This window comes from Trachypithecus francoisi, unplaced genomic scaffold (assembly GCF_009764315.1).
Source record: "Trachypithecus francoisi isolate TF-2019V2 unplaced genomic scaffold, Tfra_2.0 Lachesis_group5, whole genome shotgun sequence".
Classification (NCBI taxonomy): domain Eukaryota; kingdom Metazoa; phylum Chordata; class Mammalia; order Primates; family Cercopithecidae; genus Trachypithecus; species Trachypithecus francoisi.
Window position 1 is genome coordinate 132,314,352 of NW_022681470.1, and position 59,263 is coordinate 132,373,614.

At 51.4% G+C, this 59,263-nt stretch overlaps 2 protein-coding genes and 1 non-coding gene across 3 annotated transcripts; all 3 read right to left on the bottom strand.

The window, feature by feature from the left end:
* Positions 1-12,401: 12,401 nt before the first annotated feature.
* Positions 12,402-33,766, bottom strand: SLC5A5 (solute carrier family 5 member 5). Its single transcript, XM_033199977.1, has 15 exons — positions 33,064-33,766; positions 31,841-31,906; positions 31,501-31,552; positions 31,307-31,374; positions 29,555-29,709; positions 27,817-27,957; positions 27,588-27,717; positions 25,065-25,153; positions 23,937-24,049; positions 23,790-23,860; positions 22,454-22,540; positions 22,173-22,369; positions 18,080-18,204; positions 15,529-15,644; positions 12,402-12,824 (listed from the first exon to the last, which is right to left on the bottom strand). The coding sequence occupies exons 1-15, from the start codon at positions 33,418-33,420 to the stop codon at positions 12,660-12,662; spliced, it is 1,932 nt and encodes a 643-aa protein (XP_033055868.1). The 5' UTR covers positions 33,421-33,766; the 3' UTR covers positions 12,402-12,659.
* Positions 33,767-41,735: 7,969 nt separating this feature from the next.
* Positions 41,736-45,310, bottom strand: RPL18A (ribosomal protein L18a). The gene is made up of 5 exons (XM_033199978.1): positions 45,182-45,310; positions 43,578-43,757; positions 42,840-42,969; positions 42,028-42,137; positions 41,736-41,883 (listed from the first exon to the last, which is right to left on the bottom strand). Exons 1-5 carry the CDS (start codon positions 45,197-45,199, stop codon positions 41,791-41,793), a joined length of 531 nt encoding a protein of 176 aa, XP_033055869.1. The 5' UTR covers positions 45,200-45,310; the 3' UTR covers positions 41,736-41,790.
* LOC117077039 lies at positions 42,342-42,474 on the bottom strand. Its single transcript, XR_004434631.1, has one exon. It is a non-coding gene; the product is annotated as a small nucleolar RNA SNORA68 (small nucleolar RNA).
* Positions 45,311-59,263: the final 13,953 nt, after the last annotated feature.

Below are 59,263 nucleotides of genomic sequence, written 5' to 3' on the forward strand. Positions count from 1 at the left end.
CTGGATGATATGACCATCTACAGAAAATGAAAAAGAATAAACAAACAAAATGAACAGAACTGAGGAAGATGCTAAAAGCAAGACCAATGTAGATTAACCATGGGGAATTATTTATTATTTATTTATTTATTTATTTATTGAGACAGAGTCTTGCTCTGTCACCCAGGCTGGAGTGCAGTGGCATGATCTCTGTCTAGGGCAGACTGGGGTGCAAGGAGGGTTTTGGAGGTTTTTTTGAGACAGAGTCTCAGTCTGTCACCCAGGCTGGAGTGCAGTGGTGCAATCTTGGCTCACTGCAACCTCCACCCCCCGGGTTCAAGTGATTCTCCTGCCTCAGCCTCCTGAGTAGCTGGGATTACAGGTGTGTGCCACCACACCCGGCTAATTTTTGTATTCTTTAGTAGACATGGGGTTTCACCATGTTGGTCATGCTGGTCTTGAACTCCTGACCTCGTGATCCACCTGCCTCGGCCTCCCAAAGTGCTGGGATTACAGGCGTGAGCCACCACACCCAGCCCAATATATTTTTTTTAAGAGACAAGTTTCACTCTGTTACCCAGGCTAGAATGCAGTGGCGTGGTCATAGCTCCTTGCAGCCTAGAACTCTTGGGCTCAAGCAATCCTTCCTCTGCCTCCTGAGTAGCTAGAACTATAGGTACACACCACCCTGCCTGATTAATTTTTTTATTTTTGGAGATGGAGGTCTCACTATATTTTTCCAGTTGGTTTCAAATTCCTGGCCTCAAGCGATCCTCCTGCCTCAGGCTTTGAAAGCCCTGGGATTATAGGCATGAGCCACCAAATCCAGCAATAAACATCAATACTTTTTTTTTTTTGCCTGGCGCGGTGGCTCATGCCTGTAATCCCAGCACTTTGGGAGGCCGAGGTGGGTGGATCACAAGGTCACGAGATCGAGACCATCCTGAACACGGTGAAACCTCGTCTCTACTAAAAATACAAAAAATTAGCTGGGTGCAGTGGTGGGTGCCTGTAATCCCAGCTACTCAGGAGGCTGAGGCAGGAAAATGGCGTGAACCTGGGAGGTGGAGTTTGCAGTGAGCCGAGATTGCTCCACTGCACTCCAGCCTGGGTGACAGAGCGAGACTCCATCGCAAAAACAAAACAAAACAAAAACTTTTTTTTTTTTTTTGAGATGGAGTTTCACTCTTGTTGCCCAGGCTGAAGTACAATGGTGCAATCTTGGCCCACTGCAGCCTCTGCCTCCCGGGTTCAAGTGATTCTCCTGCCTTGGCCTCCTGAGTAGCTGGGCCTGCAGGCATGTGCCACCATTCCCAGCTAATTTTTTTTTTTTTAAATAGAGATGGGGTTTCTCCATGTTGGTAAGGCTGGTCTCGAACTCCTGACCTCAGGTGATCCACCTGCCTCGGCCTCCCAATGTGCTGGGATTACAGGCGTGAGCCACCATGCCTGGCAAACATCAATACCTTTTTTTTTTTTTTTTTGAGACAGAGTCTCGCTTTGTCGCCCAGGCTGGAGTGCAGTGGCCGGATCTCAGCTCACTGCAAGCTCCGCCTCCTGGGTTCCCGCCATTCTCCTGCCTCAGCCTCTGAGTAGCTGGGACTACAGGTATGCACCACCACGCCCGGCTAATTTTTTTTTTGTATTTTTTAGTAGAGACGGGGTTTCACCATGTTAGCCAGGATGGTCTTGATCTCCTGACCTCGTGATCTGCCCGCCTCGGCCTCCCAAAGTGCTGGAATTACAGGCGTGAGCCACCGCGCCTGGCTCTTTTTTTTTTTTTTTTTTTTTTGAGATGGAGTCTCACTCTGCTGCCCAGGCTGGAGTGCAGTGGCGCCCTCTCGCCTCACTGCAAGCTCCACCTCCTGGGTTCACGCCATTCTCCTGCCTCAGCCTCCTGAGTAGCTGGGACTACAGGTGCCCACCACCACGCCTGGCTAATTTTTTGTATTTTTAGTAGAGATGGGGGTTTCACCATGTTAGCCAAGATGGTCTCGATCTTCTGACCTCATGATCTGCCCGCCTCGGCCTCCCAAAGTGCTGGGATTACAGGCGTGAGCCACCATGCCCAGCCATCAATACTTTTAATATGGGTAAACTGCTTGGCACATATTGTATGCTCAATAAATGTAAATAATTTCTTTTTTTCTTTCTTTTTGAGAGAAGTTCTCGCTCTGCTGCCCAGGCTGGAGTGTAGTAGCATGATCTTGGCTCACTACAACCTCCCCTTCCTGGGCTCAAGTGATCCTCCCAAGTAGCTGGGACTATGGGTACAAGCCCCCACAGCTGGCTAGTTTTTATATTTTTGTATTACAAGCATGAGCCAGTGTACCTGGCCAATAATTTCAAAACGTTATTTTCTGGCTATAAAAATGAATCACTTTAAATATTAAATATAGGCCAGGCACGGTAACTCATGCCTACAATCCCAGCACTTTGGGAGGGCAAGGCGGGTGGATCACCTGAGGTCAGCAGTTTGAGACCAGCCTGGGCAACATGATGAAACTCCATCTCTACTAAAAATACAAAAAATTAGCCGGGTGTGATGGTGGGCGCCTGTAATTTCAACTACTTGGGAGGCTGAGGCAGGAGAATCGCTTGAACCCAGGAGGTGGAGGTTGCAGTGAGCTGAGATCACATCATTGCACTCCAGCCGGGGCAGTAAGAGTGAAACTCCATGTCGGGGGGGAAAAAAAATTAAATATAGGCCAAGTATGGTGGCTGACGCCTATAATCCCAGCACTTTGGGAGGCTGAGACAGGCGGATCACAAGGTCAGGAGTTCGAGACCAACCCGGCAACATGTTGAAAATCCATCTCTACTAAAAGTACAAAAATTAGCTGGGTGTGGTGGCATGCGCCTGTAATCCCAGCTACTCGGGAGGGTAAGGCAGGAGAATTGCTTGAACCCAGGAGGCGGAGGTTGCAGTGAGCCAAGATTGTGCCACTGCACTCCAGCCTGGGCAACAGAGCAAGACTCCGTCTTGAAAAAGTTAAAAAATAATAAATATATATTATGGAAAAGGGAACTCTACATATCCTTCTTGATTCTTTTTTAGCACAGAATAATGATCCTCAAGCAAGGATGATTCTGCTCTCCTACTCCACCCCAGGCCTCAGGGAACATTGGCCATGTCTGGAAACAATTCTGATTGTCACGACTAGAGGGGATGCTGGTGCTAGTGGCACCTAGTGGGATGAGGCCAGAGATGTTGCTAAACATCCTACAGGCCGGGTGTGATGGCTTATGCCTGTAATCTCAGTACTTTGGGAGGCCAAGGTGAGCGAATCACTTGAGGTCAGGAGTTCGAGACCAGCCTGGCCAACATGGTGAAACCCCATCTCTACTGAAAATACAAAAATTAGCCACACATGGTGGCACATGCCTGTAATCCCAGCTACTCAGGCAGGCCGAGGCAGGAGGATTGCTTGAACGTGGGAGGTGGAGGTTGTAGTAAGCCAAGATCACACCATGCACTCCAGCCTAGATGACAGACCTATACTCCATCTTAATATATATATATAATTTGTCTTTAAAAAGTAAAAAAGTTTTATATATGAAGAATATATACATATATATGAAGTTTTATATATGAAGATATATATTATATATATATGAAGTTTTAGCCAACGTGATTAGGTATGAAACAAAAATTGAAAATTTCTGCATCCAAATTGGAAAAGAAGAAATAAAATGATCCCTGTTTGCAGATGACATGATCTTATACATAGAGTATCCCAGAAGTTACACACACATCCACAGAAACCTATTAAAATAAGCAAATAGAGCAAATTTGCAGAATACAAAACCAAAAAATTTTATTGGCTAAGCACGGTGGCTTATGCCTGTAATCCTAGCACTTTGGGAGGCTGAGGCGTGTGAATCACGAGGTCAAGAGATCGAGACCATCCTGGCCAACATGGGGGAACCCCGTCTTTACTAAAAATACAAAAATTAGCTGGGCATGGTGGTGCATGCCTGTAGTCCCAGCTACTCGGGAGGCTGAGGCAAGAGAATAGCTTGAAACCGGGAGGTGGAGGTTGCAGTGAGCCGAGATCATACCACTGCACTCTAGCCTGGGCCACAGAGAGAGACTCCATCTCCAGAAAAAAAAAAAAAAAAAAAAAAATCAATTGTATTTCTACACCACTAACAATGAACAATCTGAAAAGGAAATTAGGCAAACAGGGCAGGTACAGTGGCTCACATCTGTAATTCCAACACTTCGGGAAGCTGAGACAGGAGGACCACTTGAGCCCAGGAGTTCAAGACCAGCCTGGGTAACATAGCAAGACCCCATCTCTACAAAAAATTTTAGGATTAGCCAGGCATGCTGGTGCTTTCTGTAGTCACAGCTACTCAGGACACTGAGGTTGGAGGATTACTTGAGCCCTGGAGGTTGAGGCTGCAATGAGCTATGATCATACCACTGCATCCCAGCCTCTGTGACAGAGACCCTGTCTCTACAACAACAACAACGTAAAAAGAAACCAATTCTAGTTTGTTGTTGGAGAAAGGAGAAAAACGAAAGCACAAAAACCCTCCACCACTATCGCCACCAGCACAACCCTGCAGGAGCTCAGAGGATACCGGGGTCACCTTCAGCCTCCCCTGCCTCCCACCACTGGCTGCCTGCATTCTTCGACCTGGTCCCACCATCTGTTACAACATGGAGGATTACCACTAAGTTCTAGGCATGCAGAGACATGCCTCACCCCAGGACATATGAGGTCAGGTGTGGTGGCTCTTGCCTATAATCCCAGCACTTTGGGAGAATGACACAGGAAGATCACTCGAGCCCAAGAGTTTGAGACCAGCCTGGGCAACATAGTGGGGCCCCATCTCTACAAAAAATTTTAAAAATCAGCCAGGTGTGATGGTGCATGCTTGTACCCACTTACTTGGAAGGCTGAGGTGGGAGGATCACTTAAACCCAGAGGTTCATGGCTGCAGTGAGTTCAGGCCACTGCAGTCTAGTCTGAGAGACAGTGAAAGAGTGAGAATTTGTCTTTAAAAAGTAAAAATAGGCCGGGCGCGGTGGCTCAAGCCTGTAATCCCAGCACTTTGGGAGGCCGAGACGGGCGGATCACGAGGTCAGGAGATCGAGACCATCCTGGCTAACACGGTGAAACCCCGTCTCTACTAAAAAATACAAAAAACTAGCCGGGCGAGGTGGCGGGCGCCTGTAGTCCCAGCTACTCGGGAGGTTGAGGCAGGAGAATGGCGTAAACCCAGGAGGTGGAGCTTGCAGTGAGCTGAGATCCGGCCACTGCACTCCAGCCTGGGCGACAGAGCGAGACTCCGTCTCAAAAAAAAAAAAAAAAAAAAAAAACTGAATGCTTTTTTTTTTCCACAAAGTAGTATTCCTTTTTTTATTATTATACTTTAAGTTCTAGGGTACATGTGCACAACGTGCAGGTTTGTTACATATGTATACTTGTGCCATGTTGGTGTGCTGCACCCATCAACTCATCATTTACATCAGGTATAACTCCCAATGCCATCCCTCTCCCCTCCCCTCTCCCCATAATAGGCCCCGGTGTGTGATGTTCCCCTTTTAAAACTGAATGCTTTTTTTTTTTTTTTTTTTTTTTTGAGACAGAGTCTTGCTCTCTCGCCCAGGCTGGGGTGCAGTGGCCGGATCTCAGCTCACTGCAAGCTCCGCCTCCCAGGTTTACATCATTCTCCTGCCTCAGCCTCCCAAGTAGCTGGGACTACAGGCACCCGCCACCTCGCCCGGCTAGTTTTTTGTATTTTTCAGTAGAGACGGGGTTTCACCGTGTTAGCCAGGATGGTCTCAATCTCCTGACCTCGTGATCCACCCGTCTTGGCCTCCCAAAGTGCTGATGTTGAGTGTCTGTGGCTTTTCCAGGCTTGAGCCACCGCGCCCGGCCCAACTGAATGCTTTTAACAGCACCTACGTCACCTCTTGAATGCTTTGCTGCTAAGAAACTTCTTCCACCAGATACCCCAAATCATCTCTCTCGAGTTCAAAGTTCCACAGATCTGTAGGTCAGGGGCAAAATGCTGCCAGTCTCTTTGTTAAAACATAACAACAGTCACCTTTGCTCCAGTTCCCAACATGTTTCTCATCTCCATCTGAGACCATCTCTGTCTGGACCTTATTGTCCATATCACTACCAGCGTTTTGGGCAAAGCTATTCAACAAGTCTCTAGGAAGTTCCAAACTTTCCCACATTTTCCTGTCTTTTTCTGAGACTTCCGAACCATTCCAACCTCTGCCTGTTACCCAGTTCCAAAGTCACTTCCACATTTTCAGGTATCTTTTCAGGAATGCCCCACTCCCAGTACCAATTTACTGTATTAGTCTTATGTTCACACTGCTGATAAAGACATGTCCAAGACTGACAGAAAAAGAGGTTTAATTGGACTGGCAGTTCCCCATGGCTGGGGAGGCCTCAGAATCACGGCAGGAGGTGCAAAGCATTTCTTACATGGTGGTGGCAAGAGAAAATGAGGAAGATAAAAGCAGAAACCCCTGATTAAACCATCAAATCTTGGCCCGGTGCGGTGGCTCATGCCTGTAATCCTAGCACTTTGGGAGGCCGAGGCGGGCAGATTGCCTGAGCTCAGGAGTCCGAGACCAGCCTGGGCAATACAGTGAAACCCTGTCTCTACTAAAATACAAAAAATCAGATGGGTGTGGTGGCAGGCACCTGTAGTCCCAGCTACTTGGGAGGCTGAGGCAGGAGAATCGCTTGAACCCAAGAGGCGGAAGTTACAGTGAGTTGAGATCACGTCACTGCACTCCAGCCTGGGCAAAAGAGAGACTCTGTCTCAAAAACAAAACGAAAACCATCAGATCTCATGAAACTTATTCACAAAGAGCAAGAACAGTATGGGGGAAATTGCCCCCGTGATTCAATTATCTCCCACTGGATCCCACTCACAATACGTGAGAATTATGGGAGTACAACTCAAGGTGAGATTTGCGTGGGAACACAAAGCTGAACCATATCAGACCCTTACGTTATATACAAAAATTAACCCAAAATGAAACTGTAAATTTCCCCTTTTTTTGTGATCAGGTGCAGTGGCTCATGACTGTAATCTCAGCAGTTTGGGAGGCTGAGGCAGGCAGATAACTTGAAGTCAGGAGTTCCAGATCAGCCTGATCAACATGGTGAAACCCTATCTCTACAAAAATACAAAAATTAGCCAGGCGTGGTAGTGTGTGCCTGTAATTCCAGCTACTCAGGAGGCTGAGGTACGAGAATCGCTTGAACCCAGGAGGTGGAGGCTGCAGTGAGCTGTGATTGCACCACTGCACTCCAGCCTTTTTTTTTTTTTTTGAGACAGGGTCCTACTCTGTTGCCCAGGTTGGAGTGCAGTGGTACAATCATGGCTCACTGCAGCCTTGATCTCTGGGGCCAAGAGATCCTCCCACCTCAGCCTCCCAAGTAGCTGGGACTACAGATGCATGCCATCATGCCTAGCTATTTTTTTTTTTTTCTAGAGACAAGGTTTCTCCATGTTGCCTAGGCTGGCCTCAAATTCCTAGGCTCAAGCGATCCTCCTGCCTCAGCCTCCCTAAGTGCTGGGATTATAAGCACAAGCCACTGTGCCCGGCTTGCAGTTTCTTACAAAGTCAAACATATATCTACTCTCAGATCCAGCCATTTTACTTCTAGATACTTACCCCAAGAAAAATGAAAATGTTACCCAAGAAAAAGGGGGCTCATTTGCCTAGTAACAAACAACTCTCCAAAAGAATGCAGGTTTTGATTAATAGGGGTTTCATTATTTGTCCCAAGTAAGCAAAGAATCAGGAGTGGGCTTTGCTTTTTTTCCAATGCAGTGTCCCCAAGAGGGAAAGTGACAGGAGCGTTTTCTGGGGCAATGGAGAGGGGAGAGGGTACATCATTGCATGCATAGAAAGTGTCGCAGTGGCGCAGACGCAATGAGCCATCACGCCAGCACATAGGTCGCATTGTGAAGGCATTGAGCTGTAGTTCCTCCCAGCATGGAAACTTTATTTTATTTATTTATTTATTTATTTATTTATTTATTTATTTATTTATTGAGATAGAGTCTCACTCTGTCACCCAGGCTGGAGTGCAGTGGCGTGATCTTGGCTCACTGCAACCTCTGCGTCCCGGGTTCAAGTGATTCTCCTGCCTCAGCCTCCTGAGTAGCTGGAATTATAGACATGGGTCACCACGCCCGGCTAATTTTTGTATCTTTAGTAGAGATGGGGTTTCACCATATTGGCCACGTTAGTTTTGAACTTCTGACCTCAAGTGATCCTGCCTCCTCAGCCTCCCAAAGCACTGGGATTTCAGGTGTGAGCCACCTCTCCTGGACTGGAGTGGAAACTATAGCATGGTAAGAATTAGAGTTTACCACTTCATCTATAAGTTGCTGAGGTCTGTCATAAACTGGTTCCAGCCAGCCAGGTGACCTCATTCTACATGGGGTTTGGAAAAAAGCTATGGGGCAGGGGGAAACAGGCTCATATGTTCAAGCTGGTTAAATTCCTGTAGTTCAGGTTGGGTGCGGTGGCTCACGCCTGTAATCCCAGCACTTTGGGAGGCTCAGGCTGGTGGATCACTTGAGGTCAGCAGTTTGAGAGCAGCCTAGCCAACATGGCAAAACCCTGTCTCTACTAAAAATACAAAAACTAGCTGGGTGTGGTGGTGCATGCCTGTAATCCCAGTTACTAGGGAGGCTGAGGCAGGAAAATCACTTGAGTCTGGGAGGTGGAGGCTGCAGTGAGCTGAGATTGTGCCACTGCACTCTAGCCTGGATGACAGAGCAAGACTCCATCTCAAAAAAAAAAAGAAAAGAAAAAAGAAAAAAACATTAAAAAAAGAATTCCTGAATCCCTGGCCAGGCGCAATGGCTCATGCCTGTAATCCCAATACTTTGGGAGGCCAAGGTGGGCAGATGACTGGAGGTCAGGAGTTTGAGACCAGCCTGGCCAACATGGTGAAACCCTGTCTCTACTAAAAATACAAAATTAGCTGGGCACGGTGGCACATACCTGTAGTCCCAGCTACTTGGGAGGCTGAGGCAGGAAAATCACTTGAGCCCGGAAGGCGGAGCTTGCAGTGAGCCGAGATCACGCCGTTGCACTCCAGCCTGGACGACAGAGCAAGACTCCGTCTCAAAAAAAAAAAAAAAAAAAAAAAAAAAAAAAAAATTCCTGTAGACCTGGAGGCCCTCCCTGTCTGCTTACAAAAGTAGAGATGACCACTGACTTTTGATCATTTGACTTATGATTTTTCAGGTTTATGATGCTGCAAAAGTGATCTGTGTTCAGTAGAAACCTTACTTGGGTATATTCAATAAATTACATGAGGTATGCAGCAGTTTATTACAAAATAGGCTTTGTGTGAGATGATACTGCCCAACTATAGGCTAAGGCAAGTGTTTTTTTGTTTGTTTTTTTGAGATGGGGTCTCGCTCTGTCACCTAGGCTGCAGTGCAGTGACGAGGTCTCGGCTCACTGCAACCTCTGCCCTCATAGGCCCAAGCAATCCTCCCACCTCAGCTTCCCAAGTAGCTGGGACCACCGACGTATACCTCCACACCCAGCTATTTTTTTATTTTTATTTTTTGTATTTTTGTGTTTTTTGTAGAGCCAATGTCTCACCACATTGCCAAGGCTGGTGTCAAACTCCTGGGCTCAAGCAGTCTGAGAGCCTCGGGCTCCCAAAGTGCTGGAATTACAGGTGTGAGCCACCGCGCTGGGCTAAAGGTAAGTGTTCCTGGCATGTTTAAGGTAAGTTAGGCTGAGCTACTGTGTTCACTAGGTTAGGTGTGTTAAATACTTTTCTGGTGTGCGATATTTTCACCTTATGATGGGTTTACTTGGACATAACCACCTCGAGGAGCATCTGTATATATCCCCACAAATACTTTTAAAAAGTACTGACAGCATCTTGCTGTCCCCCAGGCTGGAGTGCAGTGGTGCAATCACAGCTTACTGCAACCTCGACCTCTTGGGCTCAAGCAATCCTCTCATCTCAGCCTAGCAAGTAGCTGGGACTATAGGCATGTGCCACCTCACCTGGCTAATTTTGAAATTTTTCTATAGAGATGGGGTCTCGCTATATTACCCAAGCTGGTCTCAAACTCCTGGTTTTGAGCAATCCTCCTGCCTCAGCCTCCCAAAGTGCTAGGATTACAGGCGTGAGATCCCACCCCCATCCAGTCATTGATTGTAAAGTTGTAATGGCCAGTTTTAAGTTCAAATCTAAAGGTGTCCAATCCCAACAACAGGCACAGAGGACCAGGTCTCCAAGGGGTAGACAGAAGTGGGATCAGAAGGTGAGTATGAGGCCAGGCACGGTGGCTCACGCCTGTAATCCCAGCACTTTGGGAAGCCGAGGCAGGCAGATCACTTGAGGTCAGGAGTTCCAGATCAGCCTGACCAACATGGTGAAACCCCATCTCTACTAAAAATACAAAAGTCAGCCGGGCATGGTAGCGCATGCCTGTAATCCCAGCTCCTCGGGAAGCTGAGGAAGGAGAACCCGGGAGGCAGAGGTTGTAGTGAGCCGAGATCGCGCCACTGCCCTCCAGTCTGGGCAGCAGAGTAAGACTGTGTCTCAAAAAAACAAACAAAAAAAAGGTGTGTATGAGCTCCTGTGGCTGCTGTAACAAATCGCTATAGGCCTGGTGGCATCAAACAACAGAAATTTATTCTCTGACAGTTTTGGCAGCCAGAAGTCTGATACCAAGGTGTTATAGGGCCATGTTCCCTCTAAAGGCTCTAAGAAATAATGCATCCCATGCCCCGTCTCCTGATTTCTGGTTATTGCTGGTAATCCTTGGGTTCTCTGACTCGTAGATGCATTGATCCAACTTCTGCCTCTGTCTTCACGTGGAATCTTCCCCAGGTGTTTCTCTGCATCTCTTCTCTACTTCATATGAGGAACCAGTCACTGGATTCATCCATCCTCCTCCAGTAAGACCTCTTTTAATTTAACCAGTTACACCTGCAAAGACCCTATTTCCAAGTAAGCTCATGGTCTGAGGTTCTGGGTGGACATGAATTTTGAGGAGACACAACCTAATTCGAGAGCCTCCATTGTCAGGTGAGGAGGGGATGCCAGCAGGCTCAGGGTGATGGGAGCCATGGCAGGTTTGTGGGCCAAGGTTGGAGGCCATGTGGGGTCTGAATTATCCCCTTTCCAATCCCAGGAAGAAAATAAAGAAGAAAGAGGCGGGGCACAGTGGCTCACCCCTGTAATCCCAGCCCTTTGGGAGGCCAAGGCAGGAGGATCACCTGAGATCAGGAGTTTGAGACCAGCCTGGCTGACATGGCAAAACCCCGTCTCTACAAAAACATAAAATTACAAAAATTACCCAGGCATGGTGGTGCTCACTGTAATCCCGGGTACTCAGGTTGCTGAGGCAGGAGAATCACTTGAACCCACGGGGCGGAGGTTGCAGTGAGCAGAGATTGCTCCATTGCATCCAGCCTGGGTGACAGAGCAAGACTCTGTTTCAAAAAAAGAAAAGAAAAGAAAGAACAAAGAAAGGAGAGAGAGTTGGTGTTCAACTCTTGGTGAATGCCTGGATTACTACTGTATCCTTGACCAAGTCATTGCCCTCCTCTCTGAGCCTCAGTTTCTCTGCCTGTGAAATGGGGCACAGGAAGTGGGGCCTGAAGACTTGCAAAATGCTTGCTAAGGTTAAACACAGGCCAGGCACAGTGGCTCTGGCTGGGCCTGGTGGCTCACAACTGTAATCCCAGCACTTTGGGAGGCCAAGGCGGGTGGATCACCTGAGGTCAGGAGTTTGAGACCAGCCTGACCAATATGATGAAACTCCATCTCTACTAAAACTACAAAAATTAGGTGGGTGTGGTGGCAGGCACCTATAATCCCAGCTACTTGGGAGGCTAAGGCAGGAGAATCGCCTGAACCCGGGAGGGAGAGGTTGCAGTGAGCCGAGATCATATCATTGCACTCCAGCCTGGGCAACAAGAGCTAAACTCTGTCTCAAAAATAATAATAAGGTTAAACACATTTCAGGTAAGAGCTGGAGTCTTTCTCAGATCCTGATGTCAGATCTGGGAGTTTCCTGTGTTGTCCAGAGGGGATTCCAACATCTTTCTATTATAGACTGAGAAAAACAGTAGGCCGGGCATGGTGGCTCACGCCTGTAATCCCAGCACTTTGAGAGGCCAAGGCGGGTGGATCACTTGAAGTCAGGAGTTCGAGACCAGCCTGGGCGATATGGTGAAACCCCATCTCTACTAAAAATACAAAAAGTTAGCTGGGTATGGTGGTGGGCGCCTGTAATCCCAGCTACTCAAGAGGCTGAGGCAGGAGAATCACTTGAGCCTGGGAGACAGAGGTTGCAGTGAGCCGAAATCACAGCACTGTACTCCAGCCTAGGTGACAGAGCAGAACTCCATCTCAAAAAAAAAAAAAAGGAGAGAGAGAGAGAGAGAAACCCAGCCTTATTTTGGGGGAGCCGTCGGGGCTGCAGCATCTAATACTAGGAATGGTTGAAGCAAGGGGCTGGATTTAAAAAATGACCTCCTGGAGGCAGGGCCTCCCCATGGGGTAGGGTCTTGTAGTCCTGAACTCATTTGCATACAAGGCAATCTAGCCAATCGCAGCCTGAGGCCGTGGGCCCGTGGTCTGGGATTGACCCATCCTGAGGTTCCATCCCAGGGTGTCAGTCAGCAGCTGGCTCTGTCCTCAGAGGTTTGTCTCCCGCTGGTCTCTACCACCATCATGTCTACCGCAGGGGGTCCAGGAGCCAGGCCCCTCCAGCTCCTTCCGCCCCAGGAAAAACAGACGGTCCTCATTGGTGGGCAGGAAGCCAGGAGGTTTCTTGGTTCCAGCGGGGAGTTCTTCAGGACCCTGGGGAAAAATGGGGTACAGAGACCCCATCAGAGACCCTGTCCCCACCCTGTTACGTGTCAGCTCACCTCCCAGATGGGGCCACTGAGGACCTGGAGGGACGGGGCATGCACAGAATTGCACAGTATCCCCTTGTTCAGTGCACAGGCCAGTCCCGCCCCCTCTGCCTCCAAAATTTCCGTGTGCTTCTCTTCCCCACTCACATGTCACCTACAGCCCAGGCCATCAATGCTTTCTCAGATGCCTGCTACAGTTCCTCCCTCCTCTCTCTGCTTCTCTGCTCATTCACCTTCAAAAAAATAAATATTTCTGGCCGGGCACAGTGGCTCACCCCTGTAATCCTAGCATTTTGGGAGGCCGAGGCGGGCAGATCACTTGAACCCAGGAGTTTAAGACCGGCCTGGCCAACATGGCAAAACCCCATCTCTACCAAAAATTAAAAAATTAACCAGACTTGGTGGTGCACACCCGTAATCCCAGCTACTCAGGAGGTTGAAAGACAGGAGAATTTCTCAGGCTATGGAGGTTGGGGCTGCAGTGAGCCATGGTCATGCCACTGCACTCCAGCTTGGGCAATAGAGTGAGACCCTCTCTCAAAAAAAGAAAAAAAAAACACAAACAAAGACAACAAAAAAAAGAAAAATAAATAATAAAGAACAAAAACTAAAAGAAAAAGAGAAAGAAAAAAAAGAAAGGAAAGAAGAGAAAAGAAAAGAGGAATAAAGAAAAGATAAATACTTCTCTAGGGCAGCTGGAGGGAGTTTTAAACCCCTTCAGCTAAACCCCTCCCTTCCCAATCCCCTTCTCAGTCAAAGCTGTTCCTGTTTGTGGCTGGTTCCTTCTCCTAACTCAGGGTCAATCAATGTCATCTCTCCCAAGAGGCCACCCCCGACTTTCCTGGCTAAAGTTGCTCCCCATCACAGCATCCGGTTTTATTATCCTTGGAATGTTTATCATGCTGAGACCCTACATATTTTTCTTTTTTGCTTGCTTGCTTGCTCTCTTACGTTCTCTCTCTCTCTCTCTCTCTGTCTATCTTTTCTTTCTTTCTGACAGTCTCGCTCTTGTTGCCCAGGCTGGAGTGCAATGGCACGATCTCTGCTCACTGCAACCTCCGCCTGCTGGGTTCAATCGATTCTCCTGCCTCAGCCTTCCGAGTAGCTGGAATCACAGGCACCTACCACCATACCCGGCTAATTTTTCTGTATTTTTAGTAGAGATGGGGTCTCACCATGTTGGCCAGGCTGGTCTCAAACTCCTGACCTCAGGTGATCCACCCGCCTCAGCCTCCCAAAGTGCTGGGATTACAGAGGTGAGGCGCCACACCAGGCTCTTTCCTTTCCTTCCTTCTTTTCCCTTCCTTCCTTCCTTCCTTCCTTCGTTCCTTCCTTCCTTCCTTCTTTGACAAAGTCTTGCTTTGTTACCCAGGCTGGAATGCAGTGGCATGATCTCAGCTCACTACAACCTCTACCTCCCGGGTTCAAGTGCTCAGTTCTCCTGCCTCAGCCTCCCAAGTAGCTGGGATTACAGGCACACGCCACCATGCCTGGCTAATTTTTGTGTTTTTAGTAGAGACGGGGTTTAGCCATGTTCGACAGGCTGGTCTTGAACTCCTGGCCTCAAGCAATCTTCCCACCTCAACCTCCCAAAGTGCTTGGATTACAGGCGTGAGCTACTGTGCCCGGTCTGACAGCATCTGGTTGTATTATCTTTTGAATGCTTATCACATGCTGAGACAGACCCTACATGTTTCTCTTTTTAGTTTTCACCTGCCCCTGCTAGATGAGGGTGGGGTGGGGGCCTCAAACCATAGCCCAGAGCAGGACTGGGTACACAGCAGGTTCTCAATAAATGAGAGAATGGAACAGGGATTCCAAAACAGGGGTAGGCATGGGATCAGGTCCCCCAGGGACAGCCTTTTCCAAACTCTGGGAATTCACAAAGCAACCACGCGGTTTTAGCCAAAATCGGTCTACCATCTGTTGTGTTTCTTATGTAAGAGTTTTCCCCCAAGTTGACTCACTTTTGAATTAAGTAATTTTATTTTAAGAAGAGACTTTACATCAATACCCTAACGGCACACCAGTTTCACCTGCCAAAGATTGGAAGTCACTGTAAGAACAGATAACGACAAAAAGGAATAGTATTCAACTTTGTTCAGTCCTTATGAAGGGAGATAATAACAACTTGAAGATGAGGCTGGGCTCGGTGGCTCACGCCTGTCATCCCAGCACTTTGGGAGTCCAAGGTGGGTGGATCATTTGAGGTCAGGAGTTCGAGACCAGCCTGGGCAACATGGTGAAACCCTGTCTCTACTAAAAACACAAAAATTAGCTGGGTGCGGTAGCATGCGCTTGTAGTACCAGCTACTCAGGAGGCTGAGGTAGGAGAATCGCTTGAACTCAGGATGTGGAGGTTGCAATGAGTCAAGACTGCACCACTGCACTCCAGCCTGGGCAACAGAGTGAGACTCTGTCTCAAAAAACAAACAAACGAAAAGGAATAGTATTAAACTCCGTTCAGTCCTTGTGAAGGGAGATAAAAAAAACTGTTGAGGATGAATCAGCTCCCAACAGAGTCTTTTGACTGGATATAACAAGAGATGGAGAAAGGTGCTGATGTACCATGTCCCTCCCCTGAGCTATGGTCATGCCCCAAAGCCACTTGGCTGCCTCTAGCTCTGGGAACCCAGCCTAAGACTGACCTTGACCAAGCTGTCATCCAGGATGGCCACTTCTTCCTTGGGGGCCACTGATGCTGTCTGCCGTGCGAGGTCCCACCACAACAATCCCGGGGCCAGGGTGCTGCGTTTGGTGGGGCCTGAGAGGCGGGAAGAAATGGAGAAATCCAGGTATTTAATGAAGGGGTCATGGGGGTTGGAGACCAGGCCCTGGGAAAGAGAAAGAAGATCCCTGGACTATGAAGTCTAACAGGCTCCAGTCCCACTGAGGGACCTTGGCAAGTCTCTGAGCCTCAGTTTCCTCATCTACTCAGTGAGGCTGTAATAAAACATCAGTGAGGCCAGGCATGGTGGCTCATGCTTATAATCACACTGTGGGAGTCTAAGGCAATAGGATTGCTTGGAGTTGCCCAGTAGTTGGAGACCAGCCTAGGCAACATAGTGAGACCCCATCTCTACAAAATATTACAAAATTAGCCAGGCATGGTGGCGCGTGCCTCTAGTCTCAGCTACTTGGGAGGCTGAGGCAGGAGGATCACTTGAGCCCAAGAGGTCAAGGCTGCAGTGAGCCGTCATTGTGCCACTGCACTCCAGCTTGGTGGCGAGTAAACAAAACAAAACAAAAACATCAATGGAGGTTGGGTACGGTGGCTCACGCCTGTAATCCCAGCACTTTGGAAGGCCGAGGCAGGGGATCACTTGATGTCAGGAGGTCGAGACTAGCCTGGCCAACATGGCAAAATCCCATTTCTACTAAAAATACAAAAATTAGCCAGGCGTGGGGGTGGGTGCCTGTAATCCCAGCTACTCAGGAGACTGAGGTAGGAGAATTGCTTGAACTGGGAGTCAGAGGTTGCAGTGAGCCAACATCGCACCACTGCACTCCAGCCTGGGCAACCAGAGTGAAACTCCATCTCAAAAAACAAAACAAAACAAAGACGTTAATGGATGGCTGGGAAGGTTCAGCACACGGTTCCATTCACTGCTGCATCCCCAGTGCCTAAAATAGCACCCAGCACAGAGGAGGACTCGATAAAGGCCTGATGAATGTGAAGTCTGAGACTCAAGAAGTGTGAGCAGGTACTGTTATCACTACTGATTTTCCCATCTTTGTCTCCTTCTACTTTTCCGTGGAATTTAGAATTCCCTAACAAGTGCAGAGTCACCGGCAGCTTTAAAAGATATTTCAGCACCAGGGATAGCGCCACCCGCCCCATCCCATATCCTCTACTGAGGACTTAATCTTACGGGGGAGAGGAGTTGCAGGCGATGCCTCAGTTTCTGTCTCTGCAAAATAGGGCAAGCTCTGAGAGGTGCAGGGTTGTCAAGAAAGCGACATAGCTTTAGAGGGTGTAAATGTGAGCCGGGCACGATGGCGCACACCTGTAGTATCAGCTACTTGGGAGGATGAGGTAGGACGATTGTTTCAGCTCAGGAGTTCAAGGTCGCAGTGAGCCATGATCGTGCCACTGCACTCCAGCCTGGGTTACAGAGTGAAACCCGTCTCTTTTCTTTCTTTCTTTTCTTTTTTTTTTTCTTTCTTTCTTTTCTCCTTCCTTTCTCTCTCTCTCTCTTTTTCTTTGTTTCATGGAGTCTCACTCTCTCACCCAGGCTGGAGTGCAGTGACACAATCTTGGCTCACTGCAACCTCCACCTCCCTGGATCAAGCGATTCCCTTACTTCAGCCTCCCAGGTAGCTGGGATTACAGGCTCCTGCCACCACGCCCAGCTAATTTTTTTTGTATTTTTGGTAGAGACAAGGTTTCACCATGTTGTCCGGGCTGGTCTCAAACTCCTGACCTCAGGTGATCCACCTGCCTCAGCCTCCCAAAGTGCTGGGATTACAGGCATGAGCCACCGCACCCAGCCGACCCAGTCTCTTTAAAATAAACTATATATATATATATATATATATATACACACACACACACACACACAAACATATATATGTATATATATACACTTTATTTTATGTATATATATTCATAATTTTTATATATTCATAATTTCTTTTATGTATACATATACATAACAGTGTGTGTGTGTATATATATATATATATATATACACACACATACACACACACCCTTCTTTTTTCCTCACAAACTTTTGTTTTCCTTTTAAAAAAATAGGTACAGCCCAGGTGCAATTGCTCACACCTGTAATCCCAGAACTTTGGAAGGCCAAGGTGGGTGGATCACTGGAGCCCACGAGTTCGAAACACATGGTGAAACTCCATCTCTGCTAAAAATGCAAAATTAGCCAGGCATGGTGGCGCACCCTTATAATCCCAGCTACTTGGGAGGCTGAGACATGAGAATCGCTTGAATCTGGGAGGTGGTGGTTGCAGTGAACTGAGATCACACCACTGCACTCCAGCCTGGGTGACAGAGTGAGACTCTATCTCAAAAATGATGATGATGATGATAATAATAATAATTATGTGCAAATGTGTACAACAGGCAGTGGTAGTTCGACCAATGGGAGCGTCCTTTCTCCCCTCCCTGCTGGGTGGAGCCTTGACGCAGAGAGATGAATGGGGTGACCTCTAAGGCCACATGCTCTGTTTACCTACCTGTCAGGCAGCTGATGAGGGCTCCGCACAGCACAGTGGTCAGCGTGCCCAGGGCACCATAATAGAGATAGGAAATGGCATAGAAGCTGTCAGCTAAGGCGGGTCGGCTGGCGTCCATTCCTGAGCTGCAGGTTGGGACAGACAGACTTGAACCTCCTCTTTTATCCCCTGCCTGTGCTCAAAAGCTGTTCCCACCTCACTCCTTACTTCCTTCCCCTAACTGCCATGACCTAGCACAGACCTCCACTACTGTCTGTCCAGACCTGTGCAGTAGGCAACGCTCCTTCCCTCCAGGTATCCCATGCCCACCCTAGACATCCTCCACACACAGTCAGAGGGCGCATTACTAAAATGTAGCTCAGATCACCTGCTGCTGCCCATCGCTCTCTGTGGCTCCCTGTCACCCTCAAAATCAACCAAATTAAACTCTCAGAAGAAAATATAGGTGGGAATCTTCGTGACAGTAATTGTTTCTTAGATATGACACCAAAAGCAAATGCCACCAGAGAAAAAATAAATCAAATGGACTTCATCAAAAATTAAAAACTTCTGGCCAGGCATGGTGGCTCATGCCTGTAATCCTAGCACTTTGGGAGGCTGAGGCAGGCTGAGGTCAGGAGTTTGAAACCAGGCTGGCTAACTTGGTGAAACCCCATCTCTACTAAAAACACAAAAATTAGCCTGGCATGGTGGTGTGCACCTGCAGTCACAGCTACCCAGGAGGCTGAGGTGGGAGAATCCCTTGAACCTGGGAGGTGGAGTTTGCAGTGAGCTGAAATCACACCACTGCACTCCAGCCTGGGTGACAGAGTGAGACTCCATCCCCACCCCCCAAAAAAAGAATTAAAAACTTCTGTGCATCAAAGGATTCCATCGAGAGAATGAAGACAACCTACAGAATGGGAGAAAATATCACATGCAAATTATACATCTGATCAGGGGCTTGTACCCAGAATATATAAAGATATAAAAATATGTAAATTCTAACTCAACAATAAAAAGACAAATCACCCAATTTAAAAATGGGCAAAGGGTGTTTTTGTTTTTGTTTTTTTTAATTTGGGACAGGGTCTTGCTCTGTTGCCCAGGATGGAGTGCAGTGGTGGGATCATGCCTTACCACAGCCTCGGCCTCCCAGGCTCAAGCAATCCTGTTTGCCTCAACCTCCCAAGTAGCTGGGACTACAAGTGTGCACCACCATGCCCAGCTGTTTTCATTTTTATTTTTATAGAGATGGGGGTCTTTCTATGTTACCCAGGCTGGATGGGCAAAGGGTTTGAATAGACATTTCTCCAAAGAAGATACACAAATGGCCAATAAGTACATGAAAGGATGCTCAACATCGTTATTCATCAGGGAAATGCAAATCAAAACCACAGTGAGGTATCACTTCACACCCACTAGGATGGAGAATAATGAGTATTGGCGAGGACGTGGAGAAGTTAGAATCTTCATATGTTGCTGGTGGGAATGTAAAATGATGTGGCCGCTGTGGAAAACAGTCTGGTAGTTCCTCAAAAAGTTAAACATAGGCCGGGCGTGGTGGCTCAGGCCTGTAATCCTAACACTCTGGGAGGCCGAGGCAGGCGGATCATCTGAGGTCAGGGGTTTGAGACCACCCTGACCAACATGGTGAAACCACTTCTCTACTAAAAATATAAAAATTAGCCAGGTGTGGTGGTGCACACCTGTAATCCCAGCTACTTGGGAGGCTGAAGCAGGAGAATCACTTGAACCCAGGAGGCGGAGGTTGCAGTGAGCCAAGATCACACCACTGCACTCCAGCCTGGGTGACAGAGCAAGACTCTATCTCAAAAAAAAAAAAAAAAGTTAAATAAAGAATTATAATATGACCCAGCAATTCCACTCATAGGTATATACCGAGAGAAATTAAAACATATGTCCATACCAAAACTTGTTCACAAATGTTTTTGGGTTTTTTTGTTTGCTTGTTTGTTTGTTTTTGGTGGAGTCTCAACTCTCTTACCCAGACTGGAGTGCAGTGGCTCCACTGTACTCTGCTGTAATCCCAGCACTTTGGAAGGTCAAGCTGTGTGGATCTCCTGAGGTCAGGAGTTCAAGACCAGCCTGATCAATATGGTGAAACTCCATCTCTACTAAAAATACAAAAATTACCCACGCGTGGTGGCATACACCTGTGACCCCAGCTACTCAGGAGGCCAAGACAGGAGAATTGCTTGAACCTGGGAGGAGGTTGCAGTGAGCCGAGATCACACCACTGCACTCCAGCCTGGGCGACAAAGTGAAACTGTCTCAAAAAATATATGTATATTATGCCAAGACACAAAAGGTCACATATTTTATGATTCCATTTACATGAAATGCCCAGAACAGGCAAATTCATAGAAACAGAAAGTGGATTCGTGCTTGCCAGGAGCTGGGGAAACGGGGGAAGTGGGAAGTGACTGCTGATGCGGACAGGGCTTCTTTCTGGAATGATAAAAAAATGTTCTTGTGGTCGGGCACAGTACCTCACACCTGTAATCCCAGCACTTTGGGAGGCAGAGGCAGGCAGATAACTTGAGCCCAGTAGTTTGAGACTGGGCAACATGGCAAAAACTCATCTCTATAAAAAATACAAAAAATTTAGCCTGGCATGGTGGTGCATGCCTGTAGTCCCAGCTACTTGGGAGGCTGAGGCCGGAGGATCATTGGAGTCTGGAGGTCAAAGGTGCAGTGAGCTGTGATTGTGCCATTGCACTCCAGCCTGGGTGTTAGAGTGAGACCCTCTCCAAAAAACCAAAAAGCAAAAAAACCCACCCAAAAACAAAAAAAAAAAAAAAAAGAAACAAAACAGAAAATGTTCTTGGTTGGCTGGGTGCTCACACCTGTAATCCCAGCACTTTGCCAGGGTTAGGTGGCTGATCACTTGAGCCCAGGAATTCCAGACCAGCCTGGGCAACATAGTCAGATCCTGTCTCTACAAAAAATAAAAATAAAAACTAGTAGGACATGATGGTGTGCGCCTGTGGTCCCAGCAACTAGGGGGGCTGAGGTAGGGAGATTCCTTGAGCCAGAAGTTTGAGGCAGCAGTGAGCTATGATCGTGCCACTGGACTGCAGCCTGGGCAACAGAGCAAGACCCTGTCTCAAAAAAAAAAAAGAAAGAAAGAAAAGAAAAGAAAATGTTTTGGGGGCCAGGCACGGTGGCTCACACCTGTAATCCCAGCACTTTGGGAGGCTGAGGTGGGGGGATCACCTGAGGTCAGGAGTTTGAGACCAGCCTGGGTAATATGGTGAAATCCCATCTCTACTAAAAATACAAAATTAGAAAAAAAAAAAGAAAACGTTCTTGAGTTAGATAGTGGTGATGGTTGCACAAATATACTAAATGCCACTTTTATTTATTTATTTATCTGAGATGGAGTTTCATTTTTGTTGCCCAGGCTGGAATGCAGTGGTGCGATCTCAGCTCACTGCAACCTCCACCTCCTGGGTTCAAGCAATTCTCCTGCCTCAGCCTCCGAGTAGCTGGGATTACAGGTGCCTGCCACCATGATTGGCTAAGTTTTGTATTTTTAGTACAGGGTTTTCCCATGTTGATCAAGCTGGTCTTGAACTCCTGACCTCAGGTGATCCACCTGCCTCGGCCTCCCAAAGTGCTGGGATTACAGGTGTGAGCCACTGCACCCACCTGGCCTAAATGCCACTTTTATATGGCTAATTTATCTCAATAAAAATTAGAATCAAACCAAATTCTGGGCCTCCCTCAAGCTGGGAGGATTGCTTTAGCCTGAGAGTTTGAAGCTGCAGTGAGCTGAGACTGCACCACTGCATTCCAGCCTGGACAACAGAGTGAGACTCTGTCTCAGAAAAACAAAACAAAAAAAGTACTAGCTTCCTCTGGCTGCACCATATCTCCCACCCATCTCTCCTCCCATTGCACCCTAACCTCAGTGCAGATGGACTGGGACTAGCCTGATTGTGGCCTCAGGGCCTTTGCACCTACGGTTCCCTCCACCAGGAATGCATTTTACTAATCAGGCTTCTTACCTAGAGTTCAGGGCAAGCAAGTTTCCCTTCAAGATCACACCATCCCAGGATCGGGTCCCTCCCACCCCAAGTCGGCTCACCTGGGGGCCCTGCTGGAGTCGTTAGCAGGGAGGAGAGCCATGTCCAGCAGGCCAGAGGCGTTGACTGAGAGAGCCACGCAGCGGGCAGCCGACGACGGCAGGACCCTCATGGTCTGCTCGCTGGGTGGGTACAGTGTGGCGCCCAAGGCCACCCACAACGACAGCGCCAAGCCCGCGCCCAGTCCCGAGAGGACTCCCTGGGGGCAGAGCTGGCGTCAGGGAAGGGGGGGGGCCTGTCTGGCCCCGCCACGGCCCCGCCCCTCGCCACGGCCCCCACTCACCGGGGTGTTGCAGGCTGGCAGGAACATTCCTAAGATGAAGGCTCCAAGGAGGGGGCCGCTGATGACTCCCATGACTGTGAAGGAGCCCTGGGAGAGTAGGTGGAAGTGGGGCTGAAGGCGGAGCTCTCCCACCCCTCCGGACCTCAGTTTACCCGCTGGGAAAGCGAGACCTCAGGAACGCCGCTGTGGGTCTCAAGAACTCCTCTGTGTCTCAGTTTCCCTAAAGGGAAGAGGACCCCCCCCCCCCCCGTTCCTGCCTCTCTCCCCTAGGTTGGAGGCAAAGATACTGATTTTCTCCTGAGGGTGGCAGTCCCACCCTCAAGCCAGGGAGGCCCTTTCTTCTTCTTTCTGTTTTTTAGACAGAGTCTCACTTTGCTGCCCAGGTTGGAGTGCAGTGGCACAATCTCGGCTCATTGCAACCTCCGTAGGGAGACCCTTTGTGCCTCCAGGTCGCCACCCCCCACTTCCCAATTCCTCCACCTCAAGCCAGCCAGCTGTAAAAAAGTCCCCTGATGGCCTCTGGCATCAAATAGAACCTAGTTCTTAATCTCAGCGACTTGGAAGGGTGAGGCGGGTCGTTGCTTGAGGCCAGGAGTTCAAGATCAGCCTAGGCACGAAGCGAGACCCTGTCTCTAAAAAAAAGTTTTAAAATTAGCCAAGCCAGACTGGGCGCAGTGGCTCACGCTTGTAATCCCAGCACTTCCGGAGGCCGAGGCGGGCAGATCACCTCAGGTAGGGAGCTCAAGACCAGCCTGACCAACATGGAGAAGCCCCATCTCTACTAAAAATACAAAATAGCCGGGCGTGGTGGTGCAAGCCTGTAATCCCAGCTACTAGGGAGGCTGAGGCAGGAGAGTTGCTTGAATCCGGGAGGTGGAGGTTGTAGTGAGCCGAGATTGTGCCATTGTACTCCAGCCTGGGCAACAAAAATGAAACTCCATCTCAAAAAAAAAAAAAAAAAATTAGCCAGACCAGTCATGGTGGCTCACACCTGTAATCCCAGCACTTTGGGAGATCGAGATCATCCTGGCTAACACAGTGAAACCCCGTCTCTACTAAAAATACAAAAAAATGCTGGCGTGGTGGTGGGCGCCTGTAGTCCCAGCTACTCGGGAGGCTAAGGCAGGAGAATGGCATAAACCCAGGAGGCGGAGCTTGCGGTGAGCCAAGATGGCGCCACTGCACTTCAGCCGGGGCAACAGAGCGAGACTCCACCTAAAAAAAAAAAAAAAGGAGTTCTGCCACAGACACATGTGACCTCTCTGAGCCTCAGTTCAATGGGAAAGATGCCTCCACCTTTCAAGGAGACCAGGGCAGGGGGCAGGTGGGGTCTCACCTGGAGGACACCTCCTCCAAGCAGTGAGGACAGAGCTGCCACAGTGAGACAGGCCGATCCGTAGATGAGTGCTGTAGTGAACGGAGGTGGCATGGTCAATGGGGGGGGACTGCCCTGGCCTCCCACCCAGGTCTCCCTGAAACTCACAGAGCCCCTTGGAGATAATCACGAGTTTCCTGGGTGCCAGATTCTGCAGCCGAGGTTTAATGAGGTCTTCTACAGTGACTGCGGCCATGGCATTGATGCTGGTGGATGCTGTGCTGTGTGAGGAAGGCGGTGGGGGGTCCTCAGGCCATATGGAGAGATCATCCACACCATCTGACCTGCCAGACCTCACCCAGCCTGAGGGCAGAGGTGGGGGTAACCCAGTCCTGCAAAAGTGAAGGAGATATCCACCCCTCCCCTCCCCGAAGACCTGAGACATCCCCACAGGAGCAAGGACACCTGTGACCAAGGGCAGGTGGGAGACAGGCAGGTTCTGGTTCCAGAGGGACAGCAGTCACATGTGGGAGATTTGCAAAAGGGACAGTGAGAGCATGTGACCAGAAGTCCCGGAAGAGTGTAAACCACCTGAGTGTGTGGCCTTGGAGGGCAGGAGTAGGGGACTGCTTGGTCATGGCTGTGCCCCAGGGTTTAGAACAACAGTACCTGGGCTGGGCATGGTGGCTCACGCTTGCAATTCCAGCACTTTGGGAGGCCGAGGGATGCGGATCACCTGAGGTCAGGAGTTCGAGACCAGCCTGGCCAAAATGGCGAAACCCCGTCTCTACTAAAAATACAAAAATTAGCCGGCCATGGTGGCGTGCACCTGTAATCCCAGCTACTTGGGAGGCTGAGGCAGGAGAATCGCTTGAACCCAGAAGGCAGAGTTTGCAGTGAGCCAAGATCGGGCCACTGCACTCCAGTCTAGGTAACAGACCAAGACTCCATCTGGAAAAAAAAAAAAAAAAAAAAAAGAACAACAGTGCTTGCCACATGGTAGATGTTCAATAAATATTTGTCTGGGGGAGGAAGGAAGGAAAGAAGGAAGAAGAAGAGAGGAGAGTCAGGTGTGGCCATGACAGGTGATAAGAAGGTAAACCCCTGCAGTTGGGGTCCCTGTGTCCAGGGCATGCTCTCTGCCAGCGCCTCCCTGAGCTGTCTTCTAGGGATCAAGCAGGAACTGGGAATGATGGACAGGTCCAGAACATTCCATGCCCCAGGGGGATGGCAGGTCGGGATGAGGAGGCTCCCAGGGGCTGAAATAACGCTCCATGAACAAGCGGGGGTGCTCACCTGAGGGTGCCACTATAAGCACAGGCCAGGAAGAGCCCAGGGACTCCAGGCAGATCTTCGAAGATGTCCAGCACCAGCAGAGGCATGTACTGGGGAGAACTGGCGGTCAGTCTCCCAGACAGCAGCACCCCGAGGGCAGGGGCTTCTGTCTGTCCTGATGCCGCACGTCCCCAGCACCCAGGACAGACGGGGTTCACAGTCAGCATTTAATATGCATTTAGTTTTTCTTTGTGGTTTTTGTTTTGTTTTGAGACGAGATCTTGCTCTGTCGCCCAGGCTAGAGTGCAGTACCACGATTGTGGCTCACTGCAGCCTAGAACTTCTGGGCTCAAGCGATCCTCCCGCCTCAGCCACCGAGTAGCTGAGACCACAGGTGTGCGCCACCATGCCTGGCTAATTTTTTTTTAGTTTTTGTGTAAAGATAGGGGTCTGGCTGGGCATGGTGGCTCACGCCTATAATCCCAACACTTTGGGAGGCTGAGGCGGGTGGATCACTTGAGCTCAAGAGTTCAAGACCAGCCTGGCCAACATGGTGAAACCTCATCTCTACCCAAAACACAGAAATTAGCTGGGTGTAGTGGAGCTGGGTGTGGTGGTTCACACCTGTAGTCCCAGCTACTTGGGAGACTGAGGCAGGAAAATCGCCTGAATCCGAGAGGCAGAGGTTGGCGGAGATCATGACACTGCACTTCAGCCTGCACAACAGAGCCAGACTCTCAAAAAAAAAAAAAAAATGTTTAAAGATGAGGTCTTCCTATGTTCCTCAGGCTGTAATGTGTGTTTGTTGAGCAACTGCATGAACCTGAGAATTGTCCCTGAGCCCCACTGTGTGCTGAGCCCTGGGATCCCTGTGAAGCAGGGACCTGTGTCATCCCTGTTTTACTGATGAAGACTGTGAGGCAGAGAGGCACAGTCCCTCCCTGAAGTTACACGGTCCAGCAGTCCTGGATCTGATCTCCAGGGAGGACTGCAGATGGGGTGGTCCCCAGTACCCTCTGCTAACTCTGAACCCCATGGTCAAAACTCTACTTGGGGTGTGACCTAGGCATGGGTCCTGGCACCTCCCCCACCGACTTGCCCATTGACCTCAGGCAGTTCCTTCCCCCCCGAGCCTCAGTTTCCTCACCTGTAAAGTGGGAGCCGTGACCGCCCTGCCTTTCTCAGAAGAAAGATTAGATAGGAAACGAACTGCTGGTGAAGGGAACACAGCAAGAGGCACAGAGTAGACACTTGGGACATGGGAGACCAGAGCTGGCCATTCTTATTATTATAACCAACATGATTCGTTCCTGCTGGATCACAGTTTTTGTTTTTGTGAGTTTGTTTTGTTTTGTTTTGTTTTTTGTTTGAGAAGGAGTTTCTTTCTTGTTGCCCAGGCTGGAGTGCAATGGCGCCATCTTGGCTCACCGCTACCTCCGCCTCCCAGGCTCAAGTGATTCTACTGCCTCAGCCTTCTGAGTAGCCGGGATTACAGGCGTGCACCACCACTCCCTGCTAATTTTGTATTTTTCAATAGGGACAGGGTTTTTCCATGTTGGTCAGGCTGGTCTCCAACTCCCGACCTCAGGTGATCCCCCTGCCTCAGCCTCCCAAAGTGCTGAGATTACAGGCGTGAGCCACCGCACCCGACCTTGATTTTTTTGTTGTTGTTGTTTTTTGAGATGGAGTCTCTCTCTGTCACCCAGGCTGGAGTGCAATGGTGTGATCTCGGCTCACTGCAACCTCCACCTCCTGGGTTCAAGCGATTCTCCTGCCTCAGACTCCCAAGTAGCTGGGATTACAGGCATGCGTCACCAGGTCTGGTTAATTTTTGTATTAGTGGAGAGGGGGTTTCACCATGTTGGCCAGGTTGGTTTCAGACTCCTAACCTCAAGTGATCTGCCTGTCTTGGCCTCCAAAAGTGCTAGGATTACAGGTGTGAGCCACCATGCCCAACCTGCATCACAGTTTCATCTCCTCCTGAGCATCTCCCAGGGGATCTTTGGAACTCTCTGAAACCCTGGATCTGAATGTGGCCCTCTCCTGCTCACACCCACTAAGGGTGGTCCATTGCCTCCCAGACTCACCTTCCCCACTCCTCACAGATCCTCCTCTGAGCTTTTTTTTTTTTTTGAGACAGAGTCTCACTCTGTCACCCAAACTGGAGTGTAGTGGTGCGATCTCCCCTCATTGCAACCCCCGCCTCCTGAGTTCAAGGGATTCTTCTGCCTCAGCCTCCTGAGTAGCTGGGACTACAGGCTTGAGCCACCATGCCCAGCTAATTTTTATATTTTTAATAGAGATGGGGTTTTATCATGTTGGCCAGACTGGTCTCAAACTCCTGACCTCAGGTGATCCACCTGCCTCGGCCTCCCAAAATGCTGGGATTACAGGCGTGAGCCGCTGCGCCTGGCCTCCTCTGAGCTCTTTCCTGCTTCTTGGCCTTTGCACGGCCATTCACTCTGCTAGAAATGCTCTTTGACCTCAATCCCACCAAGGTAGTGAGGGAGTGCAGAGCCAACCAGGAGCCTGGGTGGGACTCACCTGGTCTGGGGCAGAGATGCGCCCCAGTAGGAGAGGGTCACAGTCAATGTAGAACACAAACATGACGATGCCACAGCAGGCAGCGCTGGACACGATCAGGAACAGGCCCACCTGGTTGATGAGCAGGGCCCTGGGGGAAGAGGTGGCCTAAGGCTTAGGGGACAGCCTCAGGCTGGTGGAGGGGACAGCGTGTCCCAGAAACCCCCACTTTGTTCCCTCAAACACTCACAGCTTGGCCTGCTTCTCTGTGCGACAAGCCACGTAGCGCTGTACCTGCGCCTGGTTCACGCCATACATGGAGAGCCACACCAACGTGCCACCCACGATGAAAGTCCAGAATGTATAGCGGCTCCTCGGGTCAGGGTTATAGCTGGGTGGGGACAGGGCAAGTTAGCCACGTGGAGATGTCACGCTGACTTCACCTTCCCAAGGGCCCCAGACAGCACTTCTGGACCTTATAGGGGATACTTGTAGTGGGTTTTGTTGGCCGGGCGTGGTGGCTCATGCCTGTAATCCCAGCACTTTGGGAGGCCAAGGCGGATGGATCACCTGAGTATAATGGCGGGTGCCTGTAATCCTAGCTACTTGGGAGGCTGAGGCAGGAGAATCACTTCAACCCAGGAGGTGGAGGTTGCAGTGAGCTGAGATCGTGCCATTGCACTCCAGCCTGGGTGACGGAGCAAGACTCCGTCTCAAAACAACAAAAAAATTAATTAATTAAATTAAAAATAAAAAAAAAATAAATGGAGTGGGTTTGACGTATGCATAGGCATTTGCCAGATTGAAAATTCATGTATTTGTTTACTGAGTCATCTATCTATGCACTCAAAAACCATTTTTTCTTTGCCCAGCTGAGAGTTCAGAGCTGCTTTAGCCCCTAGTCTGGTCTGAGGGGAGGAGCAGACAGCAGCGAGGGCCTCCTGGAGCAGGAGGCATTGACTGATTTCTACCATCCCACGGCACAAAGGGAGCCCAGCTGCATTCTCTCTCTCTCTTTTTTTTTTTTTAAGATGGAGTTTCACTCTTGTCGCCCAGGCTAGAGTGCAATGGCATGATCTCAGCTCACCGCAACCTCCACCTCCTGGGTTCAAGTGATTCTCCTGCCTCAGCCTCCCAAGCAGCTGGAATTACAGGCATGCACCACCATGCCCTGCTAATGTTTTTTTTTTTTTTTTTTTTTTTTTTTTTTTTTTTTTTTTTGAGACCGAGTCTCTCTCTGTTACCAGGCTGGCTAGAGTGCAGTGGCGCCATCTCGGCTCACTGCAACCTCCACCTCCCAGGTTTAAGCAATTCTCCTGCCTCAGCCTCCCAAGTAGCTGGGATTACAGGCGCCCACCATCATGCCCAGCTAATTTTTGTATTTTTAGTAGAAATGGAGTTTCACCAGGTTGGCCAGGATGGTCTCGATCTTTTGACCTCGGGATCTGCCCACCTTGGCCTTCCAAAGTGCTGGGATTACAGATGTGAGCCACCGCGCCCAGCTTAATTTTGTATTTTTTAGTAGGGACGGGGTTTCTCCATGTCGGTCATGCTGGTCTCAAACTCCTGACCTCAGGTGATCCCCCCACCTTGGCCTCCCAAAGTGCTGGGATTACAGGCGTGAGCCACCGCGCCCAGCCGCCCCCCCACATTTTTTTTTTTTTTTGAGACAGAGTCTAGCTCTGTCACCCAGGCTGGAATGTGGTAGTATGATCTCAGCTCGTGGCAGCCTTGGCCTACTGGGCTCAAGCAACCCTCCAGCCTCAGCCTCCCGACTACCTGGGATCACAGGTGTACACCACCACGCCCAGCTAATTTTTGTATTTTTGTAGAGATGGGGTTTCACCACGTTGCCCAGGCTGGTCTCGAACTCCTGAGCTCAAGTGATTTGCCCACCTCGGCCTCCCAAAGTGCTGGGATTACAAGCACGAGCCACCACACTGGTCCCAGCCCCATCCTGCTGCAGTATCCTCTGCATCTTCACTCACTCCATCATGTTGATCCGGGAGTGGTTCTGGGCCAGGGTAAGCACCTGGCGGGTCCCACCCACAAGCATGACACCGCGGGCCAGGACAACCCAGAAACCACTTAGCATCACCACGACCTGGAACACATCAGTCCAGACCACAGCCTTCATGCCGCCCTGCAGCATGGGACAGAGAGAGGGAGAGGGGCGGTTAGATGGGGGACCTGGCCATGGCTAACCCTACCTGGCCTTCAGTGGTGCCTGGGACTGATGCCCTTCTATGCCTCAGTTTCCTCATCTCTAAAGTGGGATTAATAATAATACCTTCTTACTGTGTTGTTGTAAGAATTAAGTAAGTTATTTTTATTTTTATTTTTTTTTGAGACGGAGTCTCGCTCTGTTGCCCGGGCTGGAGTGCAGTGGCCGGATCTCAGCTCACTGCAAGCTCCGCCTCCTGGGTTTACACCATTCTCCTGCCTCAGCCTCCCGAGTAGCTGGGACTACAGGCGCCCACCATCTTGCCCGGCTAGATTTTTGTATTTTTTAGTAGAGACGGGGTTTCACCGTGTTAGCCAGGATGGTCTCGATCTCCTGACCTCGTGATCCGCCCGTCTCGGCCTCCCAAAGTGCTGGGATTACAGGCTTGAGCCACCGCGCCCGGCCAGTTATTTTATTTTTAAAGAAAGGGTTTCTCTCTATTGCCCAGGCTGGAGTGCAGTGGTGTGATCATAGCTCACTGCAGCCTGAAACTCTTAGGCTCAAGTGATCCTCCTGCCTCAGCCTGCGGAGTAGCTGGAACTACAGTAGGTACCACCACATGCCCGATTAATTTAAAAAAATTTTTATGTAGAGATGGGGGGGGGTCTCACTATGTTGCCTAAGCTGGTCTCGAACCCCTGGCTTCAAGTGATCCTCCCACCTTGGCCTCTCAAAGTGCTGGGATTACAGGTATGAGCCACTGTGCTCAGTGGAATTAATCAAGTTAATAAGTGAAAAGATTTGGAACATGACATGACATATACGAGTGTCAGTGAGTGACTGCTGCCATTACTATTATTATTATTTTACATTTTTGAGACGGAGTCTCGCTCTGTTGCCCAGGCTGGAGCACAATGGCGCAATCTCTGCGGCACTGCAACCTCCGCCTCCCGGGTTCAAGGGATTTTCCTGTCTCAGCCTTCTGAGAGGCTAGGATTACAGGCATGTGCCACTGTGCCCAGCTAATTTTTGTATTTTTAGTAGAAATACTACTACATGGGGTTTCACTGTGTTGGCCAGGCTGGTCTTGAACTCCTGACCTCAGGTGATCGTCCTGCCTCTGCCTCCCAAAGTGCTGGGATTACAGACGTGAGCCATTGTGCCCTGCCACCATTACTATTATTATCACTATAATGATAATATCACTATCAAAGTCAGACCTGAGCCAGCCAAAGTTAACCCTCCCTGGGACCTCGGCCAGCCCCAGGATGAAGCAGGAGCTCACTTCCTGCTGGATGGGAAGCCAGAAGAGGTGAAAGCCTGGAGCTGATGGGGCCTGGGAGAGGGACCCAGAGGACGAGGTCAGAGTGCCTGGATCCAGCCACGCCTGAAGCTACTCTACCTCTAGATTCTCATCAATAAGCTTTTCAGCTCACCTTTCACTATAAAGATGAGGACACCGGGTCCCAGCTGGGGCAGAGGCTTCCTCGGGAGAAAAGGGCAAGCCCAGAGTCTCCCCACAAGTGACACAGTGGGCCCGATCCCCCGTATGGAGTGGGTTCCCAGGGCTACTCACCACAGCCGTGTAGAAGGTGCAGATAATTCCGGTGGACAGGAGCGACGCCCAGATGTCCAGCCCGGTCACTATGCAAAAAGAGGTCCCCTGTTAGGCCTCTGGACGGGGCGCAAACTTAGTTCCCAGCGTCTTGGGTCCTCCTCTCCCTCCCTTTCTCCTCCCAGACACCCTCCCCCGATCTCCCAGAGTCACACCTTGGTTCAGGATGAGGGCTGGTGCGTAGATCACGATGCCAGTGTACAGCGTCTGTAGACAGAGTGTGGAGCGGGTGAACTGAGAGGGCATCTGGGCTAGTTGGGGATGGGGAGAGGAGGGAGAAGGGTGGTCCCAGCATATGGGCGGGGCAGATAGGCCGGGTCTCGCAGAGTGGAGGCGGGGTCAGGCTGGGTGTGGTATGGGAGGGGACTGGTGGGGGCGGAGTGAGAACGGGAGCGTGGGGCGGGGTCTGCGTGGGGTCTTGAATGGTTGAGGCGGGGCTAGTGAAGGCTGCCGCTCGCTGGACCCTGCGCGGAGGGCGGGGCCGAGGCCACTTACCGTGGCTACAATGTACTGCAACGTCCCGCAGAGCCGCACCGCGCGGCTGAAGCGCATCTCCAGATACTGCAAGGAGGGACTCGAGGTCACCTGGACAGTCCCTACCCGGGAGCTGAGGCCTCTGGGGTCCCTCGCCTGCTCTCTAGGTGGGTCCCTCCCTCCGGAAGCCAACCGCGCTCGCCAGATTCTTGCATGTGGGGGCCCCGTCGCACGCACACACCCGTTTACAAGTGCCATCCCGTGCCTGTGCGTACCCCGTGGACCTGGAGGACTGGTCCATACGTGTGCACGCGTCCTCCCACTTGCGCCTGACGGGCGCGGGCTCCTGGAACAGCCACCGCTCAGCGGACACCGACGTGGCCCGCAAGCGCACAGTGTAGACAGCGCCCGGGGCCAATGGTGTTGGCCGCCTAGGATACACCTGTCACGATTTTTTTTTTTTTCGAGACAGAGTCTCGCACTGTCGCCCAGGCTGGGGTGCAGTGGCACGATCTCGGCTCACTGCAACCTCCACCTCCCAGGTTCAAGCAATTCTCCTTCCCCAGCCTCCTGGGTAGCTGGGATTACAGGCGCGCGCAACCATGCCCGGCTAATTTTTGTATTTTTAGTAGAGACGGGGTTTCACCATGTTAGCCAGGCTGGTCTTGAACTCCTGACCTCGTGATCCACCCACTTCGGCCTCCCAAAGTGCTGGGATTACAGGCGTGAGCCACCGCGCCCGGCCCGGGTCACGATTTTAATCGCTTTACCCTCTCCCCTGAAGGGAGGTCCTGTAATTCACCCATTTGACAGCTGGGAAACCCAAACAGAGGCACGCCCCTTGCCCAAGATAGAAGAAAGCAGTAAAGCCGGGTTTCGAACCCCAGAGCCGTCAGCAGTCCCCTCCATCGCGCACACGTCGGTCTCCACGCCCGGGCAGGTGGGAGGCAGGTGTGTGTCCACACATGAGTACACACCTGGTGGAGCCGGGCCCCGCCCCTCGCGCGCTTCCACCGAAGAAGCAGGACGCCAGGCTCTCTCTTCCTCCCTCCTGCCCCTCTCCGGGCGCCTGGGGCCTCTTCCTAGAAACCTCCCCACGTGTCTGCCTAGGGGCCCCTTCCGTTAAGCACCGAGGTGCCATTCGCTTCCTCCTGCACAGCGGCTCAAAGCCCCAGCGCCTCCCCCGCACCGGGTCCCAGCACTGCCAGTGGGGCGGGTCCTGCCCCTGGGCCTCTGTCCGGTACCTCGTAGGTGCTGGTGAGGCCCAGGCGGTAGAAGACGGGCATGAAGAGCAGGGCGGTGAGGACCGAGTTCAGAAGCTGGCCTAGGCACATCCAGAGGAACTTGAGGCCGTAGCGATAGGCCTCCGACGGCACGCCCAGCACCTGCACCGCCGACATGAAGCTGGCGGACAACGACAGGCCCACGGGCAGGGCCGCCAGGCGCCGGCCCCCGGTGAAGAAGTCCTCAGCGCTGCGCTGCCCGCCCCGAGCCAGCCCAACCCATAGCCCAATGCCAGTGGACACCAGGAGCATGAGGGCAAAGACCCCATAGTCCCAGGCTCCGAAGGTGGGCCGTTCCCCGGTCTCCACGGCCTTCATGAGGGTGGGTGCGGAGGCCCAGCGCGTCCTCGGACGCCCTGTGTGTTCAAGCCGGGGAAGCTGGCACGAGCCGAGGAGGCAGGACCGGGCGGACGGGTAGGAGGATGCTCGGCAGCCTGTCCCCGCTCCGTCTGGGGTGGGAAGCGGCGAGAGGGGCCGGGGCTCCCTGGGTTAAAATCTATGGGTTGTCGATGTCCGTGTCGGCCTCCCTATCCCCGCTCTCTGTCTCTGCCCCTGCTGTCTGTCTGGCCACCTCGCCTCTCACTCTGGGTTCCGCTGTCCCATGCAGCCGGCTGTCTGTCCCTCACCCTGGGTGCTGTGCTCAGCGCTGACAGCTGGAGGTCGCCTTGGGGCTTAGGGAGCAGCTCGTGATTGTGGACTGCAGATTTATTGGGCTCCCAGGTCGCCGCGACTCCGCCTCCAGACCTAGGGGCGGGCAGGACCCGCACCCTTTCCGCCCTGGACTGGGACAGACAGGCCGGGACAGGCTACCTGGTTGGCTGCAGGTGGTGGTATCCAGGGAGGGCTCCCAAATGCCTCCCCATCCCCATGCACCCAGCCATCCCCATGCACTGTGATCCCCTGATCACAGCTGTCACTGCTGTTGACAGGTGGGGAAATTCAGGCTCAGAGAGGGCATGTCACTTATCCAAAGCCACACAGACTGCTTCAGCACTCAAAGCTGCATTGTGCTTGAATACCTTGAGCTATGGGGAGCTCACTTTCATGCAGGACTGGGGTTCACTTTCAGGATTTCGGGGGACCCGTAAAGAAAACTTACCCGGCTTTACCAATCCTGAACTGGCCTACCCCCTTTCTCTGGAGCCTTAGGGGGTGGGCACCACTGAACCCCTCTCTTGGGCTAAGCTGGGTGGGAGACATTCAGAGCTCAAGTCCTGAGTGGGTACACACTTGGGGAAGACTTTGCGCCTCCCTGGGCCTCAGTTTCCCCATCTGTAAACAAGGATAAAATAGACCCTGCCTCAGAGGAATAAATGGGACCTGGTAACAAAAGCCTGGTACATGATAAGTGCCTCATTCATTTATTTCTTTATTCATTTACCGCTTCATTCATTCATTCACTGGTTCCTTTGCAGATATGCACTGAGAGTTGGCCCTGTGCCAGGCATAAATGGATCACTGAGTTGGTGGTGGTGGTGGGGGGTTAAGGTTATGAACCTGAATAAGCGGAGACCATGACCACCAGGGAGGTAGGATCTGTCTCGTCCCTGTCATATAGATGAGGAAACCGAGGTTGGGTGTGGGAGAAAGTCTACTGAGGGGGGTCATGCTACCATGAGGACCAAGGAGCTGTCATCTCAGGGCCCTTTTCTGGGGGACCCAGGAGAACTTTGACCTCTGGAGGTTCTGGTCTCTGGGTTCAAGTCTCAGCTCAGCCTCCAACTTTCTGGGTGACCACGCATCTCAAACTTGGTTCCCTTCTCCATAAGCTGGTGGAATCTGAAATCCTGGGGGTTGAATGAAACAGCACCAGAGGCGGGGCATGATGGCTTATGTCTGTAATCCCAGCACTTTGGAAGGCTGAAGTAGGAGGATCATTTGAGTCCCAGAGTTCGAGACTACCCTGAGCAACATAGTGAGACCCTGTCTGTATGAAAAATACAAAAATTAGCAAGGCGTGGTGGCACGTGCCTGTAATCCCAGCTACTCAGGAGGCTGAGGTGGGAGGATCGTTTGAGCGTGGGAGGTCGAGGCTGCAATGAGCTGTGGTCGAGAACTGCACAGCACTCCAGCCTGGGCAGTACAGCAAGACCCTGTCTCAAAAAAAAAAAAAAAAAAAGCTGCGTTCCAGTGCTTCTCGCCATCCTCTGTTGCCCCCTAGTGGCCTCCTCTGGCCTATCCTGCACTGGCCGCTCCAGCTGGGTCCAGTGTTTCTCCACGCGTCCCCAGGTAATCCCCGGACAGTCCTCTTGCTCCCTCTTCGCTGTGCAAGGTGGGCCTGTCCCTCCCCCCGGGGCTGTGACACTGCGGCTGCTACACGGGCACCTGTTGCCGGCTGGCGCGTACCTCCTGCCCTCGGCAGGAGAGTGCGTTGGGCACCAAATTCTCCTTCCACCCTGGTCAGGCATCCTCCTGGAAACCGGGTTGGAAAAGGGGAGATCTGGCCGGGCGCAGTGGCTGCCGCCTGTAATCCCAGCACTTTGGGGGGCCGAGGCGGAAGGATCTCTTGAGATCATTCAAGACCAGTCTGGCCAACATGGTGAAACCCCGTCTCTGCTAAAAATACAAAAATTAGCCGGGCGTGGTGGAGGGCGCCTGTAGTCCAGGAGGCTGAGGCGGGAGAATCGCTTGAGCCTGGGAGGCGGACGTTGCAGTGAGCCAAGATTTTGCCACTGCACTCCACCCTGGCGACAGAGCGAGACTGTGTCTCAATCAATCAATGAATCAATCAATGGGAGATCCCAGCGGGATACCCTACTTGCAAAGCCCTGCCGACCAATGTGAACATATGCAAATTGTGCAAATACACGCAAATGGACCCCTTCTCTCCAGGGAAGTTCTGGGAAGGCATAGCTTCTCTTCTTCCCACCGTGGGGGCCCAGGCTGCGGCCAGAGGCCTGGGCTGAGGCGGGTTCATTGAGTGCATACTGTGTGCAGGGCCCTCCGCCAGGTGCTGGGGACACAGCATTATCCAAGTGGACGCACCCCAGGGTGGTGATGGCCCTAACCTCACCAGCAGATAAATACTAATTTCAGCCCAGCGCTGTGGCTCACACCTGTAATCCCAGCACTTTGAGAGGCTGAGGTGGGAGGATCGCCAGAGCCCGGGAGGTGGAGGCTGCAGTGAGCAGTGATCACGCCACTGAATTCCAGCCTGGATACAGGGCGAGCAGAGACAATCACGGGGTATCTTCTGGGCCTTCGTAAGGGGTGTAGATTTTATTCTGGGGGTGCTGGGGAACTCTAGGAGAGTTTGGAGCAGGTGAGGAGTCCGATGAGATTTCTAGATTCTGAAAAATGGGTCATATCCAAGTGGCGGGAGTGCGGTGGCTGCCAGGTGGGGAGAGGAGGGAGCATTTGGAACGCACTTTGGAATTCCTAAGGAGGACTGGAGTGAGGGCCCCTGCAGAGTGGGCGGGACCATCTCCTGCCCTAGGGGAGGGAATTGTGAGCCTGGAGAGGAAAAGCAGCAGAGTGGGGAGAATCAGGTCGCACCTTCCTTGACTGTGATTCCAATCATAGGAGCGGGCAGCAGGACCCCAGGATGTGAGCTGGGAAGGGCCTAAGGCCGCAGCAGACAATGTGAGCAGAATGTGCAGGAATGGGAGAATGGTGGCAGTGTTGGGGGGCTGTACCCCGCCCCTTGGTTCCCTGGGAGATGCAGCAGGGGTTGGGGTGAGAAGTTGTGAGCTGCTGTGACTGCAGCATGACCTGCTGGGTGGCCCTGGATATCAATTCTCCTTCTGCAAGCTAGGAGCCACAGTGGGACTTGAACCCACGCCATGGGGAGCCAGAATCTGTCCTTGAACTTCAACTCTGCACTCAACAAGTGCAAAAAGGCCAGTTTCAGTGGCTCATGCCTGTAATCTCAACACTTTGGGAGGCCAAGCCAGGAAGAAGGCTGGAGGCTAGGAGTTGGAGACCAGCCTGGGCAATATAGTGAGACCCCAACAGTACAATTTTTTTGTTTTTTTTTTTTTTGTATTTTTAGTAGAGAAGGGGTTTCACCATGTTGGCCAGGCTGGTCTTGAGCTCCTGACCTCACGTGATCCACCCGCCTCTGCCTCCCAAAGTGCTAGGATTACAGGTGTGAGCCACTGTGCCCAGCCAAAAATTTTTAAAAATTAGCTGAGTTTGGTGGTGTGCACCTGTGGTCCCAGCTACTAAGGAGGCTTAAGCAGAAGGATTGCTTGAGGTGGGGAGGTTGAGGCTGCAGTGAACGGTGATTGCGCCACTGCACTTTAACCTGGGCGACAGAGGGAGACTCTGTCTCTAAGAAAATAAATAAATGCAAACTATTTTTCCTTGTTGCTGCTGCTGTCTGTAAGATTCCATAATTCAACTGGGCACGGTGACTCACGCTTGTAATCCCAACACTTTGGGAGGCCCAGGCAGGTGGATCACCTGAGGTCAGGCGTTCAAGCCGATCCTGGCCAACATGATGAAACCCCATGTCTACTAAAAACACAAAAAACTAGCCAGGCATGGTGGCGGGCACGTGTGATCCCAGCTGCTTGGAAGGCTAAAGTAGGAGAATTGCTTGAACCCAAGAGGCAGAGGTTGCAGTGAGCCGAGATCGTGCCATTGCACTCCAGCCTGGGCAGCAAGAGTGAAACTCCATCTCAAAAAAAAAAAAAAATTCCATAATTATAAGTCCTGATACTCAACTGTGAGCTTCAGATTCTGTGATTCTTATATAGTCTCTCTTGGTTGCAGGAACTGGTGCTGGGGTCTCTTGGGGTCCCTACTCGTCTGTCCTGCTTTGGCACTGCCCTTGTCCCCATTGGTTCTGACTCAGGAGTAGAGGTGCAGGGCGGGTCAGGGAGGGGAGGCTTTGAATGTCGCTCCCCCATGGATCACAGCCCTACCGAGGTGACACCTGGCACCTTGACAAGCCCAGGAATAAGACCCAGGAGCGCCTCGGCACCTGAGGAGGTGGGAGGAGTTCCTGGATTCCTGCCCTTGCTTATCCTTGGGTTAACTGGATGAGTCTGGGTAGGACCTGTCCCGCTCCAGACCCCAGCAGACATCCAGGCTTTCCCTGGCCGGCCTCTGCCTTATCGGCCCCACTTACAGCCATGCGAAATGACCCACTGCTGCCCAGCCCCAGGGCTTTCGCTCTGGTTGGTGTTGTACCTCCTCTCCTCAACAGCCAGGAGCAGTTTTTGTTTATTTTTGTATTTGTTTTTCTGAGGCAGGGGCTCACTCTGTTGCCCAGGCTGGAGTGCAGTGGAGAGGTTATGGCTCACTGCAACCTCAATCTTCTGGGCTCAAGTGATCCTCCTGCCTCGGACTCCCAAGTAGCTGGGCCTACGGGCACACCACCACCACACCCAGCCTCTGCATGGGATTGTGACTGCTCTTTTCCCTCCTGAGAAAGAACCAGGGTCTGTCTATTCCTTCAAGCACCCACACTGGAATTAACACAGGCCCCTGCACAAAGTAGGGGCTCAAGGACGATTGAGGCTGCAACAAAGGGATGGTGTGTGTGGGGTGAGGGCGGGCGCGTGGAGTTTGGGTAGAGGATTGGATATGACAGATGGGTGGATGGGAAAATGGATGGATGGAGAGATGGATGTATGTATGTATGGACTGGTGGGTAGTTGGATGGGTGAATGGATGGATGGGTGGGTGGGTGGATGGATGGGTGGGTGGGTGAATGGATGGTGGAGGAATGTGACTGAATAGAAGGATGGTGATTCACTGGGTGTGGGGGAATTCCGTGGTAGAGGAGCTTCTGGGCACATTTACGAGAGGCTGAGTAGATGGCAGGTTGGTGTTCTGGAAGTGCATTCATCCTCTGTCAATGGCTCCTCAACTATGTCTCAGCTGGTTGGAGCAGAGCTCTCCCAACTGGTTCCCAGGCTGCTGCCACGTGGTTGAAGCCCTGCAGGGGCTCCAAGGCACAGGGAGGGGACTGAGGTGGAGACGAGGGTGTGCAGTGAGCTTTGGTGGGGCCCTGAGCCTTCCATGCCTTCCACTCTCCGGATTTCTCATCCTCCAACTCACCTAATATCACCTCGCCTGCCCCGCAGCCTAAAGGGATCATCACCCTCACTGTATCCAGGAAGAAATGGCTCAGAGTGGGCAGGGACTTTCAGGCAGTTATCATGGCCCGAGTCCACAGTGCCACACCTGCTTCAGGCCCAGCTCAAGATAAGGTCACATCTAACAGAGCAGCTCCATTACAGCCTAAGCAGGACTCATGTTTCCTCCCCGTGTTCTAATCAAAGGGGTAGAAGGATCAAGCCTTAGGGAGGGGGGCAGCATTGCACAGGGTCAGGTACCCAAGATCCTTCTCCCTCACTGCTCCTATGTGTTGCTTCTTCATGGTCCACAATGACTGCTGGAGCACCGGCCATCATGCCGACACACCAGCCAGACGCGTTCTTTCTTGGAAATGGCCCATCACTGCTGTATTTTTGTTCTGTTTGGTCTCGCCCTGTTGCCAGCCTGGAGTACAGTGGCACGATCGTGGTTCACTGCAGCCTCAACCTCCAGGCTCAAGTGGTTCTCACACCTCAGGCCCCCAAGTAGCTGGGACTACAGGTGTGCACTACAGCCAGATAATGTTACTTGGTAAAGACAGGGTCTCGCAATGTCTACCAGTCTGGTCTCAAGTGATCCTCCTACCTCAGCCTTCCAAAGTGCTGACAGTCATGAGCCACACCTGGCCACTGCTATGGAGACCAGGAGATGTATTTTCTTTTCTGGGTGGCACTAAGTATGAGGATTCCCTTACGGAGAAAGGAGAGTTTGTACTAGAAACCACAAAAGATGAAATTCAGGCAAAATTTTGAAATTTCCAGTTATCACCCCCCCCACCCAATATACTCTGAGGAACATCAAAAGATATCCTGGGCCAGGCAGGGTGGCTCATGCCTGTAATCCCAGCACTTTGGAAGCCGTGGCGGGTAGATCACAAGGTCAGGAGTTCGAGACTAGCCTGACCCACATGATGAAACCCCATCTGTGCTAAAAATACAAAAAATGAGTCAGGCATGGTGGCAGGCACCTGTAATTCTAGCTACTCTGGAGGCTGAGGCAGGAGAATCCCTTGAACCTGGGAAGCAGAGGTTGCAGTGAGCTGAGACCATGCCACTGCACTCCAGCCTGGGAAACACAGTGAGAGTCCATCTCAAAAACAAAAGTAATTCTGGAAAAACATATGATTTTACCCAAGCTTTTGCCCACATATGTAAAGAGCTTTTACGAAATAAAAAAGGATACCATAGGAAAGTTGAGTCCCTCCTGGATACACTGGGTGACACACATGGCCCCTGCCCTCTCAGAACTAACTAGTGGGGGATAGAAATCAAATATGGCCCAGTCCCGGGAACCCATGTGCTGTTTCACAAACTCGAGTGAGGCCAGCCTGGGGGAAATCTGTGATATTCCAGGCAAGTGCAAAGGCCCTAGCGTGGGAAGGAACCAGTTGTTGGGGACCCATGGGGTTCTATGGTCTACAGGGCTGTCCCCAGGCCTGGGTCTTACCCAGATGGTTGCTTGTGCACTGGCCCTGCCCAGGCTCTGGACGCCTCTCAGGTGAGGCTGAAAGAGGCCTGGTTTCCTGGAAACCACACAGCAACTCCAGAGGTGAAGACTGTCCTTGCCCTGAGTGTGGTGGTGCCCCTGTAGTCCCAGCTACTTGGGAGGCTGAGGCAGGAGGATCACTTGAGCCCAGGAGGTCAAGGCTACAGTATGCCACGATCTCTCCACTGCACTCCAGTCAGGGTGACAGAGCAAGACCCTCTTTCAAAAAGCCGTAACTGCTACCTAGTCCTGGCTTCCTCCTGATCCTGGGCTCCCTGGGACAAAGGAGGGCCCCACAGGCTGCCCCCAGCAACTGCACAGCAGCACTTCCCACATCAATGCGGAACCTCACGTTCAGATCAAGACGGCAAGTCCTAGAAGGGCTGCTGGCCCAGAACAGGGTTGCCCAAGGTCACACAACAAAGGATGGGTGGGGGCCTGAGCTCTTGGCCGTGTCTCAAGCTTCTCCAACGCCAGCTTAGCCTCCACCTGACAAGACGGACTCAGCCAGGATGGGATTAGTGTCATGCCTGGAATTTTCCAGGCCTGAAGCGGTTTCTTGGAGACAAGTACCTGTGGTGAGTCCTTGACCTCCTTGGGCAAGATTAGGGCGTCATCTAAGAGGCCCCCAACCAGCGAAAGAGAAAAACAGCCTCCAAGCAGCAGAGCGCGCCCCTTGGGTGCCCTCTTGTGTCTACTCGGAGAACTTTGGGGACTGAGGGGAATCCCTAGGGAGTGACTCCCAATCCCGCTATCTAGGGAGACTCTTCCGGGTCCAGACTCAGGAGGGAAGCCTCAGAGGCCTGTGTCTGACAAGGCAGCTAGGACAGATTTAGGGGCCCAGGACAGACAGTACTCCTGCAGCTAGTAGCCCAGGGATGAGCAGGGCTAAGAACTGACCAAGCAAGAGGGAGCTCAGGGGTGGGGGCTCCTGGAGGGCCTACTCCAGGAGAGGAGGACGTGAGGATTTGTTTGTTTGCACTGAAAACCCCTCCTAAGATAGAGAAACAGCAGCTCAGCTGCGCCCCAGGAGGTGACTGGGCCAGCCTCTCATAGCATCCCTTTGAGCTCTGCCGAGTGTGCAAAGAAAACATGCGGTGAGCACCAGGTCATTCCTGAGTTTATTTGGGGCACACCCAGGCGAAGGCCCTGCACCTAAAAGAAGGTGTTGGGCCTCTTGGTGGTGAAGCGTGGCTTGTGCTGACGGCGCAGGACCCGGTGGGGCAGCGGGAACTTGATCTTGGAGTCCTGTGAGGAGGGGAGGCAGGTTTAGGGGGGTTGGAAGTGTCTTAACATCCCATCCTGTGGGGTCACTGAGGTGTAGCCGCCCCCCACTGGGCTCCTGCGTCAGAGCAGGTGCTTCCCTCCAGGGGAGTCCCCCAGGGCACTTACGTGGAACTGCTTGACAGCCGGCCGACGGCACTTGCTGGCTGCGATCTCCTCCACCTTCATGATTTGAATGGAGTGGGCCCGGGCGCGGTGACGGGCGCCCATGTCTCGGTCTGTGGAAAGGGGCGGGGGGGGGCAGTGTAACGGTGTTGCCTGGGCTCTGGGCATTCAGCAAACCTCCTGCTTAGTGCCTGCCCAATGACCTGGCACATCCTGTTGGTCACAACAACTGCCTGAGGGCTCAGGGCTCACGGGAAGGGGGTAGTGAGGAAACGAGATAGCCCAAGGCCTGGGTCCCAGCAGGCGCTGGCCACTGGAGTTGTAGAACCTCCAAATTCACTTTGAGGGGCACAGCCACAGCCCCCCAAAGGCGACGAGATCCGCTTGCTGTTTGCACCTCTGTTTAAACCACCGCTATAAGAAACAGTGATTCTTGGGTTTAGGTGCAATCAGGGAGGTATGGGGGTCTCACAGACACTGGCGGGTGAGTGAGCCAGGGAAAAGGTGCCAGCTCCCAACAGTGGGCAGGGGTTGTACTTGGTTCTAAGTGGGTCCCAGAAAACAGTGGTGAAGCGGACCCCAGTCTAAACAAGGTGCAGACCCAAAATGGGAGTTTCCGGATGAGACGTGATTTACAACTGAGCCTGGCAGGGCTCTCAGAAAAGGGCATCTGGGGCCTGGGGCATCCTCTCATCCTCCTGTGCCCCGCCACCAGCTCTGAGACTCTGCTGCCCTGGAAGAATCTGGCATTTGCCCTGCCTCAGTGTGAGGGAATCAAGAAGCGTCTAAAGCCATAGGCGGGAAGCACAGCTTACAGCACTGGGTGACAGCGCCCGCAGTGGTCAGGTCCCGGTATTCCCGGTACATGTTGTGGGTGCCGCTCCGGGAGTCATAGCGCAGCCAGATTCCGAAGTTCTTCACCCGCAGTGGGGACTTCTCAAACACCTGCCGAGGAGAGGCCACAGGGAGAGGTGAGCCGGATCCGCCCTAGCCCCATCCTCCTGAACCCTCGGCCTCTAAAGCACACCCCAGCCTCCAGGCCTACTCTATGGCCAGACTGTTGTGCCTCAGTTTCCCAGCCCCATCCAGCTTCAGGAACCCTTGGGGAGCCTGCCAGGTAAGGGAACTTTCCACGCCAACAGCCTTAAGTCCAGGCTTCCGCCAAGGACACCAACCCACTCCAGATGCAGTCCCTGAACTCAGGTCTCCTGGGACCTGTCTGGGCTAAGTTAGCTACCACCCACTGACCAGAGAGCCATTGTCTCTCCTCACTTGATAAACAGGGCCCAGAGAAGACGGCACCAACCAAGGTATCCCACCATGCCACCCACCTCCTTCCTGCATCCCTGGCTTTCTCATCAGGGAAATGGCACATAAGCTCTGCTCCAGTCCCATGACCCAGAGAGAAACACGACCCATGGCTCTGATGTCTGATGTGCTGGGATTACAGGCATGAGCCACCGGTGCCCGGTCCATGTCTAATTCTTGAGATGCATTATGCCCCATGAGGCGCAAATCCACTCCAGACCCACATGGCCCCGGCCTCCCCATACCTGCCCACAGTAGACAATCTCCCCTGAAGACTTCTTCATCTTCTTTAGCTGAGATACGAAGTACCAGAAGCGGGACTTAGCGACGACATGATTAGGCGCAAAGATTCGCATGCGGTAGAGGGGCGGCGTGTGGCATTTGGGGGTGGGCAGGCAGCGACCCACCACCTTGTACTCTCGTAGCTGAAAGGAAACAGTACTGAGATGAAGGCCAGCACACATACCTGGCAACTGTGGAGATTCACCTCACTTCCTTGCCTGCACCCGGTGACCACAGATTCAGGCAGCAGGAGGCAGGGCCATTCCAGGGCCTCCATGTGGATTCCTGGTGACTGTGGGTCACACTTCCCACCACAGCTTTATCCACAAAAAGAACTGAGGAGAGGGAGGTCGCCAGGGAGGATTAATTAAGTTGCCCGCCTCGCCTTTGCCTGGGCTAAGGGTTTCAGACCAGGAAAGCTGAGGCGTAGTTAGACCCACAGTCTCCTGTCTTCATGCTGCAGTCCTGAACTGCTTTGCAGTCCCCCTCAAACAGCTACTCTGCACCTCATAACATCCAGCCACCATCTTCTTTCACCCTGAGGCCCACAGGCAGTGACCAGTATGGGATCTCACAGCCCATTCCAGGCAGAACTAGGACAAGAGCTCAGGTCTCTCCCCAGTCCTGGGATCCCTGCACTGCTGCCATGCGAGCTGCGGCTGCCTCCGTTTTCCCAACTCCAATACAAACGTTTGGCCCAAGGAAGGCTCCCGGTTTACAGATGCAGAGGTGAGAATCTTTGGTGAAGTTCAGGCTCTGCTACATGGCACAAAGAAACCACCTTTGAAACTGACTCGTCAGCATTTTACTAGTATCAATGAAAAACAGTCACAAATTATCGCAGACTGTTCCTACTTTTACTGTGAACCTGACCCACCGGCCTCGGCACCACACGTTCAGGAAGCATCTGGGGCCCGGGGCATCCTCTCGTCTTCCTGTGCCCCGCCACCAGCTCTGAGACTCTCCTGCCCTGGTAGCCTCTGGCATTTGCCCCTGGCAATGGGGCCGGCCCCTTTAACAGCAAGGAAACTGAGGTTGGAGATCTGAACATAACACATCCACTCCATGGGAGTCCGGGTTCTCCTATCTCTGCGCCATAGCGCCGTGTGGTTCTATCCAGTACGTGTCACAGCGTTAAGCCTCACGCTCCCCGTTTCGACTCATTGTCAGCAATTTTCATCTGCTTCTCACAGCCATTCCGGGAAAAAGAAAATACTACTGCTGCACCCCCACGTCCACACTGCAGACAGGAAAACAGAAACTTGGCGGCTTGACGAAGTGCCGGGACTCGGGCCTTCAGGCTGCGCGACTTATTCCTTCCCCCGGGAAGAAGACCCGGAATCCTTGGGCCCCCGCGATCCCTGAGCTGGCCCAGGCCACCCATCGCTCTCTCCACGCGGCGCCCACGACGGCCGCCATGTTGACTGCAACAAGAGAACGCGGCGCGCGGCCAAGCAGGACCCAGACAGGAGCGCGCGTCACCAACCCGACCCACGCCACCTCTGCAGACCCCCGATGGGGCCCGTGCCCCATCTCTTGGCCCCCTACCGCGCCGCGCTCTCCTTACTGTGCCAGAAGCCTTCATGGCGTCCTCTCCGCTCTCGCCGCCACCAGCAAAAGGAAGTGCCCTCTTTCGCGGAGCCGTTCACCAGGCCTTCATTACCGGAAGACCCGCCCTCCCAATGCCGCACGCCCATTGGCTTCTCTGCCCCGCACTCAAAGCGACCCGCGTCTTCATTGGCTACGGATCCACCTACTACTCAAAGCTCGTCCTCTCTTCACAGCGAGACTTCGTTTCCCAGAAGGCAACGAGGCAAGTACCACCTGTTCCACCACGACCGTAACGAGCGTCGGCGCGCGCGGCACGCCGGGAGTTGTAGGCACTCCGCCAGTCCCGGCTGCAACTAGGGGCGGCGGCGGGCGCCGCCTGCAGGATGCCTAAGCATTGAACTGGACCTCGGGTAGCTGCGGTGTTTACGATGAGATGCCGATGCTTCACACTCTGGGCCTCGTCCTCCAGGGAGGTGTGTTACGGAGGTCTCCAGCCAGATACCTGAGGGTTCTCATCTGTAAAACTGGAATACAAATTATATGTTTTTCTCCTAGCGATGTTGCAGCACGAATATTGAGTAAGCGCTGGAATGCCGTTTTTATTTGGGGTCCGATTTGTGTTTCGTAGCAGGTGGGATTCAAACCCCGTCTGCCTGCCTCCAGTTCATAAAGAACCTGGGGGAGCGGGGGTTGGGGGAGAGCGCGCGGAGAGCGCGAGAATGGATCAAGATCCAGCCGCCCACTTTGAGGGGCTCGGACAGAAAGAAGCCCTCCTGGGGATGAGGACGGAGACCAGATATGAAAAAAGAAACAGCCGCAAACAAGTCCCTGATGACAAGGCTGTGAAGTAAAATTAAGAGGAAAGAGGCAGGAGGCTGAGGCATGAGAATAATTTGAACTCAGGAGCCAGAGGTTGCAGTGAGCCGAGATCGCGCCTTTGCACTCCAGCCTGGGCGACAGAGTAAGACTCTGTCTCAAAAAAAAAAAAAAAAAAAAAAAAAGCCAGGTAGGTGCGGTGCCTCACGCCTGTAATCCCAGCACTTTCGGAGGCCGTGATGGGTGGATCACGAGGTCAGGAGTTCAAGACCAGCCTGGCCAACATGGCGAAACCCTGTCTCTACTAAAAATACAAAAATCAGCCAGGCATGGTGGTGGGCGCCTGTAATCATAGCTACTCAGGAGGCTGAGGCAGGAGAATCGCTTGAACCTGGGAGATGGAGGTTGCAGTGAGCCGAGACCACGCCATTGCACTCCAGCTTGGGAGACAGGGCGAGACTCTGATTCGGAAAAAAACAAAAAGAAAAAAAGAAAGAAAAAGGACAGCAAGTATGCAATGTTTTATTTTCATTTTCTTATTTTGCATTTCAGGTTCTCTGAATCTGGTTTTGTGGATTCAAGTCACTACTGGGTGTGATTTTCTTTTCTTTACTTTTTTTTTTTTTGTGACGGAGTCTTACTGTGTTCCTCAGGCTGCAGTGCAGTGGTGAGATCTCGGCTCACTACAATCTCTGCCTCCTAGGTTCAAGCGATTCTCCCGCCTCAGCCTCCAGAGTAGCTGGGATTACAGGTGCCCACCGCCATGCCCAGCTAATTTTTGTATTTTTAGTAGAGACGGGGTTTCACTATGTTGGTTAGGCTGGTCTTGAACTCCTGACCTCAGGTAATCTGCCTGCCATGGCCTCCCAAAGTGTTGGGATTACAGGCGTGAGCCACCGCGCCCGGCCCAGTGATTTTCTTATTCCAGTATGGCTTGGCTCCCTTCACCTCCTTTGTGCTGTTAATGTCAAACATATTACTTTTCTCTATATTATAGACCCAACAATACAATTAATATATAGTTTTTGTTGTTGTTGTTTTGAGATGGAGTCTAACTCTGTCGCCCGGGCTGGAGTGCAATGGCGCAATCTCAGCTCACTGCAACCTCCACCTCCTAGGTTCAAGCGATTCTCCTGCCTCAGCTTGCCAAGTAGCTGGGACTACAGGTGTGCACCACCACGCCTGGCTAATTTTTTGTATTTTTAGTAGAGACAGGTTTTACCATGTTGGCCAGGCTCGTCTCGAATTCCTGACCTCAGGTGATCCACCCTCCCCCTTGGCCTCCCAAAGTGCTGGGATTACAGGCATGAGCCCTTGCACCCAGCCTGTTTTATTGTCTGTTTTGTTGTTTTGAGAATCCACCTGCCTTGGCCTCCCAAAGTGCTGGGATTACAGGCGTGAGCCACCGGGCCTGGCCAATATATAGTTTTGTACAATTGCTTTTTAAATGTGTTAAGAGGCAAGGATAGAAGAAATTTTCATTTATGCTATATTTTATTTTTATTTATTTCGAGACAGGGTCTCGCTCTGCTACCCAGGCTAGAGAGCAGTGGCGCAATATTGGCTCACTGCAACCTTTGCCTGCCAGGATCAAATGATTCTCCTGCCTCAGCCTCCCAAGTAGCTGAAATTACAGGTGTGTGCCACCATGCCTGGCTAATTTTATTTTTAATTTTTAGTAGAGACAGGGTTTCGCCATGTTGGCTATGGCTGGTCTTGAACTCCTGACCTCAAGTGGTCTCCCTGTCGTGGCCTCCCAACATACTGGGATTACAGGCATGAGCCACTGTGGCTGGCAGATTTTATTTTTATTTTTTTGATACAGGATCTCACTCTGTTGCCCAGGCTGGAGTGCAGTGGTGAGATCTCCGTTCACTGCAGCCTCAAAATCCCAGGCTCAAGAGATTCTCCCACCTCAGACCTCCTGAGTAGTTAGGACGTGTGCCGTGAAACCCAGCTAAGTTTTGTATTTCTTTTCTTGAACTCCTGACCTCGTGATCCACCTGCTTCCGCCTCCCAAAGTGCTGGGATTACAGGCATGAGCCACCATGCCCGGCCAAGTTTTGTATTTTTTGTAGAGACAAGGTCTCTCTATGTTGCCCAGGCTGGTCTTAAACTCCTGGACTCAATTGATCCGCCCACCTCAGCCTCCCGAAGTTTTGGGATTACAGGCATGAGCCAAAGCACCTGACCTTATGCAATCTTTTAAAATTACATACATTACCTTTATATGTGTTCTTCACATTTTCACATGGATTGGAATAAATGTCTGGGGTCCCTTGTTTTCAGCCTAAAGAATTTCTTTTGGGCGGGTGCAGTGGCTCTCGCCTGTAATCCCAGGTCTTTTCGAGGCCCAGGTGGGTGGGTCACCTGAGGTCAGGAGCTTGAGACCAGCCTGGCCAACACGGTGAAACCCCGCTTCTATTAAAAAATACAAAAATTAGCTGGGTGTGGTGGCGGGCGCCTGTAGTCCCAGCCACTTGAGAGACTGAGGCATGAGAATCACTTGAGCCTGGGAGGTGGAGGTTGCAGTGAGCCGAGATCACACCACTGCAATCCAGCCTGGGCAACAGAGTGAGACTCTATCTCAAAAATAGATAAATAAATAAAAAAAATAATAATTTTAAAAGATTGGTATTTCTTGTAAGATGGGCAAATTAACTTTTGCACTAAAATCTTTAGCCCAACTGTAACACAGGTGGTTAGTTACCCAGTCCCTTCCTGATGGACACTTAGACTGTGAAAATTCGGAAAATTGATGGCTGTGATGAGGGACAGGGAGGCCAGAGGAGCAGGTCAGCCCTTCTCTGGCTGGGGTCTTCTGGGCAGGACGTGAGGTGAGAGGCGACTCTATCCGAACAGCGCTGCCGCGAATGTCCACCAGGTGGCAGCAGAACCCCGTCCCGTCTGCGGTGGCCCAGCTGAGGCCAAGCGGAAGACTGTCGAATGATATACAACCAGGTTCAAATCCCACCGATGGTTCGCTGGCCGAGTCGCCACTCTGGGCCTCAGTTTCCCCTTCCACACAATGAGGCCAATGATAGTCGCCAGCTTTTAGGGTTGTTGTGAGATTTAAATGGCGTATGATTGTTTGGGCTGGGGCGCCTGTCCCTGTTGAGGCCCTGTCCCTCCCTCTGTGCTGGAACTCACCACTCTGGCCTTAGTTAGGCTACAAGCAGGTGGAAAGAGATCCTGGAAAGGGCAGAGTGCAGCCTGGAGCACAAATTGGATCCTAGGACAGCAGGAGAGGGGCAGGAAAAGGAATTTAGGGAGGATGGGGAGGAGGAAGAGGAGAGGGAGATAGATCCCTGAGACCCAGCCCTGGCCTTGGGGCCTGGTGCTTCTGCCTTCAAGGCCTGGGTTGGAGCAGAGGGAAGGCATGCCAGGGTGGGGAAGGGCACGGGTTGTGATGTGCTGACTGTTTGTTTCAAAGCTTTATTATTTTTCTTTAGTTTTTTTTTTTTTGAGATGGAGCCTCACTCTGTTCCCCAGGCTGGAATGCAATTGCGTGATCTCGGCTCACCACAGCCTCTGCCTCCCAGGTTCAAGCGATTCTCCTGCCTCACCCTCCAGAGTAGCTGGGATTACAGGCACCCACCATCATGTCCGGCTAATTTTTGTAGAGACAGGGTTTCACTATGTTGGCCAGGCTGGTCTTGAACTCCCGACCTCAGATGATCCTCCCACCTCGGCCTCCCAAAGTGTTGGGATTACAGGCATAAGCCACTGTGCCTGTCCCAAAGCTTTATTATTTTTCTTTTTGACTAGGCACGGTGGCTTACATCTGTAACCCCAGCACTTTGGGAGGCTGAAGCGGGCAGGTCACTTGAGGTCTGGAATCAAGACCAGCCTGGTCAACATGGTGAAACCCCGTCTCTACTAAAAGTACAAAAATTAGCCGGCCTTTTTTTTGGGGGGGGAGGGGACCGAGTTTTGCTCTTGTTGCCCAGGCTGGAGTGCAATGGTGTGATCTCGGCTCACCGCAGCCTCTACGTCCTGGGTTCAAGGGATTCTCCTGCCTCAGCCTCCCGAGTAGCTGGGATTACAGGCATGCACCACCACATTCGGCTAATTTTGCTTTTTCAGTAGAGATGGGGTTCCTCCATGTTGGTCAGGCTGGCCTCGAACTCTCGACCTCAGGTAATCCGCCCACCTGGGCCTCCTAAAGTGCTGGGATTACAGGCGTGAGCCACAGTGCCCAGACTTTTTTTTTTTAAATACAGAGTCTCACTGTCACCCAGGCTGGAGTGTAGTGGCGTGATCTCGGCTCACTGCAACCTCTGCCTCCCTGGTTCTAGCAATTTTCATGTCTCAGCATCCCGAGTCCCTGGGATTACAGGTACCCATCACCACACCAGGCTAGTTTTTGTTTTTTTATGTTTTTTTTTTTTTTTTTTGAGACAGAGTCCGGCCCTGTCACCCAGGCTAGAGTGCAGTGGCGCAATCTCCGCTCACTGCAAGCTCCACCTCCCAGGTCCACACCATTCTCCTGCCTCAGCCTCCAGAGTGGCTGGGACTACAGGCGCCCACCATCATGTCAGGCTAATTTTTTGTATTTTTAGTAGAGACGGGGTTTCACCATGTGAGCCAGGATGGTCTCGATCTCCCGACCTCGTGATTCACCCGCCTACGGCCTCCCAAAGTGCTGGGATTACAGGTGTGAGCCACCGCGCCCGGCCCAGTTTTTGTATTTTTAGTAGAGGTTGGGTTTCACTATGTTGGCCAGTCTGGTCTGGAACCCCTGACCTCACGTGATCTGCCTGCCTCAACCTCCCAAAGTGCTGGAATTACAGGAATGAGCCACTGTGCCCGGCCCAGGCCCTGACCTTCCACCCTGTCCTCTTCTGCCTCCAATTGTTCCTGATCCCTGCTCCCATCTCTCCCAAGAGTCCTCCTCTGAATTCATTTCATTCATTCATTCATTGAGTACTTACTGTGTGGACACATGGCACAGGGGACACAGCTGTGACTGGGACAAACAAAAATCCCAGACCTGGGAGAGTTGAAAGGGAAAAAGATGGGGGAAACAGGAAAAACAAGATACATAAGAAAAATGAGCCAGGCATGGTGGCTCTCACTTGTCATCCCAGTGACTCAGAAGGCTGAAACGGGAAGATTATTTCAGGCCAGGAGTTCAAGACTAGCCTGGGGCCGGGCGCGGTGGCTCAAGCCTGTAATCCCAGCACTTTGGGAGGCCGAGACGGGCGGATCACGAGGTCAGGAGATCGAGACCATCCTGGCTAATACGGTGAAACCCTGTCTCTACTTAAAAATACAAAAAAAAAAAAAACTAGCCGGGCGACGAGGCGGGCGCCTGTAGTCCAGCTACTCGGGAGGCTGAGGCGGGAGAATGGCGTAAACCCGGGAGGCGGAGCTTGCAGTGAGCTGAGATCCGGCCACTGCACTCCAGCCTGGGTGGCAGAGCGAGACTCTGTCTCAAAAAAAAAAAAAAAAAAAAAGACTAGCCTGGGCGACATAGTGAGATCCCATCTCTAAAAGAAAAGTTTCGGCCAGGTCTGGAGAGATGGGTGGATCACCCAAGGTCAGGAGTTCAAGACCGGCCTGACCAACAAGGTGAAACCCCATCTCTACTAAAAATACAAAAAATTAGCCAGGTGTGGTGGCATGCATCTATAGTCCCAGCTACTCAGGAGGCTGAGACAGGAGAATTGCTGGAACCCGGGAGGCAGAGGTTGCAGTGAGCCGAGATTGAGCCACTGTACTCCAGCCTGGGCAACGGAGGGGAGACTCTGTCTCAAAAAAAAAAAAAAGAAAGAAAGAAAGAAAGAAAAGAAGAAAGAAATTTACAAACAACAAAAATTTATTTCTCACAGTTCTGGAATCTGGGAAGTCCAAGATCAAAGCACATTCAGTGTCTGCTGAGGTCCCACATTCTGGTTCATAGATAGTGGCTTCTCACTGTGCCCTCACATGGTAGAAGGGTCAAGGCATCTCTTTGGGGCCTCTTTTGCTTTTTTTTGTCTATCTCTCCCTCCCTCCCTCCCTCCGGGCCTCTTTTACTTGTTTTCTTTCTTTCTTTCTTTTACTTGTTTTCTTCCCTCTCCTCTCCCCTCCCCTCCCCTCCCCTCCCCTCCCCTCCCCTCCCTCCCCTCCCCTCTCCTCTCCTCTCCTCTCCTCTCCTCTCCTCTCCTCTCCTCTCCTCTCCTCTCCTCTCTCTCCTCTCCTTCTTTCCTCTCTTTCTCTTTTTCTCTCTTTCTTTCTGACAGTCTCACTCCGTTGCCTGTGCTGAAGTGCAGGGCCATCATTTTGGTTCACTGCAGCCTTGACCTCCTGGGCTCAGGTGATCCTCCCACCTCAACCTTCCAAGTGTCTGGGACTGCAGGTGTGCACCACCACGCCCAGCTAATTTTTGTGCTTTCTTTGGTAGGGGTGGTGTTTCGCCACATTGCCCAGGCTGATTTCAAACAAAAGTTCTTTGTCGGAGACCAGCCTGCAGTTCTCCCAGGGCGGTCAGATTACAGGCTTGAGCTACCACACCCAGCCTAGGGGCCTCTTTTATAAGGGCATTAATCCCATTCAAGAGGTTTATGATTCATGATCTAATTACCTCTTAAAAGGTTCTGCTTCTTCCATCCTGGCTAACATGGTGAAACCCCGTCTCTACTAAAAAATACAAAAAACTAGCCGGGCGACATGGCGGGCGCCTGTAGTCCCAGCTGCTTGGGAGGCTGAGGCAGGAGAATGGTGTGAACCCAGGAGGCGGAGCTTGCAGTGAGCTGAGACCCGGCCACTGCACTCCAGCCTGGGCGGCAGAGCGAGACTCCGTCTCAAAAAAAAAAAAAAAAAAAAAAAAGGTTCTGCTTCTGAATACCATCGCCTTCGAGGTTAGGATTTCAATGTATTAATTTTGGGGAGACACAAACTCTCAGACCATCGCAGTATTTTATCTTTTTCAGTGCTACTGCAAAGGAAATTTTTCAAAATTTTTTTATGTTCCAATTGTTTGCTGCTAGTATACAAAAATTCAATTGACTTTTGTATTGAATTCAATGGACTTTTTAAACCTGCTAACTTGCTGAATTTATGTATTAGTTTCCGTAGTTGTCTTATAGATTCTCTTGGGTTTTTGACATATACAATCATATCATCCGCAAATAGCAACAATTTTATTTACTTATGTTGTTTTGTTTTGGTTTATACAGAATCTTGCTATGTTGCCTTCAAATTCGTGGGCTCTCATTTCAGCTTCTCCAGTAGCTGGGGCTACAGGCATGTATCACCATGCCCAGTCACACCTGACTTGTTTATTTTTCTCATCTTTTTTTTTTTTTTTGAGACAGAGTCTTGCTCTGTTGCCCAGGCTGGGGTGCAGTGGCTGGATCTCAGCTCACTGCAAGCTTCGCCTCCCGGGTTTACGCCATTCTCCTGCCTCAGCCTCCCGAGTAGCTGGGACTACAGGCACCCGCCACCTTGTCTGGCTAGATTTTGTATTTTTTAGTAGAGATGGGGTTTCACCGGGTTAGCCAGGATGGTCTCAATCTCCTGACCTCGTGATCCGTCCGTCAGGGCCTCCCAAAGTGCTGGGATTACAGGTGTGAGCCACCGCGCCCGGCCTATTTTTTTTTTTTTAAGACAGGATCTCGCTCTGTTGCCCAGGCTGGAGTGTAATGGTGTGATGATGGCTTACTGCAGCCTTGACCTCCCTGACTCAAGCAATCCTCAGCCTCCCAAGTAGCTGGGATGACAGGTGTGAGCCATCACACCCTGCCAATTTTTAATTTTTTTTTTTTTTTGAGACAGAGTCTCCCTCTGTTGCCTAGGCTGGAGTGCAGTGGCACAATCTTGGCTCACTGCAACCTTTGCCTCCCGGGTTCAAGCGATTCTCCTGCCTCAGACTCCTGAGTAACTGAGATTACAGGCACGCGTCACCATGTCCCGCTAATTTTTGTAATTTTAGTAGAGATGGGGTTCACTATGTTGGTAAGGCTGGTCTCGAACTTCTGACCTTGTGATTCTCCCACCTCAGCCTCCCAAAGTGCTGGGATTACAGGCGTGAGCCACCGTGCCGGCCATTTTTTTTTTTCTGAGTATAGCTCTGTTGCCCAGCCCAGGCTGGAGTACAGTGGCATGATCTCAGCTCACTGCAACTTCCACCTTCCTAGCTCAAGCCATTTTCATGCCTCAGCCTCCTGAGTAGCTGGGATTACAAGCATGTGCCACCATGCTTGGCTAATGTTTGTATTTTTAGTAGAAACAGGGTTTCATCATATTGGCCAAGCTGGTCTCAAACACCTGACCTCAAGTGATCTGCCTACCTCAGCCTCCCAAAGTGCTGGGAGTACAGGCGTGAGCCACCACACCCGGCAATTTTTAAATTTTTTTGTAAAGATGAGGTCTCATTATATTGCCCAGGCTGGTCTCCAACTCCTGGGGTCAAGCGATCCTCCCATCACAGCCTCCTAAAGTGCTGGGATTACGGGCATGAGCCACCATGCCTAGCTTTTTCTTTTCTTTTTTTTTTTTTTTTTTTTTTTTTTTTTTTTTTTTTTTTTTGAGACGGAGTCTCACTCTGTCACCCAGGCTGGAGTGCAGTGGCGCGATCTCGGCTCACTGCAAGCTCCGCCTCCCGGGTTTACGCCATTCTCCTGCCTCAGCCTCCCGAGTAGCTGGGACTACAGGCGCCCGCCATCTCGCCCGGCTAATTTTTTGTATTTTTTTTTTTTAGTAGAGACGGGGTTTCACCGTGTTAGCCAGGATGGTCTCGATCTCCTGACCTCGTGATCCACCCGTCTCGGCCTCCCAAAGTGCTGGGATTACAGGCTTGAGCCACCGCGCCCGGCCGCTTTTTCTTTTCTTATTACAGTGGCTAGCATCACCAGAACAATGTTGAATAGAGGTGGTGAGAATGGACATCCTTGTTCTCAATCTCAGGAGGAAGTTATTCAGTCTCTTACCGTTTTTGTTTTTGTTTTCTGAGATGGAGTCTTGCTCTGCCACCCAGGCTGGAGTGCAATGGCACTGTCTCGGCTCACTGCAACCTCTACCTCCTGGGTTCAAGTGATTCTCCTTCCTCAGCCTCCTGAGTAGCTGGGGCTACAGGCACACACCACCATGCTTGGCTAATTTTTGTATTTTTAGTAGAGACGGGTTTCACCATGTTGGTCAGGCTGGTCTCAAACTCTTGACCTTGTGATCCGCCCTCCTCGGCCTCCCAAAATGTTGGGATTACAGGTGTGAGCCACTGTGCCCAGCCTTCAGTCTTTTACCATTAAGTAGAATATTACCTATGGCCTTTTGTAGATGTTGCCTATCAGTTTGAGGAAATTCCCATTTATTCGTAGGTTGCTGAGAGGTTTTTTTGTTTATTATTATCCTGAAAAGGTGTTGAATTTGTCATATCTTCTCTCATTTGTTGAAATGATCATGTAGCTTCACTGTATTATTTTTCTTTTCTTTTCTTTTTTTTGAGACAGGATCTTGCTCTGTTGCCCAGGCTGGAGTACAGTGGCACAGTCTTGGCTCCCTGCAACCTCTGCCTCCTGGGCTCAAGCCATCCTCCCACTTCAGGCTTCCAAGTAGCTGAGACTACAGGTGCACACCACCATGCCTGGCTAATTTTTGTATGTTTTATAGAGACGGATCTCACTACGTTGCCCAGGCTCATCTCCAACTCCTGAGCTCAAATGACCCTCCCACGTTGGCTTCCCAAAGTGCTCAGATTACAGGCATGAGCCACTGTGCCCGGCCCTGCCTCACTGTACTCTTGATTTTCTTTTTTTTTTTTTTTTTTTTTTTTGAGACGGAGTCTCGCTCTGTCGCCCAGGCTGGAGTGCAGTGGCCGGATCTCAGCTCACTGCAAGCTCCGCCTCCCGGGTTTACGCCATTCTCCTGCCTCAGCCGCGTAGCTGGGACTACAAGCGCCCGCCACCTCGCCCGGCTAGTTTTTTGTATTTTTTAGTAGAGACGGGGTTTCACCGTGTTAGCCAGGATGGTCTCGATCTCCTGACCTCATGATCCGCCCGTCTCGGCCTCCCAAAGTGCTGGGATTACAGGCTTGAGCCACCGCGCCCGGCCTACTCTTGATTTTCATTTGGCAAGTGAAGCTGAGGAACTTTTTCTGGGTTTAAGAGCTGTTTGGTCTTCGTTTTCTGTGACTTCTGGATTCATATCCGCCTAAGTGGTTGGCATTTTCTTACTGCTTTCTAGACGTTACTTATATAACGAGGATATTTTATTCATGAGTTCAACTTTGTTTCCAGTTACACTTTGATTATATTTTATTATTTGATTGTATTTATGGACTTCTTCTCAGCAGAAAAATGTAGGTATTTGTATCACTGATGTGCCCCGTTTTTCTCGGGCAAGTTCTGCGTTATGTCCCCAGAACTTCCTTTGAAAAAAATGTGTATCCGAGATGGGCGGATCACGAGGTCAGGAGATCGAGACCATCCTGGCTAACACGGTGAAACCCCGTCTCTACTAAAAAATACAAAAAAACTAGCCGGGCGAGGTGGTGGGCGCCTGTAGTCCCAGCTACTCGGGAGGCTGAGGCAGGAGAATGGCATAAACCTGGGAGGCGGAGCTTGCAGTGAGCCAAGATCCGGCCACTGCACTCCAGCCTGGGCAACAGAGCAAGACTCCCTCTCAAAAAAAAAAAAAAATATGTATTTATTTATTTATTTATTTTTTATTATACTTTAAGTTCTAGGGTACATGTGCACAATGTGCAGCTTTGTTACGTATGTATACATGTGCCATGTTGGTGTGCTGCACCCATTAACTCATCATTTACATTAGGTATATCTTCTAATGCTATCCCTCCCCCTCCCCCCCACAATAGGACTCGGTGTGTGATGATCCTCTTCCTGTGTCCAAGTGATCTCATTGTTCAATTCCCACCTATGAGTAAGAACATGCGGTATTTGGTTTTCTGTTCTTGTGATAATTTGCTGAGAATGATGGTTTCCAGCTGCATCCATGTCCCTACAAAGGACACGAACTCATCCTTTTTTATGGCTGCTTATTTATTTTTTGAGATGGAGTCTCGCTCTGTCGCCCAGGCTGGAGTGCAGTGGCGCAATCTCAGCTGACTGCAACCTCCGCCTCCCAGGTTCAAGCGATTCTCCTGCCTCAGCCTCCTGAGTAGCTGGGACTACAGGTGCCCGCCACCATGCCCGGCTGAGTTTTGTATTTTTAGTAGAGATGGGGCTTCACCAGGTTGGCAAGGCTGGTCTTGAACTCCTGACCTCAGGTGATCCGCCCGTCTTGGCCTCCCAAAGTGCTGGGATTACAGGCGTGAGCCATCGTGCCTCGCCAGAACTTCCTTTTAGAGCTTTCACATGCTCTTCTCTGGGGCTGAAGGTACCACTTTGGTCCTCACCCCAGTCTCCTCTTACTCATTCTCAACATATTGCAGAAACCATCACGCTGGAGGTAACAGAGACCCAGAAACTCACTTTACTTCCGGAGAGCAGAGGCTTCCGTCTCAGGCCAAGGATGAGAACAGAAAGTTGCATTCCTGTCTGCTGAAGCCACCCAGAAGTGAAAGAGAACACTACGGCCAAGCTTCTGCTTGGCACTTCCTGCCGCAGGTCAGCTGTGGCTCCACGGAGCTGAGGGTATAATCTCTATCTCTTTCCCTTGACCCACGCGGCCCTACCCACGCCATCAAATGAGTCTCAGCTCCCCGTGTCCCTGACATCCTGCTCTTCTCAGGAACACTGTGAATTCGCGAAGCCTCCTGGCCTTTGCCTGGGCTGTTCTGCCTGCCAGAACTGCCCACACTCCCACACTCTCAGGTCACTCTCGGGCTAGTCCCACTTGTTGTTGGATTTCAGTATCAAAGCCAACTCTTCTAGGAAGCCCTCCCAGATCCAGTCATCTCTCTTAGCAGCCTGGTCCCAAGGGCAACTGGTATCATTATTGGGCAATAGCTTGTTTATTGCCATCTCCCCTGCTGGACTCTCAGCTCCCCTGGGCAGGGACTGGGTCTGCTTTGTCCCCGATTCCCTGCACACAGGCTGTGTGCAATAAGCATCTCTAGGTGATTGAACAGTTAAGGTCAACAAAATACTTCCCAAACCATTTTTGTGTTAAGACTTGTGATGGTGATACAGAGATGAAGATGCCTTTTTTTTTTTTTTTTTTTTTTTTTTGAGACGGAGTCTCGCTCTGTCACCCAGGCTGGAGTGCTGTGGCCGGATCTCAGCTCACTGCAAGCTCCGCCTCCCGGGTTTACGCCATTCTCCTGCCTCAGCCTCCCGAGTAGCTGGGACTACAGGCGCCGCCACCTCGCCCGGCTAGTTTTTTGTAGTTTTTTTTAGTAGAGACGGGGTTTCACCGTGTTAGCCAGGATGGTCTCGATCTCCTGACCTCGTGATCCGCCCGTCTCGGCCTCCCAAAGTGCTGGGATTACAGGCTTGAGCCACCGCGCCCGGCCAAGATGCCTTTTTTTTTTGAGATAGGGTCTCACTCCCATTGCCCAGGCTGGAGTGCAGTGGCATGACCACGGCTAACTGCAGCCTCAACTTCCTGGGCTCAGGTGATCCTCCCACCTCAGCCTCCCTAGTAGCTGGGACTACAGGCACATGCCACCACACCCAGCTTATTATAATTTTTTTTGTTGTTGTATTTTTTTGTAGAGACAGGGTTTCACCATGTTGCCCAAGCTGGTCTCGAACACCTGGGCTCAAGCCATCCTCCTGCCTCAGCCTCCTGAGTAGCTGGGATTACAGGCGCATGCCACTACGCCCAGCTAATTTTTATATTTTTAGTAGAGATGGGGTTTCACCATGTTGGCTAGGCTGGTCTCGAACTCCTAGGCTCAAGCAATCTTCCCACCTGGGCCTTCCAAAGTGCTGGAATTACAGACGTGAGCGACTGCACCCAGTCTGCACCCAGTCACCACTTGTCAATTTATTCCTGAAGCTCTACTGCCAGGGGCTCCGATCCTATTATCCTACGAACACTGGCCCAAGTCTCTTTGCATTTGGATGCTGCCCAGGCCTTCTGCCTCTTCCATTTATAACAGCTCCTACTTCCAACCCTCCTGTGGCTCCAGATTATGATCTGGGTAAAACCCACCCTTCTCCCAAAGACCGTGATCCCCCTGTCCCCGCACGATCTTGCCCCTGTTGACCGCCCTGCAGTCCCCTTCCCCCTCATCTCACCTCTGCCCCTGGCCTCCTGACTGCTCTTCAAGCTGCTAAGATCATTGCTCTCTCAAGGTCTTCGCCCATCCTGTGCCCTCCTCCTGCAGCGCCCTTTCCCTGGCCAGCTCCCTGTTCTGCCTCGGGTCCAAGTTCCAGTCCGTGCCGGTCCT

Bases quoted from the DNA above. Each gene is read 5' to 3' on its own strand.
- RPL18A (XM_033199978.1), bottom strand. The intron at 42,970-43,577 runs GTATGGGGAGGC...TCTCCTCGGCAG, and splicing joins AGATTGTCTACTGTGGGCAG to GTGTTTGAGAAGTCCCCACT. The intron at 42,138-42,839 runs GTAAGCTGTGCT...CCCTTTCCACAG, and splicing joins GGGCGCTGTCACCCAGTGCT to ACCGAGACATGGGCGCCCGT.
- SLC5A5 (XM_033199977.1), bottom strand. From the start codon at position 33,420: ATGAAGGCCGTGGAGACCGGGGAACGGCCCACCTTCGGAGCCTGGGAC. The intron at 25,154-27,587 runs GTGAGTCCCACC...AGTTCTCCCCAG, and splicing joins GCATCTCTGCCCCAGACCAG to TACATGCCTCTGCTGGTGCT. The intron at 12,825-15,528 runs GTCAGTCTTAGG...ATTTTTCCCCAG, and splicing joins TGGATGACAGCTTGGTCAAG to GGTCCTGAAGAACTCCCCGC.